The sequence below is a fragment of the Pan paniscus genome, chromosome 6, assembly GCF_029289425.2.
Source record: "Pan paniscus chromosome 6, NHGRI_mPanPan1-v2.0_pri, whole genome shotgun sequence".
NCBI lineage: Eukaryota > Metazoa > Chordata > Mammalia > Primates > Hominidae > Pan > Pan paniscus.
This window is the reverse complement of record NC_073255.2, coordinates 128,714,546-128,786,634: the sequence shown is the minus strand read 5'-3', so window position 1 is coordinate 128,786,634 and position 72,089 is coordinate 128,714,546.

Here is a 72,089-nt window from a genome sequence, read left to right as displayed (position 1 = left end):
GTGTAGATATTTCCATGTTCATACAGATGTCTGTGTAGATATTTCCATGTTTTTGCAGATGGCGGTGTAGATATTTCCATGTTTATAGAGATGGCGGTGTAATTATTTCTATGTTTAAAGAGATAGCGGTGTAAATGTTTCCATGTTTATAGAGATGGTGGTGTAACTATTTTCATGTTTATAGAGATAGTGGTGTAGATATTTCCATGTTTCTACAGATGACTGTGTAGATATTTCCATATTTTTACAGATGGCCGTGTAGATATTTCCATGTTTATACAGATAGCGGTTTAGCTGTTTCCATGTTTATTCATATAGCGATGTAGATATTTCCATGTTTATAGAGATGGTGGTGTAAATATTTTCAAGTTTATAGAGATAGCGGTGTAGATATTTCCATATTTATATAGATAGCGTTGTAGATATTTCCATGTTTATACACATAGCGGTGTTGATTTTTCCGTGTTTATACAGATAGCGGTGTAGATATATCCATGTTTATACAGACAGCAGTGTAGATATTTCCATGTTTATACAGATAGCGGAGTAGATATTTCCATGTTAATACAGATAACGGTGTAGATATTTCCGTCTTTATACAGATGACTGTGTAGATATTTCCATGTGTTTACAGATGGCAGTGTAGATATTTCCATGTTTATGCAGATAACGGTGTGACTATTTCCAAGTTTATAGAGGTAGCGTTGTAGATATTTCCATGTTTATAGAGATGGCTGTGTAGATATTTCCATGTTTATACTGATGGCATTGTGGATATTTCCACGTTTATACAGATAGTGGTGTAGATGTTTCCATGTTTATACAGATGACTGTGTATCTATTTCCATGTATATACAGATTGCAGTGTAGATACTCCCATGTTTATAGAGATAGCGCTGTAGTTATTTCCGTGTTTATACAGATGGCAGTGTAGATATTTTCATGTTTATACAGAAGGCGGTGTAGACATTTCCATGTTTATAGAGATAGCGGTGTATATATTTCCATATTTATACAGATAGCGGAGTAGATATTTTCACGTTTACACAGATAGTGGTGTAGATATTTCCTTGTTTATACAGATTGTGGTGTAGGTATTTCCATGTTTACAGAGATAGAGGTGTAGATATTTCCATATTTGCACAGATTGCGGTGTAGATATTTCCATCCTCACACAGATTGCGGTGTACATATTTCCATGTTTACACAGACAGCTGTGTAGATATTTCCTTGTTTACACAGATAGTGTCGTAGGTATATCCATGTTTATAGAGATTGCGGTGTAGATATTTCCATGTTTATACTGATAGCGGTGGAGATATTTCCATGTTTATACAGAGAGCAGTGGAGATATTTCCATATTTATACTGATAGCGGTGTAGTTATTTCCATGTTTATAGAGATAGTGGTGTAGATATTTCCATGTTTATACAGGTAGCGGTGTAGATATTTCCATGTTTACAGAGATAGCGGTGTAGATACTTCCATATTTATAGAGATAGCGGTGTAGATATCTGTAATTTTATTCAGATGGCGGTGTAGATATTTCCATGTTTATACAGAGAGCGGTGTAGACATTTCCATGTTTATAGAGATAGCGGTGTAGATATTTCCATATTTATACAGATAACGGAGGAGATATTTCCATGTTTACACAGATTGCGGTGTAGATATATCCATGTTTATACAGATCGTGGTGTAGATATTTCCATGTTTATACAGATAGCGGTGTAGATATTTCCATGATTATACAGCTCGTGGTGTAGATATTTCCATCTTTATAAAGATGGCTCTTTAGATATTTCCATGTTTATACAGATAGCGGTGTAGATATTTCCATGTCTATAGAGATAGCGGTGTAGATATTTCCATATTTATACAGATTGCGATGTAGATATTTCCATCTTTATACAGATGGCGGTGTACATATTTCCATGTTTATACAGATGGCAGTGAAGATATTCCCATGTTTATACAGATAGAGGTGTAGATATTTCCATGTTTATACAGATGGCGGTGTAGATACATCCATGTTTCAGAAGATGTCGGTGTAGATATTTTCATGCTTATAGAGATGGCGGTGTAGATATATCCATGTTCATACAGATGTCTGTGTAGATATTTATAAGTTTATGCAGATGGTGTAGATATTTCCATGTTTATAGAGATGGCGGTGTAGGTATTTCTATGTTTATAGAGATTGCGGTGTAATTATTTCCATGTTTATAGAGATCGCGGTGTAAGTATTTTCATGTTTATAGAGATAGCGGTGTAGATATTTCCATGTTGATACAGATAGCGGTGTTGGTATTTCCATGTTTATACAGATATCGGTGTAGATATTTCCATGTTTATACAGCTCGCGGTGTGGATATTTCCATCTTTATACAGATGGCAGTGTAGATATTTCCATGTTTATACAGATAGCGGTTTAGATATTGCCATGTCTATAGAGATAGTGGTGTAGGTATTTCCATATTTATACAGATTGCGGTTTAGATATTTCCATCTTTATACAGATGTCGGTGTAGATATTTCCATCTTTATACAGATAGCAGTGAAGATATTTCCATGTTTATACAGATAGTGGTGTAGATATTTCCATGTTTTTACAGATGGCGGTGTAGATATATCCATGTTTCTGGAGATGGCGTTGTAGATGTTTTCATGTTTATAGAGATGGCGGTGTAGATATTTCCATGTTCATACAGATGACTGTGTAGGTATTTCCATGTTTATACAGATGGCGGTGAAGATATTTCCATGTTTATAAAGATAGCGGTGTAGATATTTCCATGTTTATACAGATGGTGGTGTAGATATTTCCATGTTTATAAAGATGGCGGTGTAGATAATTCCATGTTTATGGAGATGGCGGTGTAGATATTTTCATGTTTGTATACATGGCAGTGTAGATATTTCCATGTTTGTAGAGATTGCGGTGTAGATATCTCCATGTTTATAGAGATAGCGGTGTTGGTATTTCCTTGTTTATAGCGATAGCTGTGTAGATACATCCATGTTTATACATATGGCTGTGTAGGTATTTCCATGTCTATACAGATGGCTGTGTAGATATTTGTATGTTTACACAAATGGCGGTGAAGATATTTCCATATTTATTCAGATAGCGGTGTAGTTATTTCCATGTTTATACAGATAACGGTGTAGATATATCCATGTTTATACAGATAGCTATGTAGATATTTCCATGTTTATACAGATAGTGGTGTAGATATTTCCATGTTTACAGAGATAGAGGTGTAGATATTTCCATCTTTGCACAGATTGCGGTGTAGATATTTCTATCTTTACACAGATAGCGGTGTAGATATTTTCATATATATACAGATCGTGGTGCAGATATTTCCATCTTTCCACAGATGACAGTGTAGATATTTCCATGTTTATAAAGATGACAGTGTAGATATTTCCATGTTTATACAGATAGTGGTGTAGATATTTCCATGTTCATGCAGATGGCGGTGTAGATATTTCCATGTTTATAGAGATGGTGGTGTAGATATTTCTATGTTTATAGAGATAGCGGTGTAGATATTTCTATGTGTATAGAGATGGCGGTGTTGGTATTTCCATGTTTATAGATATAGTTGTGTAGATATTTCCATGTTTATACAGATAGCAGTGTAGCTATTTCCATGTTTATACAGATAGCGGTGTTGGTATTTCCATGTGTATACAACTAGCGTTGTAGATATTTCCATGTTTATACAGGTCGCGGTGTAGATATTTCCATCTTTATAGTGATAGCGGTTTAGATATTTCCATGTTTATGCAGATGGCGGTGTAGATATTTCCATGTTTATTCATATATCGATTTAGATATTTCCATATTTATACAGATATCTGTGTTGTTATTTCCATGCTTATACAGATAGCGGTGTAAATATTTTCATGTTTATAGAGATGCTGGTGTAGATATTTCCATGTTTATACAGATGACTGTGTAGATATTTCCATGTATATACAGACGGCGGATTAGATATTTCCATGTTTATACAGATAAAGGTTGAGAAATTTCCTTGTTTATACAAATCGTGGTGTAGATATTTCTATGTTTATAAAGAGAGCCGTGTAGATATTTCCATGTTTATACAGGTAGCAGTGTACATATATCCATTTTTATACAGATCGTTGTGTAGATATTTCCATTTTCCTCAGATGGCAGTTTAGATATTTCTATGTTTATACAGATGGAAGTGTAGAAATTTCCATGTTTATACAGACAGCAGTGTAGATATTTCCATGTTCATTCAGAAGGCGGTGTAAATATTTCCATGTTTACAGAGATGGCGGTGTAGATATTTCTATGTTTATAGAGATAGCGGTGTAGGTATTTCCATGTTTATAATGACAGTGGTGTAGGTATTTCCATGTTTATAGAGATAGTGGTGTAGATATTTCCATGTTTATTCAGATAGCGTAGAAGTTATTTCCATGTTTATACAGATGGCGGTGTAGATAGTTTCATGTTTATGGAGATGGCCGTGTAGATATTTTCACGTTTATAGAGATGGCGGTGTAGATATTTCCATGTTTATAGAGATAGCGTTGTAGATATTTCCATGTTTATACAGATGGCGGTGTAGATATTTACATGCTTATACAGATGGCAGTGTAGATATATCCATGTTTATACAGATAGCGGTGGATATATTTCCATATTTTTAAATATAGCGTTGTAGATATTTCCATGTTTATACAGATAACGGTGTAGCTATATCCATGTTTATACAACTAGCATTGTAGATATTTCCATGTTTATACAGCTCGCGGTGTTGTTATTTCCATCTTTATAGAGATGGCAGTGTAGATAAGTCCATGTTTTTACTGATAGCGGTGTAGATGCTTCCGTGTTTATACAGATGGTGGTGTAGTTATTTCCATGTTTATGGAGATCACGGTGCAGATATTTTCAGGTTTATAGAGATGGCGGTGTAGAGATTTTCTGGTTTATAGAGATAGCGATGAAGATATTTCCATGTTTATACAGATAACGGTGAAGACATTTCCATGTTTACAGAGACGGCTCTGTAGATATTTCCATATTTATACAGATAGCGATGTAGGTATTTCCATGTTTATAGTGATAGTGGTATAGATATTTCCATGTTTATACTGATAGCGGTGCAGATATTTCCAAGTTTATACGGATAGCGGTGTTGTTATTTCCATGTTTATACAGATTGTGGTTTAGATATTTCCATCTTTATACAGCTCGCGGTGTAGATATTTCCATCTTTATACAGACGGCAGTGTTGATATTTGAATGTTTATAAAGATAGAGGTGTAGATATTTCCATTTTTATTCAGATAGCTGTGTAGATATTTCCATGTTTATGCAGGTTGTGGTGTAGAAATTTCCATGTTTATACAGATCGTGGTGTAGATACTTCCATCTTTCCACAGATGGCAGAGTGGATATTTCCATGTTTATACACATGGCATTGTAGATATTCCCGTGTTTACACATATAGTGTTGTAGATATTTCCATATTTATGCAGATAGAGGTGTAGATATTTCCACGTTTATACAGATAGCGGTGTAGATATTTCCACGTTTATACAGGTAGCGGTGTAGATATTTCCACGTTTTACAGATAGTTTTGTAGATATTTCCATGCTTATACAGATGGCGGTGTAGATATTTCCATGTTTATGCATACAGCGGTGCAGATATTTCTATGTTTATGCAGATGGTGGTGTAGATATTTCCAAGTTTATAGAATGGTGGCATAGATATTTCCGCGTTTTTAGAGATAGCGGTGTAGATATTTCCATGTTTATAGAGATAGCGGTATAGGTATTTCCATGTGTGTAGTGATAGCGGTGCAGATATTTATATGTTTATTCAGATAGCGGTGTAGATGTTTCCAAGTTTATACAGATGGCAGTGTAGATATTTCCATGTTAATAGAGATACTGGTGTAGATATTTCCATGTTTATGCATATGACTGTGTATTTATTTCCATGTTTATTCAGATGTCGGTGTAGATATTTTCAGGTTTGTAGAGATAGCGATGTAGATATTTCCATGTATATACAGACAGCGGGGTAGACATTTCCATGTTTACAGAGAGAGCGGTGTAGATATTTCCATATTTACACAGATAGTGGTGTAGATATTTCCATGTTTATACAGATGGCGGTGTAGATAGTTCCATGTTTATGAAGATGGCGGTGTAGATATATTCATGTTTATAGAGATTGCGGTGTAGATATGTTCATGTTCATAGTAATAACAGTGTAGATATTTCCATGTTTATACAGATGGCTGTGTAGATATTTCCAAGTGTATAAAGAGGCAGTGTAGTTATTTCCATGTTTATAGAGATGGTGAAGTAGATATTTCCATGTTTATACAGATGACTGTGTAGATATTTCCATGTTTATACAGATGGCGGTGTAGATATTTCCATGTTTATACAGATAGCGGTGTAGATATTTCCATGTTTACAGAGATAGCATTGTAGATATATCCATCTTTGCAGAGATTACGGTACAGATATTTCCATCTTTACACAGATAGCAGTGTAGATATTTCCAAGTTTACACAGATAGCTGTGTAGATATTTCCATGTATCCACATATAGCGTTGTAAGTATTTCCATGTTTACACAGATAGCGGAGTAGATATTTCCAAGTTTATACACTTAGCGGTGTAGATATTTCTATGTTTATAGAGATAACAGTGTAGATATTTCCATGTTTATACAGATGGCTGTGTAGATATTTCCATGTGTATACAGATGGCAGTGTAGATATTTCCATGTTTATACAGATGGTGGTGTAGATATTTCCATGTTTATACAGATGAATGTGTAGATATTTGCATGTTTATACAGATGGCGGTGTAGATATTTCCATGTTTATTAAGATAGCGGTGTAGATATTTCCATGTTTATACTGATAGCGGTGTAGCTATCTCCTTGTTTATAGAGATGGCTTTGTAGATATTTCCATGTTTATACAGATGGCAGTGTAGATATTTCCATGTTTATAGAGATAGTGGTGTAGTTATTTCCATGTTTATACAGATGACTGTGTAGGTATTTCCATGTTTATATAGATGTATGTGTAGATATTTTCAGGTTTATAGAGATAGCGATGTAGATATTTCCAGGTTTATACAGATAGCGGTGTAGACATTTCCATGTTTACAGAGATAGCGGTGTAGATATTTCCATATTTATACAGATAGCGGTGTAGACATTTCCATGCTTATACAGATAGCGGTGTAGATTTTTCCATGTTTATAGAGATGGCGGTGAAGTTATTTCCATGTTTATAGAGATAGTGATGTAGATATTTCCATGATTATACAGATAGCGGTGCGGTTATTTCCAAGTTTATACAGATAGCGGTGTAGGTATTTCCATGTTTATACAGATAGCTGTGTAGATATTTCCATGTTTATAGAGATAGCGGTGTACATGATTCTATGTTTATACAGATATAGGTGGAGATATTTCCATGTTTATACAGATTTCGGTGTAGATATTTCCATATTTATAGAGATAGTGGTGTAGTTATTTCCATATTTATACAGATGGCCGTGTAGATATTTCCATGTTTATTCATATGTCGGTGTAGATATTTCCATGTTTATTCAGATGGCGGTGTAGATATTTCCATGTTTATACAGATAGAGGTGTATATATTTCCATGTTTACAGAGATATCGGTGAAGATATTTCCATCTTTGCGGAGATTGCGGTGTAGTTATTTCCATGTATATACTGATAGTGGTTTAGATATTTCCATGTTTACACAGATAGCTCTGTAGGTATTTACATGTTTACACAGATAGTGTTGTAGATGTTTCCATGTTTATAGAGATAGCGGTTTAGATATTTCCATGTATCTACAGATAGCGGTGTAGATATTTCCATGTATACAGGGATAGTGGTTTACATATTTCCTTGTTTATACAGATAGCGGTGTAGATATTTCCATGTTTATACAGATAGCGGTGCAGATATTTCCCTGTTTATACAGATAGTGGTGTAGATATTTCCATGTTTATACAGATCGTGGTGTAGATATTTCCACGTTTATACAGATAGCGGAGTAGATATTTGCATCTTTGCACAGATTTCGGTGTAGATATTTCCATCTTTACACAGATAGCGGTATAAATATTTCCATCGTTGCACAGACTGTGCTGTAGATATTTCCATCTTAACAGAGATAGTGGTGTAGATACTTCCATGTTTACAGAGACAGCGGCGTAGACATTTCCATGTTTACACAGATAGTGGTGTAGGTATTTCCAAGTTTATACAGATAGCGCTGTAGATATTTAAATGTTTTTACAGATAGCACTGTAGATATTTCCATATTTATACAGATAGCGGTGTAGGTATTTCCATGTTATACAGATAGCGGTGTAGAGATTTCCATGTTTATAGAGATAGCGGTGTAGATATTTCCTTGTTTGTACAGATGGCTGTGTAGATATTTCCATGTGAATATAGATGGCTATGTTGCTATTTCCATGTGAATACAGATGGCAGTGTAGATATTTCCATGTTTATAGAGATGTTGGTGTAGATATTTAAATGTTTATACAGATGACTTTATATATTTCCATGTTTATACAGATGGCGGTGTAGATATTTTCATGTTTATATAGATAGCGGTGTAGATATTTCCATGTTTACAGAGATAGCGGTGCAGATATTTCCATCTTTGCACAGATTGCGGTGCAGATATTTCCATCATTATACAGAAAGCGGTGAAGATATTTCCAAGTTTCCACAGATAGCTGTGTAGATATTTCCATTTTTACTCAGATAGCGTTGAAGATATGTCCATGTTTACAAAGATAGCGTTGTAGATATTTCCACCTTGGCACAGATTGCGGTGTAGATATTTCCATCTTTACACAGATTGCGGTGTAGATATTTCCATGTTTACACAGATACCGGTGTTGATATTTCCACGTTTATACAGATGGTGGTGTAGATATTTCCACGTTTACACAGATGACTGTGTAGTTATTTCCATATTTATACAGATGGTGGTTTAGATATTTCCATGTTTATAGAGATAGCCATGTAGATATTTCCATGTTTATACAGATCGCAGTGTAGTTATTTCCATGTTTATACAGATAGCGGTTTAGATATTTCCATGTTTATACATATAGTGGTGTAGATATTTCCATTATTATAGAGATCTTGGTGTAAATATTTCCATGTTTATTCAGATGTCGGTGTAGATATTTTCAGGTTCATAGAGATAGCGATGTAGATATTTCCATGTATATACATACAGCGGGGTAGACATTTCCATGTTTACAGAGAGAGCGGTGTAGATATTTCCATATTTACACAGATAGTGGTGTAGATATTTCCATGTTTATACAGATGGCGGTGTAGATAGTTCCATGTTTATGAAGATGGCGGTGTAGATATTTTCATGTTTATAGAGATTGCGGTGTAGATATGTTCATGTTCATAGAGATAACAGTGTAGATATTTCCATGTTTATACAGATGGCTGTGTAGATATTTCCAAGTGTATACAGGGGCAGTGTTGTTATTTCCATGTTTATAGAGATGGTGAAGTAGATATTTCCATGTTTATACAGATGACTGTGTAGATATTTCCATGTTTATACAGATGGCGGTGTAGATATTTCCATGTTTATACAGATAGCGGTTTAGATATTTCCATGTTTACAGAGATAGCGTTGTAGATATATCCATCTTTGCAGAGATTATGGTACAGATATTTCCATCTTTACACAGATAGCAGTGTAGATATTTCCAAGTTTACACAGATAGCTGTGTAGATATTTTCATGAATCCACATATAGCGTTGTAAGTATTTCCATGTTTACACAGATAGCGGAGTAGATATTTCCAAGTTTATATACTTAGCGGTGTAGATATTTCTATATTTATAGAGATAAAAGTGTAGATATTTCCATGTTTATACAGATGGCTGTGTAGATATTTCCATGTGTATACAGATGGCAGTGTAGGTATTTCCATGTTTATACAGATGGTGGTGTAGATATTTCCATGTTTATACAGATGAATGTGTAGATATTTGCATGTTTATACAGATGGCGGTGTAGATATTTCCATGTTTATTAAGACAGCAGTGTAGATATTTCCATGTTTATACTGATAGCGGTGTAGGTATCTCCTTGTTTATAGAGATGGCTTTGTAGATATTTCCATGTTTATACAGATGGCAGTGTAGATATTTCCATGTTTATAGAGATAGTGGTGTAGTTATTTCCATGTTTATACACATGACTGTGTAGGTATTTCCATGTTTATATAGATGTAGGTGTAGATATTTTCAGGTTTATAGAGATAGCGATGTAGATATTTCCAGGTTTATACAGATAGCGGTGTAGACATTTCCATGTTTACAGAGATAGTGGTGTAGATATTTCCATATTTATACAGATAGCAGTGTAGACATTTCTATGCTTATACAGATAGCGGTGTAGATTTTTCCATGTTTATAGAGATGGCGGTGAAGTTATTTCCATGTTTATAGAGATAGTGATGTAGATATTTCCATGATTATACAGATAGCGGTGCGGTTATTTCCAAGTTTATACAGATAGTGGTGTAGGTATTTCCATGTTTATACGGATAGCCGTGTAGGTATTTCCATGTTTATAGAGATAGCGGTGTACATGATTCTATGTTTATACAGATATAGGTGGAGATATTTCCATGTTTATACAGATTTTGGTGTAGATATTTCCATATTTATAGAGATAGCAGTGTAGTTATTTCCATATTTAAACAGATGGCGGTGTAGATATTTCCATGTTTATTCATATGTCGGTGTAGATATTTCCATGTTTACTCAGATGGCGGTGTAGATATTTCCATGTTTATACAGATAGAGGTGTATATATTTCCATGTTTACAGAGATATCGGTGTAGATATTTCCATCTTTGCAGAGATTGCGGTGTAGTTATTTCCATGTATATACTGATAGTGGTGTAGATATTTCCATGTTTACACAGATAGCTCTGTAGGTATTTACATGTTTACACAGATAGTGTTGTAGATGTTTCCATGTTTATTGAGATAGCTGTTTAGATATTTCCATGTATCTACAGATAGCGGTGTAGATATTTCCATGTTTACAGGGATAGTGGTTTACATATTTCCATGTTTATACAGATAGCGGTGTAGATATTTCCATGTTTATACAGATAGTGGTTCAGATATTTCCCTGTTTATACAGATAGTGGTGTAGATATTTCCATGTTTATACAGATCGTGGTGTAGATATTTCCACGTTTATACAGATAGCGGAGTAGATATTTGCATCTTTGCACAGATTTCGGTGTAGATATTTCCATCTTTACACAGATAGCGGTATAGATATTTCCATCGTTGCGCAGACTGTGCTGTAGATATTTCCATCTTAACAGAGATAGTGGTGTAGATACTTCCATGTTTACAGAGACAGCGGTGTAGATATTTCCATGTTTACACAGATAGTGGTGTAGGTATTTCCAAGTTTATACAGATAGTGGTGTAGATATTTAAATGTTTTTACAGATAGCACTGTAGATATTTCCATATTTATACAGATAGCGGTGTAGGTATTTCCATGTTATACAGATAGCGGTGTAGAGATTTCCATGTTTATAGAGATAGCGATGTAGATATTTCCTTGTTTGTACAGATGGCTGTGTAGATATTTCCATGTGAATATAGATGGCTGTGTTGCTATTTCCATGTGAATACAGATGGCAGTGTAGATATTACCATGTTTATAGAGATGTTGGTGTAGATATTTAAATGTTTATACAGATGACTGTATATATTTCCATGTTTATACAGATGGCGGTGTAGATATTTTCATGTTTATATAGATAGCGGTGTAGATATTTCCATGTTTACAGAGATAGCGGTGCAGATATTTCCATCTTTGCACAGATTGCGGTGCAGGTATTTCCATCATTATACAGAAAGCGGTGAAGATATTTCCAAGTTTACACAGATAGCTGTGTAGATATTTCCATTTTTACTCAGATAGCATTGAAGATATGTCCATGTTTACAAAGATAGCGTTGTAGATATTTCCACCTTGGCACAGATTGCGGTGTAGATATTTCCATCTTTACACAGATTGCGGTGTAGATATTTCCATGTTTACACAGACACCGGTGTTGATATTTCCACGTTTATACAGATGGTGGTGTAGATATTTCCACGTTTACACTGATGACTGTGTAGTTATTTCCATATTTATACAGATGGTGGTTTAGATATTTCCATGTTTATAGAGATAGCCATGTAGATATTTCCATGTTTATACAGATCGCAGTGTAGTTATTTCCATGTATATACAGATAGCGGTTTAGATATTTCCATGTTTATACATATAGTGGTGTAGATATTTCCATGATTATAGAATTGTTGGTGTAAATATTTCCATGTTTATACAGATAACGGTGTAGATATTTCCCAATTAATACACGTAGCACTGTAGATATTTCCAAGTTTATACAGATCGCGGTGTAGACATTTCCATATTTCTAGAGAGGGCAGTGTAGATATTTCAATGTTTATACAGATGGCGGTGTAGATATTTCCCTGTTTATAGAGATGGCGGTGTAGATATTTCTATGATTATAGAGATAGCGTTGTAGATATTTCCATGTTAATACAGATGGCGGTGTAGATCTTTCCATGTTTATGCAGATGGTGGAGTAGATATTTCCATGTTTATAGAGATGGCCGTGTATATATTTCTATGTTTATAGAGATAGCGGTGTAGATATTTCCATGTTCATACAGATAGCGGTGAAGATATTTCCATGTTTATACAGATGACTGTGTAGATATTTCCATGTTTATACAGATAGCGGTGTAGATATTTCCATGTTTATACAGTTCGCGGTGTAGATATTTCCACCTTTATACAGATGACAGTGTAGATATTTCCATGTTTATACAGATAGCGGTGTAGATATTTCCATGTTTTCAGAGCTGGTGGTGTAGATAGTTCCAAATTAATGGAGATGTTGGTGTAGATATTTTCATGTTTATAGAGATTGCGGTGTAGATATTTCCATGTTTATACAGATGACTGTGAAGATATTTCCATACTTATACAGATGGCGGTGTATATATTTCCATGTTTATAGAGATATTGGTGTAGATATTTCCATGCTTATTCAGATAGCGGTGCAGATATTTCCATTTTTATAGAGACAGCATTGTATATATTTCCATATTTATACAGATAGCGGTGTAAATATTTCCATGTTTATTCAGATCACTGTGTAGATATTTCCATGTTTATAGAGATGGCGGTGTAGATATTTCCCTGTTTATTCAGATAGAGGTGTGGTTATTTCCGTGTTTATACAGGTAGCGGTGTTGATATTTCCATGTTTACACAGATAGCGGTGTAGATATTTCCATCTTTGCACAGATTGTGGTGTTGATGTTTCCATTTTTACACAGATAGCGGTGTAGATATTTCCAGGTTTACACAGAGAGCTGTGTAGATATTTCCATGTTTACACAGATAGCGTTGTTGATTTTCCATATTTATACAAATAGCGGTGTAGATATTTCCATATTTATACAGATAGCGGTGTAGATATTTGCATATTTATACAGAGAGCAGTGTATGTATTTCCATGTTTAAACAGATAGCGGTGGAGGTATATCCATGTTTATACAGATAGCTGTGGAGATATTTCCATTTTTATACAGATCGGGGTGTAGATATTTTCATGTTTATACAGATAGCGTTGTCCATATTTCCAAGTTTGTACAGATAGCCGTGTAGGTATTTCCATGTTTATGCAGATACCGGTGTAGATATTTGCATGTTTATACCCATAGCGGTGGATATATTTCCACGTTTACAGAGATTGTGGTGTAGGTATTTCCATGTTTATACTGATGGCTGTGTAGATATATCCATGTATATACAGATGGCAGTGTAGATTTCCCATGTTTATACTGATGGAGGTGTAGATATTTCCTTGTTAATAGAGATAGCGGTGGAGATATTTCCATGTTCATACAGATAGCGATGTAGATATTTCCATGTTTATACAGACAGCAGTGTAGGTATTTCCATGATTATACAGATAGCGGTGAAGATATTTCCATGTTTATAGAGATAGCGGTGTAGATATTTCCATGTTTATACAGATAGCGGTGGAGATATTTCCATGTTTATACAGAAAGCGGTGGAGATATTGCCTTATTTATACAGATGGTGGTGTAGATATTTCCGAGTTTCTACAGATAGCCTTGTAGATATTTCCATGTTTATACAGATAGCAGTGGAGTTATTTCCATGTATATATATATTGCAGTGTACGTATTTCCAGGTTTATAGAGATAGCGGTGTAGATATTTCCATGTTTATACAGATGGCTGTGTAGATATTTCCATGTGTATACAGATGGCAGTGTAGATATTTCCATGTTTATACAGATGGAGGTGTAGATATTTCCATGTTTATACAGATGACTGTGAACATATTTTCACATTATTACACATGGCGGTGTAGATATTTCATTGTTTATACAGATAGCTGTGTGGCTATTTCCAAGTTTATACAGATAGCAGTGGAGCTATTTCCATGTTTATAGAGATGGCTGTGTAGATATTTCCATGTTTATACAGATGGCAGAGTAGATATTTCCGTGTTTATACAGATAGTGGTGTAGATATTTCCATGTTTATAGAGATAGCGGTGGAGATTTTTCCATGTTGATACAGATAGTGATGTAGATATTTCCATGTTTATAGAGATAGCAGTGTAGGTATTTCCATGTTTATACAGAAAGTGAAGATATTTCCATGTTTATAGAGATAGCGTTGTAGATATTTCCATGTTTATACAGATAGCGGTGGAGATATTTCCATGTTTATACAGACAGCGGTGGAGATATTTCCATGTTTATACAGATAGCGGTGGAGATATTGCCTTGTTTATTCAGATGGCAGTGTAGATATTTCCAAGTTTATACAGATAGCGGTTTAGATATTTCCATTTTTATACAGATAGCAATGCAGTTATTTCCATGTTTATACAGATTGCAGTGAAGGTATTTCCAGATTTATAGAGATATCAGTGTAGATATTTCCATGTTTATACAGATGGTTGTGTAGATATTTCCAGGTGTATACAGATGGCAGTGTAAATATTTCCATGTTTATGCAGATGGAGGTGTAGATATTTCCATGTTTATACAGATGACTGTGTAGGTATTTCCATGTTTATACACATGGCCGTGTATATATTTCAATGTTTATAGAGAGAGCCATGTAGATGTTTCCATGTTTATACAGATTGCATTGTAGATATTTCCATGTTTATACAGAAAGCGGTGTAGATATTTCCATGTATTTACAGATAGCGGTGTAGATATTTCCATGTTTATATAGATAGCAGTGTAGACAATTCCATGTATATAAAGATAGCGGTGTAGATATTTCCATATTTATACAGATATCGGTGTAGATATTTCTATGTTTATATATATAGTGGCATAGGTATTTCCATGTTCATAAAGATTGCAGTGTAGGTATTTCCATGTTTATATAGGTAGTGGTGTGAATATTTCCATGTTTATACAGATCGCAGTGTAGATATTTCCATGTTTATACAGATGGAGGTGTAGATATTTCCATGTTTATACAGATTACTTTGTAGATATTTCCATGTTTTTACAGATGGCGATGTTGATATTTCCATGTTTATACAGATAGCGTTGTAGACATTTTGATGTTTATAGAGATAGCGGTGTAGATATTTCCATATTTATACAGATAGCAGCGTATATATTTCCATGTTTATACAGATAGCGGTGTAGATATTTCCATGTTTATACAGATTGCTGTGTAGCTATTTCTGTGTTTATAGAAATAGCCGTGTAGATATGTCCATGTTTATACTGATAATGTTGTAGATATTTCCCTGTTTATACAGATAGCGGTGGGGGTATTTCCGTGTTTATATAGATAGCGGTGGATATACTTCCATGTTTATACAGATGGCGGTGTAGGTATTTCAAAGTTTATGAAGAAAGCGGTGTAGATATTTCCATGTTTATACAGATAGCGGTGTAGATATTTCCATGTTTATAAACATTGCGGTGTAGGTATTTCCATGTTTATAGAGGTAGCGGTGTAGATATTTCCATGTTTATACAGATGGCTGTGTAGATATTTCCATATGTATGGAGATTGCAGTGTAGATATTTCCATGTTTATACAGATGGAGGTGTAGATATTTCCATGTTTATACAGATGACTGTGTAGATATTTTCATATTTTTACACATTGCAGTGTAGATATTTCATTGTTTATACAGATCGCGGTGTGGCTACTTCCCTGTTTATACAGATAGCAGTGGAGGTATTTCCATGCTGATAGAGATAGCCGTGTAGGTATTTACATGTTTATATAGATGGCTGTGTAGATATTTCCATGTGTTTACAGATTGCAGTGTAGATATTTCCATGTTTACACAGATACCTGTGTAGACATTTCCATGTTTTCACAGATAGCGCTGTAGATATTTCCATGTTTATACTGATAGTGGTGTAGATATTTCCATGACTATACAGATAGCAGTGTAGATGTTACCATGTTTATACAGATGACTGTGTAGGTATTTCCATGTTTATACAGACTGCTGTGTAGATATTTCCATGTTTATAGAGATAGCGGTGTAAATATTTCCATGTTTGCACAGATTGTGGTGCAGATATTTCCATATTTACAAAAATAGCGGTGGAGATATTTCCATGTTTTCACAGATAGCTGTGTAGACATTTCCATATTTACACAGATAGCGTTGTAGTTATTTCCATGTTTATACAGATACCGGTGAAGATATTACGATGTTTACAAAGATAGCGGTTTAGATATTTCCATCTTTGCACAGATTGCAGTGTAGATATTTCCATCTTTACAAAGATAGCGGTGTAGATATTTCCATGTTTACACAGATTACGGTGTAGATATTTCCATGTTTACACAGATAGTGGTGTAGATGTTTCCATGTTTATACAGATAACTGTGTAGGTATTTCCATGTTAATACAGATGGCAGTGTTGATATTTCTATGTTTATACAGAGGGCCGTGCAGATATTTTCATGTTTATACAGATGGCGGTGTAGATATTTCCTTTTTATACAGATCGTGGTGTATATGTTTCCATGTTTATACAGATAGCTTTGTAGATATTTCCATGTTTACACAGATAGCTGTGTTGATATTTCCATGTTTACACAGATAGTGTTGTAGATTTTTCCATGTTTATACAGACAGCGGTGTAGATATTTCCAAGTTTATATAGATAGCGGTGTAGATGTTTCCATGTTTATACAGATAGCGGTGGAGATATTTCCATGTTTATACAGATCGTGGTGTGGATATTTCCATGTTTATGGAGATAGCGGTGTAGATATTTCCACATTTATACAGATAGCGGTGTAGATATTTCCATGTTTATTCAGAAGGCGGTGTGGTTATTTCCATGTTTATACAGATGGTGGTGTAGATATTTCCATGTTTATACTGACAGTGGTGTAGATATTTCAATGTTTATACAGATAGTGGAGTAGATATTTCCATGTTTATACAGATAGCACTGTAGATATCTCCATGTTTACAGAGATGGTGGTGTAGGTAATTCCATATTAGCACAGATTGCGGTGCAGATATTTCCATCTTTACACAGACAGCGGTGTACATATTTCCATGTTTACACGGATAATGTTGTAGACATTTCCATGTTTATACAGATAGCATTGTAGATATTTCCATGTTTATACAGATAGCGGTGGAGATCTTTCCATGTTTATACAGATGGCCATGGAGATATTTCCCTCTTTATACAGATGGCGGTGTACATATTTCCAAGTTTATACAGATAGCGGTGTAGATATTTCCATGTTTATACAGATAGTGGTGTAGATATTTGCATGTTTATACCGATAGAGGTGTAGATATTTCCATGTTAATACAGATCACGTTGTAGATATTTCCATGTTTATGCAGACGGCGGTGTAGTTATTTCCATGTTTATAGAGATGGCGGTGTAGATATTTCTATGTATATAGAGATAGCGGTGAAGATAATTCCATGTTTATAGAGATGGTGGTCTAGGTATTTCCATGTTTATAAAGATAGTGGTGTAGATATTTCCAAGTTTATTCAGATAGCGGTGTAGATATTTCCATGCTTATACAGATAGTGGTGTTGATATTTCCATGTTTATACACATAGCGGTGTAGACATTTCCATGTTTATTCTGATCCCGGTGCAGGTATTTCCATGTTTATACAGATGGCAGTGTAGGTATTTCCATGTTTATGCAGATAGCGGTGTAGATACTTCCATGTTAATACATGTAGAGGTGTAGATATTTCCATGTTTATGCAGATCTCGGTGAAGTTATTTCCATCTTTCTACAGATGGCAGTGTAGATATTTCTATGTTTATAGGGATGGCTGTGTAGATAATTCCATATTTATACAGACAGCGGTGTAGTTATTTCCATGTTTATGCTTATGGCGGTGTAGATATTTTCATGTTTATAGAGATGGCAGTGTACATATTTCTAAGTTTATAGAGATGGCGGTGTAGATAATTCCATGTTTATAGAGATGGCGGTGTAGGTATGTCCATGTTTGTAGAGATAGTGGTGTAGATATTTCCATGTTTATACAGATAGCGGTGTAGATATTCCCATTTTTATACAGATAGTGGTGTTGCTATTTCCATGTTTATACAGATAGCGGTGTAGATATTTGCATGTTTATACAGCTCGCGGTGTAGATATTTCCATATTTATACAGATGGCGGTGGAGATATTTCCATATTTTTAGAGATAGCCTTGTAGATATTTCCATGATAAAACAGATAGCGGTGTAGATATATCCATGTTTATACAGAGAGCGGTGCATATAATTCCATGTTTATAGACATAGCATAGGTATTTCCATCTTTGCACAGATTGTGGTGTAGATATTTCCATCTTTACAGAGATAGCGGTGTAGATATTCCCATGTTTACACAGATAGCTGTTTAGATATTTCCATGTTTACACAGATAGCGGTGTAGATATTTCAATGTTTATGCTGATAGCGGTGTAGATGTTTCCATGTCTATACAGATAGCAGTGAAGGTATTTCCATGTTTATACAGATCGAGGTGTAGATATTTCCATGTTTATAGAGATAGCGGTGTATATATTTCCATGTTTATACAGATAGTGTTGCAGATATTTCCATGTTTATACCGATAGTGTTGTAGATATTTCCATGTTTATAAAGATAGCCATGTAGATATTTCCATGTTTATACAGATAGCGGTGGAGAGATTTCCATGTTTATACAGATAGTGTTGCAGATATTTCCATGTTTATACAGATAGCTGTGTACATATTTCCATGTTTACACAGATAGAGGTGTATTTATTTCCGTGTTAACACAGATAGTGTTGTAGGTATTTCCACGTTTATACAGATTGCGGTGTAAATATTTCCATCTTTATACAGATCGTGGTGTAGATATTTCCATGTTTATACAGATCGTGGTGTTTATATTTCCATGTTTATACAGACAGCAGTGTAGATATTTTCATGTTTATTGAGACAGCAGTGTAGATATTTCCATGTTTACAGAGATAGCGGTGTAGATATTTACATCTATGCACAGATTGCGGTGTAGATATTTCCATCTTTACACAGATAGCGGTGTACATATTTCCATGTTTACACAGATAGCGGTGTAGATATTTCCATGTTTACACAGATAATGTTGTAGATATTTCCATGTTTATAGAGATAATAGTGCAGATATTTCTATGTTTATAAAGATAGCGGTGTAGATGTTTCCATCTTTATACAGATAGCGGTGTAGATATTTACATGTTTATACAGATGGCGGTGTAGGTATTTCCATATTTATAGAGATAGCGGTGAAGATATTTCCGTGTTCATACAGACGGCAGTGTACATAATTCCTTGTGTATATAGATGGCAGAGTAGATATTTCCATGTTTATACAGATGGCTGTGTAGGTTTTTCCATGTTTATACAGATGACAGTGTAGACACTTCCATGTTTTACAGATGGCGGTTTAGATATTTCCATGTTTATACAGATGGCAGGGTTAGTATTTCCATGTTTGTGCAGATAATGGTGTAGATATTTCCATGTTTATACAAATAGCGGTGTAAAATATTTCCATGTTTATTCAGATGGCGGAGTAGATACTACCATTTTTATACTGGTAGCGGTGTAATTTCCATGTTTTTACAGATAGTGGTGTAGATATTACCATGTTTTTACAGATGGCTGTGTAGATATTTCCATGTTTATGCAGATAGCGGTGTGACTATTTCCATGTTTATAGAGATCGTGGTGTAGATATTTCCATATTTATACAGATAACGGTGTACATATTTCCCTGTTTCCACAGATAGCGGTGTACATATTTCCATGTTAACACAGATAGTTTTGTAGATATTTCCATGTTTATACAGATTGCGGTATAGATATTTCCATGTTTATAAAGATTGCGGTGCAGATATATCCATGTTTATACAGATTGCGGTGTAGATATTTCCATGTTTATAAAAATAGCGGTGTAGATATTTCCATGTTTACACAGATAGTGTTGTAGATATTTCCATTTTTATAGAGATAGCGCTGTAGATATTTCCATATTTATTCAGATAGCGGTGTAGACATTTCCATGTTTATACAGATAGCTGTGTAGATATTTCCATGTTTACAGAGTTAGCGGTGTAGATATTTCCATCTTTGAACTCATTGCGGTGTATATCTTTCCATCTTTACACATATTGCAGTGTAGATATTCCCAAGGTTACACAGATAGCTGTGTAGATATTTCCATGTTTACACAGATAGCGTTGTAGATATTTCCACGTTTATACACATAACAGTGTAGATATTTCCAGGTTTATAGAGATAGCGGTGTAGATATTTCCATATTTATGGAGATGGCGGTGTAGATATTTCCATGTTTATATAGATAGCAGTGTAGATATTTCCGTGTTTATAGAGATGGCGGTGTAGATATTTCCATGTTTATATAGATAGCAGTGTAGATATTTCCGTGTTTATAGAGATAGCGATGTTGACATTTCCATGTTTATACAGATAGCGGTGTAGATATTTCCATCTTTATACAGATAGCGGAGTAGATATTTCCATGTTTACACAGATAGCGATGTAGATATTGCCATGTTTACACAGATAGTGTTGCAGATATTTCCATGTTGATACAGATAGCCGTGTGGATATTTCCATGTTTATACAGGTGGCGGTGTAGATATTTCCATGTTTATACAGATCGCGGTGTTGATATTTCCATGTTTATACAGATAGCGGTGTAGATATTTCCATGTTTATAGAGATAGCGGTGTAGATATTTCCATGTTTATATAGATGGCGTTGTAGATATTTCCATGTTTATACCGATAGATGTGTTGGTATTTCCACGTTTATACAGTTAGCGATGTAGATATTTCCATGTTTATACAGCTCGCGGTGCAGAAATTTATATCTTTATACAGATGGCATTGTAGATATTTCCTTATTCACACTGATGGCGGTGTAGATGTTTCCATGTTTATACAGCTGGCGGAGTAGTTAGTTCCATGTTTATGGAGATGGCAGTGTAGATATTTTCATGTTTATATAGATGACGGTGTAGATATTTCAGTGTTTATAGAGATAGCAGTGTAGATATTTACATGTAAATACAGATGGCTGTGTAGATATTTCCATGTGTATACCGATGGCATTGTAGATATTTCCATGTTTATACAGATGACTGTATAGGTATTTCCACGTTTTTACTGATGGCAGTGCAGATATTTCCATGTTTATAGAGATAGCGGTGTAGATATTTCCATGTTTGTACAGATGGCGGTGTTGATATTTCCATCTATACACAGATGGCCGTGTAGATATTTCCATGTTTATACAGATGGCGGCATAGATATTTTCATGGACATGAAGATGGTGGTGTAGATATTTCCATGTTTATACAGATAGCGGTGTAGAGATTTCCATGTTTACACAGATGGTGGTGTAGATATTTCCGTGTTTATACACATGGCGGAGTGGATACTTCCATCTTTATGGAGATGGCAGTGTAGATATTTTCATGTTTATAGAGATGGCGGTGTAGATATTTCCATATTTATAGAGATAGCGGTGTAGATATTTCCATCTTTCTACAGATGCCACTGTAGATATTTCCATGTTTATACAGATGGCAGTCTAGATATTTCCATATTTAAACAGATGCCTGTGTAGATATTTCCATGTGTATACAGATGGTATTGTAGGTATTTCCATGTTTATACAGATGGTGGTGTAGATATTTCCATGTTTATTCAGATGACTGTGTAGATATTTCCATGTTTTTACAGATGGCAGTGTAGATATTTCAATGATTATAGAGATGGAGCAATAGATATTTCCATGTTTACACAGATCGCGGTGTAGATATTTCCATGTATATACAGATAGCGGTGTAGATATTTCCATGTTTTTACAGATATCGGTGAAGATATTTCCATCTTTACACAGATTGCGGTGTGGATAGATCCATCTTTCAACAGATGGCATTGTAGATATTTCCATGTTTATACAGATGGCGGTGTAGATATTTACATGTTTATATAGATGGTGGTGTAGATATTACCATGTTTATACAGATAGCGGTGTAGATATTTCCATGTTTATACAGATGTTGGTGTAGATATTTCCAGGTTTATATAGATGCCTATGAAGATATCTCCATATTTATACAGAGGGCTATGTAGATATTTCTATGTTTATACAGATGGCAGTGTAGATATTTCCATGTTCCTACACATGACTGTGTAGGTATTTTCATGTTTATGCAGATGGCTTTTTAGATATTTCCATGTCTATAGAGATAGCGGTGCAGATATTTCCATGTTTATACAGATAGCGGTGTATATATTTCCTTGTTTATACAGATCGTGGTGTAGATATTTCCATGTTTATTCAGATACCGGTGTAGATATTTCCATGTTTATACAGATGGTGGTGTAGATATTTCCATGTTTACACGGATGACTGTATAGGTTTTTCCATGTTTATACAGATGGCGGTGTAGATATTTCCATGTTTATAGAGATAGCGGTGTAGATATTTCCATATTTATACAGATACCGGTGTGGAAATTTCCATGTTTATACAGATAGCGGTGTAAATATTTCCATGTTTATACAGATCACGGTGTAGATATTTCCATGTTTATAGAGTTAGCGGTGTAGATATTTCCATGTTTATACAGATAGCGGTTTAGATATTTCCATGTTTATACAGACCACGGTGTAGATATTTCCATGTTTATACAGATGGCGGTGTAGATATTTCCATCTATACACAGATGACTGTGTAGATATTTCCGTGTTTATACAGATGGCGGCACAGATATTTCCATGGATACGTAGATGGCGGTGTAGATATTTCCAAGTTTATACAGATGGCGGTGTAGATATTTCCTTGTTTATACAGATAACTTTGTAAGTATTTCCATGTTTATACAGATGGCGGTGTAGATATTTCCACGTTTATACTGATCGCGGTGTAGATATTTCCATGTTTATAGAGATGGCGGTGTAGATATTTCCATGTTCATAGAGATAGCGGTGTAGATATTTCCATGTTCATAGAGATAGCGGTGTTGATTTTTCCATGTTTATAGAGATAGCGGTGTGGATATTTCCATGTTTATACAGATAGGGGTGTAGATATATCCATGTTTATAGAGATGGCGGTGTAGTTATTTCCATGTTTATACAGATCACGGTGTAGATATTTCCATGTTTATACAGATCGCGGTGTAGATATTTCCATGTTTATACAGATCATGGTGTAGATATTTCCATGTTTATGCAGATCGCGGTGTTGATATTACCATGTTTATAGGGATAGCGGTGTAAATATTTCCACATTTATACAGATAGCGGTGTAGTTATTAGCATGTTTATACAGATAACGGTGTAGATATTTCCATGTAAAAACAGATGTCTGTGTATATATTTCCATGTTTAAACCGATGGCTGTGTAGATATTTCCTTGTTTTTACAAATAGCGGTGTGGTTATTTCCATGTTTATACAGATCACGGTGAATATATTTCCTTGTTTATACAAATAGAGGTGTAGTTTTTTCCATGCTTATACAGATACCTGTGTAGATATTTCCTTATTTATACAAATAGCGGTGTAGATATTTCCATGTTTATACAGATCACGGTGTAGATATTTCCTTGTATATACAGATAACGGTGTAGTTATTTCCATGTTTATACAGATAGCGATGTAGATATTTCCATGTATATACAGATGGCTGTGTAGATATTTCCATGTTTATACAGATGGCTGTGTAGATGTTTCCACGTTTATACACGTGACTTTGTAGGTATTTCCATGTTTATACAGATGGCGGTGTAGATATTTCCATGTTTATAGAGATATCTGTGTAGATATTTCCATCTTTATACAGATCACTGTGTAGATATTTCCATGTTTATACACATGACTGTGTAGGTATTTCCATGTTTATACAGATGGCTTTGAAAATATTACCATGTTTATAGAGATAGCGGTGCAGATATTTCCATGTTTATACAGATAGCGCTGTATACATTTCCATGTTTATACAGACTGTGGTGTAGGTATTTAAATGTTTATACAGATACCCGTGTAGATACTTCCATGTTTATGCGGAATGCAGTGTAGATAATTCCATGTTTATAGAGATAGCAGTGTAGATATTTTCATGTTTGCACAGATGGCGGTGTTGTTGTTTCCATCTATACACAGATTGCCGTGTAGATATTTCCATGTGTATACAGATGGCATTGTAGATATTTCCATGTTTATACAGATGGTTGTGTAGATATTTCCATGTTTACACAGATGACTGTATAGGTATTTCCATGTTTCTACAGATGGCGGTGTAGATATTTCCAAGTTTATAGAGATAGCTGTGTAGATATTATTTCCATGTTTATACAGATAACGGTGTAGAAATTTCCATGTTTATACAGATAGCGGTGTAAATAGTTCCATGTTTATACAGATCACGGTGTAGATATTTCCATGTTTATAGAGATAGCCGTGTAGATATTTCCATGTTTATTCAGATAGCGGTGTAGATATTTCCATGTTTACACAGACCGCGGTGTAGATATTTCCATGTTTATACAGATAGCGGTGCACATATTTCCATGTTTGTACAGATGGCGGTGTTGATATTTCCACCTATACACAGATGACCGTGTAGATATTTCCATGCTTATATAGATGGCGGGGCAGATATTTCCATGGATATATAGATGGTGGTGTAGATATTTCCATGTTTATACAGATAGCGTTGTAGTTATTTCCATGTTTATGTAGATAGCGGTGTAGATATTTTCATGTATATACACATGGCTGTGTAGATATTTCCATGTTTATACAGATGGCGGTGTAGAAATTTCCATGGTTATACAGATAATTTTGTAAGGATTTCCATGTTTATACAGATGGCTTTGTAGATATTTCGATGTTTATAGAGATAGCAGTGGAGATATTTCCATCTTTAAACGGATAGCGTTGTAGATATTTCCATGTTTATACTGATCGTGGTGTAGATATTTGCATGTTTATAGAGATGGCGGTGTAGATATTTCCATGTTTATACAGATCGCGGTGTAGATATTTCCATGTTTATACAGATAGCGGTGTAGATATTTCCATGTTTTTACAGATATCGGTGTAGATATTTCCATGTTTACAAAGATTGTGGTGTAGATATTTCCATCTTTCTACAGATGGCATTGTAGATATTTCCATGTTTATGCAGATGGCGGTATAGATATTTCCATGTTTATATAGATGGTGGTGTAGATATTACTATGTTTATACAGATAGCGGTGTAGTTATTTCCATGTTTATGCAGATCGTGGTGAAGATATTACCATGTTTATACAGATCGCGTTATAGATATTTCCATGTTCATACAGATCGCGGTGAAGATATTTCCATGTTTATACAGATAACAGTGTAGGTATTTCCATGTTTATACAGATAGCGGTTTATATATTTCCATGTTTATAGAGATAGCGGTGTAGGTATTTCCATGTTTATAGACATAGCGGTGTAGATATTTCCATGTTTACATAGATGGCGTTGTAGATATTTCCATGTTTATACCGATAGATGGGTTGTTATTTCCACGTTTATACAGATAGCGATGTACATATTTCCATGTTTATACAGCTCGCGGTGCAGATATTTATGTCTTTATACAGATGGCATTGTAGATATTTCCTTATTCACACAGATGGCGGTGTAGAAGTTTCCATGTTTATACAGACGGCGGAGTAGTTAGTTCCATGTTTATGGAGATGGCAGTGTAGATATTTTCATGTTTATAGAGATGGTGGTGTAGATATTTCCATGTTTATAGAGATAGCAGTGTAGATATTTACATGTTTACACAGATGGCTGTGTAGGTATTTCCATGTGTATACAGATGGCATTGTAGATATTTCCATGTTTATACAGATGACTGTAGAGGTATTTCCATGTTTTAAAGATGGCTGTGCAGATATTTCCATGTTTATAGAGATAGCGGTGTAGATATTTCCATGTTTGTACAGATGGCGTTGTTGATATTTCCATCTATACACAGATGGCCGTGCAGATATTTCCATGTTTATACAGATGGCAGCGTAGATATTTCCATGGGCATGCAGATGGCGGTGTAGATATTTCCATATTTATACAGATAGAGGAGTAGGTATTTCCATGATTTCACAGATGGTGGTGTAGATATTTCCGTGTTTATACACATGGTGGAGTAGATACTTCCGTCTTTATGGAGATGCCAGTGTGGATATTTTCATGTTTATAGAGATGGCGGTGTAGTTATTTCCATATTTATAGAGATAGCGGTGTAGATATTTCCATCTTTCTACAGATGGCAGTGTAGATATTTCCATGTTTATACAGATGGCGGTGTAGATATTTCCATACTTATACAGATGTCTGTGTAGATATTTCCATGTGTATACAGATGGTATTGTAGGTATTTCCATGTTTATACAGATGGAGGTGTAGATATTTCCATGTTTATTCAGATGACTGTGTAGATATTTCCATGTTTTTACAGATGGCAGTGTAGATATTTCAATGTTTATACAGATGGCGCTGTAGATATTTCCATGTTTATACAGATCGCAGTGCAGATATTTCCATGTTTATACAGATAGCGGTGTAGATATTTCCATGTTTTTACAGATATCAGTGTAGATATTTCCATGTTTACAAAGATTGCGGTGTAGATATTTCCATCTTTCTACAGATGGCATTGTAGATATTTCCATGTTTATGCAGATGGCGGTGTAGATATTTCCATGTTTATATAGATGGTGGTGTAGATAGTACCATGTTTATACAGATAGCGGTGTAGATAATTCCATGTTTATACAGATCGTGGTGAAGATATTTCCATGTTTATACAGATCGCGGTGTAGATATTTCCATGTTTATACAGATAGCGGTGTAGATATTTCCATGTTTATAGAGATAGCGGTGTAGGTATTTCCATGTTTATAGACATAGCGGTGTAGATATTTCCATGTTTATATAGATGGCGTTGTAGATATTTCCATGTTTATACCAAAAGATGTGTTGGTATTTCCACGTTTATACAGATAGCGATGTAGATATTTCCATGTTTATACAGCTCGCGGTGCAGATATTTATATCTTTATGAACATGGCATTGTAGATATTTCCTTATTCACACAGATGGCGGTGTAGATGTTTCCATGTTTATACAGATGGCGGAGTAGTTAGTTCCATGTTTATGGAGATGGCAGTGTAGATATTTTCATGTTTATAGAGATGGCCGTGTAGATATTTTCATGTTTATAGAGATAGCAGTGTAGATATTTACATGTATATACAGATGGCTGTGTAGATATTTCCATGTTTATAGAGATAGCGGTGTAGATATTTCCATGTTTATACAGATAGCGGTGTAGATATTTCCATGTTTATAGAGATAGCGGTGTAGGTATTTCCATGTTTATATAGATGGCGTTGTAGATATTTCCATGTTTATACCGATAGATGGGTTGGTATTTCCACGTTTATACAGATAGCGATGTAGATATTTCCATGTTTCTACAGCTCGCGGTGCAGATATTTATGTCTTTATACAGATGGCATTGTAGATATTTCCTTATTCACACAGATGGCGGTGTAGATGTTTCCATGTTTATACAGATGGCAGAGTAGTTAGTTCCATGTTTATGGAGATGGCAGTGAAGATATTTTCATGTTTATAGAGATGGCGGTGTAGATATTTCCATGTTTATAGATATAGCAGTGTAGATATTTACATGTTTACACAGATGGCTGTGTAGATATTTCCATGTGTATACAGATGGCATTGTAGATATTTCCACGTTTATACAGATGACTGTAGAGGTATTTCCATGTTTTTCAGACGGCTGTGCAGATATTTCCATGTTTATAGAGATAGCGGTGTAGATATTTCCATGTTTGTACAGATGGCGTTGTTGATATTTCCATCTATACACAGATGGCTGTGTAGATAATTCCATGTTTATACAGATGGCAGCGTAGATATTTCCATGGACATGCAGATGGCGGTGTAGATATTTCCATGTTTATACAGATAGCGGTGTAGGTATTTCCATGATTTCACAGATGGTGGTGTAGATATTTCCGTGTTTATACACATGGCGGAGTAGATACTTCCATCTTTATGGAGATGCCAGTGTGGATATTTTCATGTTTATAGAGATGGCGGTGTAGTTATTTCCATATTTATAGAGATAGCAGTGTAGATATTTCCATCTTTCTACAGATGGCCGTGTAGATATTTCCATGTTTATACAGATGGCCGTGTAGATATTTCCATACTTATACAGATGTCTGTGTAGATATTTCCATGTGTATACAGATGGTATTGTAGGTATTTCCATGTTTATACAGATGGTGGTGTACATATTTCCATGTTTATTCAGATGACTGTGTAGATATTTCCATGTTTTTACAGATGGCAGTGTAGATATTTCAATGTTTATACAGATGGCGCTGTAGATATTTCCATGTTTATACAGATCGCAGTGCAGATATTTCCATGTTTATACAGATAGCGGTGTAGATATTTCCATGTTTTTACAGATATCAGTGTAGATATTTCCATGTTTACAAAGATTGCGGTGCAGATATTTCCATCTTTCTACAGATGGCATTGTAGATATTTCCATGTTTATGCAGATGGCGGTGTAGATATTTCCATGTTTATATAGATGGTGGTGTAGATAGTACCATGTTTATACAGATAGCGGTGTAGATAATTCCATGTTTATACAGATCGTGGTGAAGATATTTCCATGTTTATACAGATCGCGGTGTAGATATTTCCATGTTTATACAGATAGCGGTGTAGATATTTCCATGTTTATAGAGATAGCGGTGTAGGTATTTCCATGTTTATAGACATAGCGGTGTAGATATTTCCATGTTTATATAGATGGCGTTGTAGATATTTCCATGTTTATACCGAAAGATGTGTTGGTATTTCCACGTTTATACAGATAGCGATGTAGATATTTCCATGTTTATACAGCTCGCGGTGCAGATATTTATATCTTTATGAACATGGCATTGTAGATATTTCCTTATTCACACAGATGGCGGTGTAGATGTTTCCATGTTTATACAGATGGCGGAGTAGTTAGTTCCATGTTTATGGAGATGGCAGTGTAGATATTTTCATGTTTATAGAGATGGCCGTGTAGATATTTTCATGTTTATAGAGATAGCAGTGTAGATATTTACATGTATATACAGATGGCTGTGTAGATATTTCCATGTTTATAGAGATAGCGGTGTAGATATTTCCATGTTTATACAGATAGCGGTGTAGATATTTCCATGTTTATAGAGATAGCGGTGTAGGTATTTCCATGTTTATATAGATGGCGTTGTAGATATTTCCATGTTTATACCGATAGATGGGTTGGTATTTCCACGTTTATACAGATAGCGATGTAGATATTTCCATGTTTCTACAGCTCGCGGTGCAGATATTTATGTCTTTATACAGATGGCATTGTAGATATTTCCTTATTCACACAGATGGCGGTGTAGATGTTTCCATGTTTATACAGATGGCAGAGTAGTTAGTTCCATGTTTATGGAGATGGCAGTGAAGATATTTTCATGTTTATAGAGATGGCGGTGTAGATATTTCCATGTTTATAGATATAGCAGTGTAGATATTTACATGTTTACACAGATGGCTGTGTAGATATTTCCATGTGTATACAGATGGCATTGTAGATATTTCCACGTTTATACAGATGACTGTAGAGGTATTTCCATGTTTTTCAGACGGCTGTGCAGATATTTCCATGTTTATAGAGATAGCGGTGTAGATATTTCCATGTTTGTACAGATGGTGTTGTTGATATTTCCATCTATACACAGATGGCCGTGTAGATAATTCCATGTTTATACAGATGGCAGCGTAGATATTTCCATGGACATGCAGATGGCGGTGTAGATATTTCCATGTTTATACAGATAGCGGTGTAGGTATTTCCATGATTTCACAGATGGTGGTGTAGATATTTCCGTGTTTATACACATGGCGGAGTAGATACTTCCATCTTTATGGAGATGCCAGTGTGGATATTTTCATGTTTATAGAGATGGCGGTGTAGTTATTTCCATATTTATAGAGATAGCAGTGTAGATATTTCCATCTTTCTACAGATGGCCGTGTAGATATTTCCATGTTTATACAGATGGCCGTGTAGATATTTCCATACTTATACAGATGTCTGTGTAGATATTTCCATGTGTATACAGATGGTATTGTAGGTATTTCCATGTTTATACAGATGGTGGTGTAGATATTTCCATGTTTATTCAGATGACTGTGTAGATATTTCCATGTTTTTACAGATGGCTGTGTAGATATTTCAATGTTTATACAGATGGCGCTGTAGATATTTCCATGTTTATACAGATCGCAGTGTAGATATTTCCATGTTTATACAGATAGCGGTGTAGATATTTCCATGTTTTTACAGATATCAGTGTAGATATTTCCTTGTTTACAAAGATTGCGGTGTATATATTTTGATCTTTCTACAGATGGCATTGTAGATATTTCCATGTTTATGCAGATGGCGGTGTAGATATTTCCATGTTTATATAGATTGTGGTGTAGATAGTACCATGTTTATACAGATAGCGGTGTAGATAATTCCATGTTTATACAGATCGTGGTGAAGATATTTCCATGTTTATACAGATCGCGGTGTAGATATTTCCATGTTTATACAGATAGCGGTGTAGATATTTTCATGTTTATAGAGATAGCGGTGTAGGTATTTCCATGTTTGTAGACATAGCGGTGTAGATATTTCCATGTTTATATAGATGGCGTTGTAGATATTTCCATGTTTATACCGAAAGATGTGTTGGTATTTCCACGTTTATACAGATAGCGATTTAGATATTCCCATGTTTATACAGCTCGCGGTGCAGATATTTATATCTTTATACAGATGGCATTGTAGATATTTCCTTATTCACACAGAAGGCGGTGTAGATGTTTCCATGTTTAAACAGATGGCGGAGTAGTTACTTCCATGTTTATGGAGATGGCAGTGTGGATATTTTCATGTTTATAGAGATGGCCGTGTAGATATTTTCATGTTTATAGAGACAGCAGTGTAGATATTTACATGTATATACAGATGGCTGTGTAGATATTTCCATGTTTATAGAGATAGCGGTGTAGATATTTCCATGTTTGTACAGATGGCGTTGTTGATATTTCCATCTATACACAGATGGCCGTGTAGATATTTCCATGTTTATACAGATGGCAGCGTAGATATTTCCATGGACATGCAGACGGCGGTGTAGATATTTCCATGTTTATACAAATAGCCGTGTAGATATTTCCATGTTTTCACAGATGGTGGTGTAGATATTTCCGTGTTTATACACATGGCGGAGTAGATACTTCCATCTTTATGGAGATGGCAGTGTAGATATTTTCATGTTTATAGAGATGGTGGTGTAGATATTTCCATATTTATAGAGATAGCGGTGTAGATATTTCCATCTTTCTACAGATGGCAGTGTAGATATTTCCATGTTTATACAGATGGCGGTGTAGATATTTCCATACTTATACAGATGTCTGTGTAGATATTTCCATGTGTATACAGATGGTATTGTAGGTATTTCCATGTTTATACAGATGGTGGTGTAGATATTTCCATGTTTATTCAGATGACTGTGTAGATATTTCCTTGTTTTTACAGATGGCAGTGTAGATATTTCAATGTTTATAGAGATGGAGCTGTAGATATTTCCATGTTTTTACAGATATCGGTGCAGATATTTCCATTTTTACACAGATTGCGGTGTAGATATTTCCATCTTTCTACAGATGGCATTGTAGATATTTCCATGTTTATGCAGATGGCGGTGTAGATATTTCCAGGTTTATATAGATGGTGGTGTAGATATTACCATGTTTATACAGATAGCGGTGTAGATATTTCCATGTTTATAGACATAGCAGTGTAGATATTTCCATGTTTATACAGATCGCGGTGTAGATATTTCCATGTTTATACAGATAGCGGTGTAGATATTTCCATGTTTATACAGATAGCGGTGTAGATATTTCCATGTTTATAGAGATAGCGGTGTAGGTATTTCCATGTTTATAGACATAGCGGTGTAGATATTTCCGTGTTTATATTGATGGCGTTGTATATATTTCCATGTTTATATCGATAGATGTGTTGATATTTCCATCTTTATACAGATAGCGATGTACATAATTCCATGTTTATACAGCTCGCGGTGCAGTTATTTATATCTTTATACAGATGGCATTGTAGATATTTCCTTATTCACACAGATGGCGGTGTAGATGTTTCCATGTTTATATAGATGGCGGAGTAGTTAGTTCCATGTTTATGGAGATGGCAGTGTAGATATTTTCATGTTTATAGAGATGGCTGTGTAGATATTTCCATGTGTATACAGATGGCATTGTAGATATTTCCATGTTTATACAGATGACTGTATAGGTATTTCCATGTTTTACAGATGGCTGTGCAGATATTTCCATGTTTATAGAGATAGCGGTGTAGATATTTCCATGTTTGTAAAGATGGCGTTGTTGATATTTCCATCTATACACAGATGGCCGTGTAGATATTTCCATGTTTATACAGATGGCAGCGTAGATATTTCCATGGACATGCAGACGGCGGTGTAGATATTTCCATGTTTATTCAGATAGCGGTGTAGATATTTCCATGTTTTCACAGATGGTGGTGAAGATATTTCCGTGTTTATACACATGGCGGAGTAGATACTTCCATCTTTATGGAGATGGCAGTGTAGATATTTTCATGTTTATAGAGATGGCGGTGTAGATATTTCCATATTTATAGAGATAGCGGTGTAGATATTTCCATCTTTCTACAGATGGCAGTGTAGGTAATTCCATGTTTATACAGATGGCGGTGTAGATATTTCCATGTGTATACAGATGGTATTGTAGGTATTTCCATGTTTATACAGATGGTGGTGTAGATATTTCCATGTTTATTCAGATGACTGTGTAGATATTTCCATGTTTTTACAGATGGCAGTGTAGATATTTCAATATTTATAGAGATGGCGCTGTAGATATTTCCATGTTTATACAGATCACGGTGTAGATATTTCCATGTTTATACAGATAGCGGTGTATCTATTTCCACGTTTTTACAGATATCGGTGTAGATATTTCCATGTTTACACAGATTGCGGTGTAGATATTTCCACCTTTCTACAGATGGCATTGTAGATATTTCCATGTTTATGCAGATGGCGGTGTAGATATTTCCATGTTTAAATAGATGGTAGTGTAGATATTACCATGTTTATACAGATAGCGGTGTAGATAATTCCATGTTTATACAGATCGTGGTGAAGATATTTCCATGTTTATACAGATCGCGGTGTAGATATTTCCATGTTTATACAGATAGCGGTGTAGATATTTCCATGTTTATAGAGATAGCGGTGTAGGTATTTCCATGTTTATAGACATAGCGGTGTAGATATTTCCATGTTTATATAGATGGCGTTGTAGATATTTAAATGTTTATACCGATAGATGTGTTGGTATTTCCACGTTTATACAGATAGCGATGTAGATATTTCCATGTTTATACAGCTCGCGGTGCAGATATTTATATCTTTATACAGATGGCATTGTAGATATTTCCTTATTCACACAGATGGCGGTGTAGATGTTTCCATGTTTATACAGATGGCGGAGTAGTTAGTTCCATGTTTATGGAGATGGCAGTGTAGATATTTTCATGTTTATAGAGATGGCGGTGTAGATATTTCCATGTTTATAGAGATAGCAGTGTAGATATTTACATGTTTATACATATGGCTGTGTAGATATTTCCATGTGTATACAGATGGCATTGTAGATATTTCCATGTTTATACAGATGACTGTAGAGCTATTTCCATGTTTTACCGATGGCTCTGCAGATATTTCCATGTTTATAGAGATAGCGGTGTAGATATTTCCATGTTTCTACAGATGGCGTTGTTGATATTTCCATCTATACACAGATGGCCGTGTAGATATTTCCATGTTTATACAGATGGCAGCGTAGATATTTCCATGGCATGAAGATGGCGGTGTAGATATTTCCATGTTTATACAGATAGCGGTGCAGTTATTTCCATGTTTTCACAGATGGTGGTGCAGATATTTCCGTGTTTATACACATGGCGGAGTAGATACTTCCATCTTTATGGAGATGGCAGTGTAGATATTTTCAAGTTTATAGAGATGGCGGTGTAGATATTTCCATATTTATAGAGATAGCCGTGTAGATATTTCCATCTTTCTACAGATGGCAGTGTAGATATTTCCATGTTTATACAGATGGCGGTGTAGATATTTCCATACTTATACAGATGTCTGTGTAGATATTTCCATGTTTATACAGATGATATTGTAGGTATTTCCATGTTTATACAGATGGTGGTGTAGATATTTCCATGTTTATTCAGATGACTGTGTAGATATTTCCATGTTTTACAGATGGCAGTGTAGATATTTCAATGTTTATAGAGATGGCGATGTAGATATTTCCATGTTTACACAGATCGCGGTGTAGGTATTTCCATATTTATACAGATAGCGGTGTAGATATTTCCATGTTTTTACAGATATCGGTGTAGATATTTCCATGTTTTCACAGATTGCGGTGTAGATATTTCCATCTTTCTACAGATGGCATTGTAGATATTTCCAAGTTTATGCAGATGGCGGTGTAGATATTTCCATGTTTATATAGATGGTGGTGTAGATATTACCATGTTTATACAGAAAGCGGTGTAGATATTTCCATGTTTATACAGATCGTGGTGAAGATATTTCCATGTTTATACAGATCGCGGTGTTGATATTTCCTTGTTTATACAGATAGCGGTGTAGATATTTCCATGTTTATACAGATAGCGGTGTAGATATTTCCATGTTTTTAGAGATAGCGGTGTAGGTATTTCTATGTTTATAGACTTAGCGGTGTAGATATTTCCATGTTTATATAGATGGCGTTGTAGATATTTCCATGTTTATACCGATAGATGTGTTGGTATTTCCACGTTTATACAGATAGCGATGTAGATATTTCCATGTTTATACAGATAGCGGTGTAGATATTTCCATGTTTATACAGATCGCGGTGTAGGTATTTCCATATTTATACTGATAGCGGTGTAGATATTTCCATGTTTTTACAGATATCGGTGTAGATATTTCCATGTTTACACAGATTGCGGTGTAGATATTTCCATCTTTCTACAGATGGCATTGTAGATATTTCCAAGTTTATGCAGATGGCGGTGTAGATATTTCCATGTTTATATAGATGGTGGTGTAGATATTACCATGTTTATACAGAAAGCGGTGTAGATATTTCCATGTTTATACAGATCGTGGTGAAGATATTTCCATGTTTATACAGATCGCGGTGTTGATATTTCCTTGTTTATACAGATAGCGGTGTAAATATTTCCATGTTTATACAGATAGCGGTGTAGATATTTCCATGTTTATAGAGATAGCGGTGTAGGTATTTCTATGTTTATAGACTTAGCGGTGTAGATATTTCCATGTTTATATAGATGGCGTTGTAGATATTTCCATGTTTATACCGATAGATGTGTTGGTATTTCCACGTTTATACAGATAGCAATGTAGATATTTCCATGTTTATACAGCTCGCGGTGCAGATATTTATATCTTCATACAGATGGCATTGTAGATATTTCCTTATTCACACAGATGGCGTTGTAGATATTTCCATGTTTATACAGATAGCGGTGTAAACGTTTCCATGTTTATAGAGATAGCGGTGTAGATTTTTCCATGTTTACAAAGATAGCGTTATATATATTTGCTTGTTTATACAGATAGCAGTGTAGATATTTCCATGTTTATACAGATAGCGGTGTAAATGTTTCCATGTTTATACAGATAGCGGTGTAGATATTTCCACGTTTATACAGATAGCGGTGTACATGATTCTATGTTTATACAGTTATAGGTGGAGATATTTCCATGTTTATACAGATAGCGGTGTAGATTTTTCCATGTTTACAGAGATAGCGGTGTAGTTATTTCCATATTTATACAGATGGCGGTGTAGATATTTCCAAGGACATGCAGATGGCGGTGTAGATATTTCCATGTTTATACAGAGAGTGGTGTAGATATTTCCATGTTTTCACAGATGGTGGTGTAGATATTTCCGTGTTTATACACATGGCGGTGTAGATACTTCCATCTTTATGGAGATGGCAGTGTAGATATTTTCATGTTTATAGAGATGGCGGTGTAGATATTTCCATATTTACAGAGATAGCCGTGTAGATATTTCCATCTTTCTACAATTGGCAGTGTAAATATTTCCATGTTTATACAGATGGCGGTGTAGATATTTCCATACTTATAGAGATGTGTGTGTAGATATTTCCATGTGTATACAGATGGTATTGTAGGTATTTCCATGTTTATACAGATGGTGGTGTAGATATTTCCATGTTTATTCAGATGACTGTGTAGATATTTCCATGTTTTACAGATGGCAGTGTAGATATTTCAATGTTTATAGAGATGGCGCTGTAGATATTTCCATGTTTTTACAGATATCGGTATAGATATTGCCATGTTTACACAGATTGCGGTGTAGATATTTCCATCTTTCTACAGATGGCATTGTAGATATTTCCATGTTTATACAGATGGCGGTGTAGATATTTCCATGTTTATATAGATGGTGGTGTAGATATTTCCATGTTTATACAGATCGCGGTGTAGATATTTCCATGTTTATACAGATCGCGGTGTAGGTATTTCCATGTTTATACAGATCGCTGTGTAGATATTTCCATGTTTATACAGATAGCGGTGTAGATAGTTCCATGTTTATACAGATAGCGGTGTAGATATTTTCATGTTTATAGAGATAGCGGTGTAGGTATTTCCATGTTTATAGACATAGCGGTGTAGATATTTCCATGTTTATATAGATGGCATGTTAGATATTTCCATGTTTATACCGATAGAAGTGTTGGTATTTCCACATTTATACAGATAGCGGTGTAGATATTTCCATGTTTATACAGATCGTGGTGAAGGTATTTCCATGTTTATACAGATCGCGGTGTAGGTATTTCCATGTTTATACAGGTCGCGGTGTAGATATTTCCATGTTTATACAGATGGCGTTGTAGATATTTCCATGTTTATAGACATATCAGTGTAGATATTTCCATGCTTATGTAGATGGCGTTGTAGATATTTCCATGTTTATACCGATAGATGTGTTGGTATTTCAACGTTTATACAGATAGCGATGTGGATATTTCCATGTTTATACAGCTCGCGGTGCAGATATTTATATCTTTATACAGATGGCATTGTAGTTATTTCCTTATTCACACAGATGGCGGTGTAGATGATTCCATGTTTATACAGATGGGGGAGTAGATAGTTCCATGTTTATGGAGATGGCTGTGTAGATATTTTCATGTTTATAGAGATGGCGCTGTAGATATTTCCATGTTTATAGAGATAGCAGTGTAGATATTTACATGTTTATACAGATGGCTGTTTAGTTATTTCCATGTGTATACAGATGGCATTGTAGATATTTCCATGTTATACAGATGACTGTAGAGGTATTTCCATGTTTTACGGATGGCTGTGCAGATATTTCCATGTTTATAGAGATAGCGGTGTAGATATTTCCGTGTTTGTACAGATGGCGTTGTTGATATTTCCATCTATACACAGATGGCCGTGTAGATATTTCCATGTTTATACAGATGGCAGCGTAGATATTTCCATGGACATGCAGATGGCGGTGTAGATATTTCCATGTTTATACAGATAGCGGTGTAGATATTTCCATGTTTTCACAGATGGTGGTGTAGATATTTCCGTGTTTATACACATGGCGGAGTAGATACTTCCATCTTTATGGAGATGGCAGTGTAAATATTTTCATGTTTATAGAGATGGCAGTGTAGATATTTCCATATTTATAGAGATAGCGGTGTACATATTTCCATCTTTCTATAGATGGCAGTGTAGATATTTCCATGTTTATACAGATGGCGGTGTAGGTATTTCCATACTTATACAGATGTCTGTGTAGATATATCCATGTGTATACAGATGGTATTGTAGGTATCTCCATGTTTATACAGATGGTGGTGTATATATTTCCATGTTTATTCAGATGACTGTGTAGATATTTCCATGTTTTTCCAGATGGCAGTGTAGATATTTCAATGTTTATAGAGATGGTGCTGTAGATATTTCCATGTTTATACAGATCGCAGTTTAGATATTTCCTTGTTTTTACAGATATCGCTGTGGATATTTCCATGTTTACACAGATTGCGGTGTAGATATTTCCATCTTTCTACAGATGGCATTGTAGATATTTCCATGTTTATGCAGATGGCGGTGTAGATATTTCCATGTTTATATAGATGGCGGTGTAGATATTACCATGTTTATACAGATAGCGGTGTAGATATTTCCATGTTTATACAGATCGTGGTGAAGATATTTCCATGTTTATACAGATCGCGGTGTAGATATTTCCATGTTTATACAGATCGCGGTGTAGATATTTCCATGTTTATACAGATAGCGGTGTAGATATTTCCATGTTTATACAGATAGCGGTGTAGATAATTCCATGTTTATAGAGATAGCGGTGTAGGTATTTCCATGTTTATAGACATAGTGGTGTAGATATTTCCATGTTTATACAGATGGCTTTGTAGATATTTCCATGTTTATACCGATAAATGTGTTCGTATTTCCACGTTTATACAGATAGCGATGTACATATTTCCATGTTTATACAGCTCGCGGTGCAGATATTTATATCTTTATACAGATGGCATTTTAGATATTTCCTTATTCACCCAGATGGCGTTGTAGATATTTCCATGTTTATACAGATAGCGGTGTAAACGTTTCCATGTTTATACAGATAGCGGTGTAGATTTTTCCATGTTTACAAAGATAGCGTTATATATATTTGCTTGTTTATACAGATAGCAGTGTAGATATTTCCATGTTTATACAGATAGCGGTGTAAATGTTTCCATGTTTATACAGATAGCGGTGTAGATATTTCCACGTTTATACAGATAGCGGTGTACATGATTCTATGTTTATACAGTTATAGGTGGAGATATTTCCATGTTTATACAGATAGCGGTGTAGATTTTTCCATGTTTACAGAGATAGCGGTGTAGTTATTTCCATATTTATACAGATGGCGGTGTAGATATTTCCATGTTTATTCATATGTCGGTATAGATATATCCATGTTTATACAGATGGGGGTGTAGGTATTTCCATGTTTATAGAGATGGCGGGGTAGATATTTCTATGTTTATAGAGATAGCGGTGTAGATATTTCTATGTGTATAGAGATGGCGACGTAGGAATTTCCATGTTTATAGAGATAGTTGTGTAGATATTTCCATGTTTATACAGATAGCAGTGTAGATATTTCCATGTTTATACAGATAGCGGTGTTGGTATTTCCATGTTTATACCACTAGCGTTGTAGATATTTCTATGTTTATACAGCTCGCGGTGTAGATATTTCCATCTTTATAGAGATGGCAGTGTAGATATTTCCATGTTTATACAGATAGGTGTTTAGATATTTCCATGTTTATACAAATGGCGGTGTAGATATTTCCATGTTTATACAGATATCGGTTTAGATATTTCCATGTTTATACAGATAAATGTGTTGTTATTTCCATGTTTATACAGATAGTGGTGTAGATTGTTCCATGTTTATGGAGATGGAGAAGTAAATATTTTCATGTTTACAGAGATGTTGGTGTAGATATTTCCATGTTTATACAGATGACTGTGTAGATATTTCCATGTTTTTACAGATGGCGGAGTAGATATTTCCATGTTTATATAGACAAAGGTGGAGGTATTTCCTTGTTTATACAGATCGTGGTGTAGATATTTCTATATTAATAAAGAGAGCCGTGTAGATATTTCCATGTTTATACAGGTTGCAGATTACATATATCCATGTTTATACAGATCGTTGTGTAGACATTTCCATTTCCTCAGATGGCAGTTTAGATATTTCCATGTTTATAGAGATGGCGGTGTAGAAATTTCCAAGTTTATACAGACAGCGGTGTAGATATTTCCATGTTCATTCACAAGGCAGTGTAGATGTTTCCATGTTTACAGAGATGGCGGTGTAGATATTTCCATGTTCATAGAGATAGCGATGTTGATTTTTCCATGTTTATAGAGATAGCGGTGTGAATATTTCCATGTTTATACAGATAGGGGTGTAGATATTTCCATGTTTATAGAGATGGCGGTGTAGATATTTCCATGTTTATACAGATCACGGCGTAGATATTTCCATGTTTATACAGATCGCAGTGTAGATATTTCCATGTTTATACAGATCATGGTGTAGATATTTCCATGTTTATACAGATCGCGGTGTTGATATTACCATGTTTATATGGATAGCGGTGCAAATATTTCCAAATTTATACAGATAGCTGTGTAGTTATAAGCATTTTTATACAGATAGCGTTGTAGATATTTCCATGTATAAACAGATGTCTGTGTAGATATTTCCATGTTTAAACATATGGTGGTGTAGATATTTCCTTGTTTATACAAATAGCGGTGTATTTATTTCCATGTTTATACAGATAGCGGTGTAGATATTTCCATGTATATACCGACGGCTGTATAGATATTTCCATGTTTATACAGATGGCTGTGTATATATTTCCATGTTTATACAGATGACTTTGTAGGTATTTCCATGTTTATAGAGATTGCGTTGTATATATTTCCATGTTTATAGAGATAGCTGTATAGATATTTCCATGCTAATACAGATAGCGGTGTAGATATTTCCATGTTTATACAGATCGCGGTGTAGATATTTCCATGTTTATACAAATCGCGGTGTAGATATTTCCATGTTCCTACACATGACTGTGTTGGTATTTCCATGTTTATACAGATGGCTTTGTAGATATTTCCATGTTTATTGAGATAGCAGTGTAGAGATTTCCATGTTTATACCGATAGCGGTGTAAATATTTCCATGTTTATACAGATCGTGGTGTAGATATTTCCATGTTTATACAGATACCGGTGGAGAAATCTCCATGTTTATACAGACCGCAGTGAAGATATTTCCATCTTTATTCAGATAGCGGTGTAGATATTTCCATGTTTGTACAGATGGCGGTGTTGATGTTTCCATCTATACACAGATTGCCGTGTAGGTATTTCCATGTGTATACAGATGGCATTGTAGATATTTCCATGTTTATACAGATGACTGTATAGGTATTTCCATGTTTTTACAGATGGCATTGTAGATATTTCCATCTTTATAGAGATATCAGTGTAGATATTTCCATGTTTATACAGATGGCGATGTAGATATTTCCATGTTTATAGATGTAGCCGTGTTTATATTTCCATATTTATACAGATAACGGTGTAGATATTTCCATGTTTATATAGATAGCAGTGTAAATATTTCCATGTTTATACAGATCACGGTGTAGATATTTCCATGATTATAGAGATAGCGGTGTAGATATTTCCATGTTTATACAAACAGCGGTTTAGCTATTCCCATGTTTATACAGTCCGCGGTGTAGATATTTCCATGTTTCTACAGATAGCGGTGCAGATATTTCCATGTTTGTACAGATGGCGGTGTTGATATTTCCATCTATACACAGATGACCGTGTAGATATGTCCATGTTTATACAGATAGCGTTGTACTTATTTCCATTTTTATATAGATAGCGGTGTAGGTATATCCATGTATATACACCTGGCTGTGTAGATATTTCCATGTTTATACAGATGTCGGTGTAGATATTTCCATGTTTATACCGATAACTTTGTAAGTATTTCCATGTTTATACAGATGGCAGTGTTGATATTTCGATGTTTATAGAGATAGCAGTGGAGATATTTCTATGTTTATAGACATAATGGTGTAGATATTTCCACGTTTATACTGATCGCGGTGTAGGTATTTCCATGTTCATAGAGATGGCGGTGTAGATATTTCCATGTTTATACAGATCGCGGTGTAGATATTTCCATGTTTATACAGATCATGGTGTAGATATTTCCATGTTTATACAGATCGCGGTGTTGATATTACCATGTTTATAGGGATAACGGTACAAATATTTCCACATTTATACAGATAGCGGTGTAGATATTAGCATGTTTACACAGATAGCGGAGTAGATATTTCCATGTATAAACAGATGTCTGTGTATATATTTCCAAGTTTAAACAGACGGCGGTGTAGATATTTGCTTGTTTATACAAATAGCGGTGTAGTTATTTCCATGTTTATACAGATCACGGTGTAGATATTTCCTTGTTTATTCAAATATCGGTGTAGTTATTTCCATGTTTATACAGATTGCGGTGTAGATATTTCCTTGTTTATACAAACTGCAGTGTAGATATTTCCATGTTTATATAGATCACGGTGTAGATATTTCCTTGTTTATACAAATAGCAGTGTAGATATTTCCAAGTTTATACAGATGTTGGTGTTGATATTTCCCTGTTTATATAGATGGTGGTGTAGGTATTACCATGTTTATACATATAGCGGGGTAGATATTTCCATGTTTATACAGATTGTGGTGAAGATATTTCCATTTTTATACAGATCACGGTGTAGATATTTCCATGTCTATACAGTTCGCAGTGTAGATATTTCCATGTTTGAACAGATAGCGGTGTAGATATTTCCATGTTTATACAGATAGCAGTGCAGATATTTCCATGTTTATACAGATGGCGGTGTAGATATTTCCATGTTTATAGAGATGGCGGTGTAGATATTTCCATGTTCATACAGATAACGGTGTAGATATATCCATGTTCATAGAGATAGCAGTGAGTATATTTCCATGTTTATACAGACAGCAGTGTAGATATTTCCATTTTTATAGAGATAGCGGTTTTGATATTTCATATTTATACAGATAGCGGTGTAGATATTTCCATGTTTATAGAGATTGCGGTGTAGATATTTCCATCTTTTTACAGATAGCGGTGTACATATTTCCAGGTTTATGCAGACGGCGGTGTAGATATTTCCATCTTTCTACAAATGGCAGTGTAGATATTTCCATGTTTATAGAGATGGCGGTGTAGATATTTCCATGTTTATATAGATGGCAATGTAGATATTTTCTTGTTTATGTAGATGGCATTGTAGATATCTACATGTTTAAAGAGATGGCGGTGTATATATTTCCATGTTGATGGAGATAGCGGTGTAGATATTTCCATGTTTATAGAGATAGCGGTGTAGTTATTTTCATGTTTATAGAGATAGCGGTGTAGATATTTCCATATTTCTACAGATGACTGTATAGATATTTCCATGTTTGTACAGATGGCAGTGTAGATATTTCCATGTTTATAGAGATAGCGGTGTAGATATTTTCATGTTTATACAGAGTTCGGTGGAGATATGTCCATGTTTATACAGATAGCAATGCAGATATTTCCACGTTAATACACATAGCGGTGTAGATATTTCCATGTTTATACAGATAGCGGTGTAGATATTTCCATGTTTATACAGATGGCTGTGCCGATATTTCCATGTTTATACAGAGTTCTCGGTAGATATTTCCATGTTTATATAGATGACAGTGTAGATATTTCCAGGTTTATACAGTTGACTGTGTAGATATTTCCATGTTAATACAGATGGCGGTGTAGATATTTCCATGTTTATAGAGATAGCGGTGTAGATATTTCCCTGTTTATTTAGATAGCGGTGTAAATATTTCCATATTTATGCAGATAGTGGTGTAGATATTTCCATGTTTTTACAGATAGCGGTGTAGATATTTCTATCTTTGTTCAGAGAGTGCTGTACATATATCCATGTTTATACAGATCACTGTGTAGATATTTCCATGTTTATACAGATAACGTTGTAGATATTTCCATCTTTATACAAACGGTGGTGTACATATTTCCATGTTCCTACACATGACTGTGTAATTATTTCCATGTTTATACAGATGGCATTGTAGATATTTCCATATTTATAGAGATAGCAGTGTAGATATTTCCAGGTTTATACAGATAGCGGTGTAAATATTTCCATGTTTATACAGATCGTGGTGTAGATATTTCCATGTTTATACAGATTCCGGTGTAGATATTTCCATATTTATACAGACTGCAGTGTAGGTATTTCTATGTTTATACAGATAGTGGTGTAGATATTTCCATGTTTGTACAGATGGCGGTGTTGATATTTCCATCTGTACACAGATTGCCGTGTAGATACTTCCATCTTTATACAGATGGCGTTGTAGATATTTCCATGGATATGCAGATGGCGGTGAGGATATTTCCATGTTTATAGAGATAGCGGTGTAGATATTTCCATTTTTATACAGATAGCGCTGTAGATATTTCCATGTTTATACTGATCGTTGTGTACATATTTCCATGTTTATAGAGATGGCGGTGTAGATACTTCCATGTTCATAGAGATAGCGGTGTTGATTTTTCCATGTTTATAGAGATAGCGGTGTGGATATTTCCATGTTTATACAGATAGGGGTGTAGATATTTCCGTGTTTATAGAGATGGCTGTGTAGATATTTCCATGTTTATACAGATCATGGTGTAGATATTTCCTTGTTTATACAAATAGCGGTGTAGTTATTTCAAAGTTTATACCGATAGCAGTGTATATATTTCCATGTATATACAGATGGCTGTGTAGATATTTCCATGTTTATACAGATGGCTGTGTAGATATTTCTATGTTTATACAGATGACTTTGTAGGTATTTCCATGTTTATACAGATGGCAGTGTAGATATTTCCATGTTTATACAGATGACTATATAGGTATTTTCATGTTTTTACAGATGGCATTGTAGATATTTCCATGTTTATAGAGCTAGCACTGTAGATATTTCCATGTTTAAACTGATGGCGGTGTAGATATTTCCATGTTTATATAGATAGCGGTGTAGATATTTCCATATTTATACAGATAACGGTGTAGATATTTCCATGTTTATACAGATAGCAGTGTAAATATTTCCATGTTTATACAGATCACGGTGTAGATATTTCCATGTTTATAGAGATAGCGGTGTAGATATTTCCATGTTTATACAGATAGCGATGTAGATATTTCCATGTTTATACAGACCGCGGTGTAAATATTTCCATGTTTATACAGAAAGCGGTGTAGATATTTCCATGTTTATATAGATAGCGGTGTAGATATTTCCATTTATATACACATGGCTGTGTAGATATTTCCATGTTTATACAGATGGCGGTGTAGATATTTCCATGTTTATACAGATAACTTGTTAAGTATTTCCGTGTTTATACAGATGGCGGTGTAGATATTTCGATGTTTATAGAGATAGCAGTGGAGATATTTCCATGTTTATACAAATAGCAGTGTAGATATTTCCATGTTTATACTGATCGCGGTGTAGATATTTCCATGTTTATAGAGATGGCAGTGTAGATATTTCCGTGTTTATAGAGATGGCTGTGTAGATATTTCCATGTTTATACAGATCACGGTGTAGTTATTTCCTTGTTTATACAAATAGCGGTGTAGTTATGTCCATGTTTATACAGATAGCAGTGTATATATTTCCATGTATATACAGATGGCTGTGTAGATATTTCCATGTTTATACAGATGGCTGTGTAGATATTTCAATGTTTATACCGATGACTTTGTAGGTATTTCCATGTTTATACAGATGGCGGTGTAGATAATTCCATGTTTATAGAGATAGCTGTGCAGATATTTCCATGTTTATACAGATAGCGGTGTAGGTATTTCCATGTTTATACAGATCACGGTGTAGATATTTCCATGTTTATACAGATCGCGGTGTAGATATTTCCATGTTTATACAGATAGCGGTGTAGATATTTCCATATTTTTACAGATATCGGTGTAGATATTTCCATGTTTACACAGATTGCGGTGTAGATATTTCCATCTTTCTACAGATGGCATTGTAGATGTTTCCATGTTTATACAGATGGTGGTGTAGATATTTCCATGTTTATATAGATGGTGGTGTAGGTATTACCATGTTTATACAGATAGCGGTGTAGATATTTCCATGTTTATACAGATAGCGGTGTAGATATTTACATGTTTATAGAGATATCAGTGTAGGTATTTCCAAGTTTATAGACATAGCGGTGTAGTTATTTCCATGTTTATATAGATGTCGTTTTAGATATTTCCATGTTTATACCGATATCGGTGTTGGTATTTCCACGATTATACAGATAGCGATGTAGATATTTCCATGTTTATACAGCTTGCGGTGCAGATATTTATATCTTTATACAGATGGCACTGTAGATATTTCCTTATTCACACAGATGGCGGTGTAGATGTTTCCATGTTTATACAGATGGCGGAGTAGTTAGTTCCATGTTTATGGAGATGGCAGTGTAAATATTTTCATGTTTATAGAGATGGAGTTGTAGATATTTCCATATTTATAGAGATAGCAGTGTACATATTTCCATCATTCTACAGATGGCAGTGTAGATATTTCCATGTTTATACAGATGGCGGTGTAGATATTTCCATATTTATACAGATGTCTGTGTAGATATTTCCATGTGTATACAGATGGTATTGTAGCTATTTCCATTTTTATACAGAAGGTGGTGTAGATATTTCCATGTTTATTCAGATGACTGTGTAGATATTTCCATGTTTATACAGATAGCGGTGTAGATATTTAAATGTTCACACAGATAGCGGTGTAGATATTTCTGTGTTTATAGAGATAGCGGTGTAGGTATTTCCATGTTTATAGACATAGCGTTGTAGATATTTCCATGTTTATATAGATGGCGTTGTAGATATTTCCATGTTTATACCGATAGCGGTGTTGGTATTTCCACGTTTATATAGATAGCGATGTAGATATTTCCATATTTATGCAGCTCACGGTGCAGTTATTTATATCTTTATACAGATGGCACTGTAGATATTTCCTTATTCACACTGATGGCGGTGTAGATGTTTCCATGTTTATACAGATCGCGGAGTAGTTAGTTCCATGTTTATGGAGATGGCAGTGTAGATATTTTCATGTTTATAGAGATGGCGGTGTAGATATTTCCATGTTTATAGAGATAGCAGTGTAGATTTTTACATGTTTATACAGATGGCTGTGTAGATATTTCCATGTGTATACAGATGGCATTGTAGACACTTCCATGTTTATACAGATGACTGTGTAGGTATTTCCATGTGTATACAGATGGTATTGTAGTTATTTCCATGTTTATACAGATGGTGGTGTACATATTTCCATTTTTATTCAGATGACTGACTAGATATTTCCATGTTTATACAGACCGCAGTGTAGATATATCCATGTTTATAGAGATAGCAGTGTAGATATTTCCAAGTTTGTACAGATGGCGGTGTTGATATTTCCATCTATACACAGATGACCGAGTAGGTATTTCCATGTGTATACAGATGGCATTGTAGATATTTCCAAGTTTATACAGATGGTGGTGTAGATATTTCCATGTTTACACAGATGACTGTATAGGTATTTCCATGTTTATACAGATGGCGGTGTAGATATTTCCATGTTTATAGAGATAGCGGTGTAGATATTTCCATATCTATACAGATAACGGTGTAGAAATTTCCATGTTTCTACAGATAGCGGTGTAAATATTTCCATGTTTATTCAGATCACGGTGTAGATATATCCTTGTTTATACAAATTGCGGTGTGGTTATTTCCATGTTTGCACAGATAGCGGTGTAGATATTTCCATGTATATACAGACGGCTGTGTAGATATTTCCGTGTTTATGCAGATGGCTTTGTAGATACTTCCATGTTTATACAGATGACTTTGTAGGTATTTCCATGTTTATACAGATGGCGGTGTAGATGTTTCCATTTTTATAGAGAGAGTTGTGTAGATATTTCCGTGTTTATACAGATAGCGGTGCAGGTATTTCCAAGTTTATACAGATCACAGTGTAGATATTTCCATTTTTATACAGATCGCGGTGTAGATATTTCCATTTTTATACTGATAGCGGTGTTATTTCCATGTTTTTACAGATATCGGTGTAGATATTTCCATGTTTACACAGATTGTGTTGTAGATATTTCCATCTTTCTACAGATGGCAATGTAGATATTTCCATGTTTATACAGATGGCTGTGTAGATCTTCCCATGTTTATATAGATGGTGATGTAGATGTTACCATGTTTATACAGATAGCGGTGTAGATATTTCCATGTTTATACAGATCATGGTGAAGATATTTCAATGTTTATACAGATCGCGGTGTAGAAATTTCCATGTTTATACAGATCACGGCGTTGATATTTCCATGTATATACAGATGGCTGTGTAGATATTTCCATGTTTATACTGATAGCGGTGTTGATATTTCCATGTTTTTACAGATATCGGTGTAGATATTTCCATGTTTACACAGATTGTGCTGTAGATATTTCCATCTTTCTACAGATGGCAATGTAGATATTTCCATGTTTATACAGATGGCGGTGTAGATCTTTCCATGTTTATATAGATGGTGGTGTAGATGTTACCATGTTTATACAGATAGCGGTGTAGATATTTCCATGTTTATACAGATCATGGTGAAGATAATTCCATGTTTATACAGATCGCGGTGTAGAAATTTCCATGTTTATACAGATCACGGTGTAGATATTTCCATGTATATACAGATGGCTGTGTAGTTATTTCCATGATTATACAGATGGCTGTGTAGATATTTCCATGTTTATACAGTTGACTTTGTAGGTATTTCCATGTTTATGCAGATGGTGGTGTAGGTATTTCCATGTGTATACAGATCGCGGTGTATATATTTCCATGTTTATACAGACTGCGGTGTAGATATTTCCATGTTTATACAGATAGCGGTGTAGATATTTCCATGTTTTTACAGATATTGGTGTAGTTATTTCCATGTTTACACAGATTGCGGTGTAGATATTTCCATCTTTCTACAGATGGCATTGTAGATATTTCCATGTTTATACAGATGGCGGTGTAGATATTTCCATGTTTATACAGATAACTTTGTAAGTATTTCCATGTTTATACAGATGGCCTTGTAGATATTTCGATGTTTATAGAGATTGCAGTGGAGATATTTCCATGTTTATATAGATAGCGATGTAGTTCTTTCCATGTTTTTATAGATAGCTGTGTAGATATTTCCATGTATATACACATGGCTGTGTAGATATTTACATGTTTATACTGACAGCAGTGGAGATATTTCCATGTTTATACACGTAGCGGTGTACATATTTCCATGTTTATACAGACAGCGGTGTAGGTATTCACATGTTTATACAGATAGCGGTGCAGATATTTCCATGTTTATACAGACGCCTATGCAGATATCTCCATATTTATACAGAGGGCTGTGTAGAAATTTCTATGTTTATACAGATGGCAGTGTAGATATTTCCATGTTCCTACACATGACTGTGTAGGTATTTCCATTTTTATACAGATGGCTTTGTAGCTATTTCCATGTCTATAGAGATAGCGGTGCAGATATTTCCATGATTATACAGATAGCGGTGTATATATTTCCATGTTTATACAGATCGTGGTGTAGATATTTCCATGTTTATACCGATACCGGTGTAGATATTTCCATGTTTATACCGACCGCAGTATAGATATATCCATGTTTATAGAGATAGCAGTGTAGATATTTCCAAGTTTGTACAGATGGCGGTGGTGATATTTCCATCTATACACAGATGGCCGAGTAGGTATTTCCATGTGTATACAGATGGCATTGTAGATATTTCCATGTTTATACAGATGGTGGTGTAGATATTTCCATGTTTACACAAACGACTGTATAGGTATTTCCATGTTTATACAGATGGCTGTGTAGATATTTCCATGTTTATAGAGATAGCGTTGTAGATATTTCCATATTTATACAGATAACAGTGTAGAAATTTCCATGTTTATACAGATAGCGGTGTAAATATTTCCATGTTTATTCAGATCACGGTGTAGATATTTCCTTGTTTATACAAATAGCGGTGTAGTTATTTCCATGTTTATACAGATAGCGGTGTAGATATTTCCATGTATATACAGATGGCTGTGTAGATATTTTCATGTTTATGCAGATGGCTTTGTAGATATTTCCATGTTTATACAGATGACTTTGTAGGTATTTCCATGTTTATACAGATGGCGGTGTAGATATTTCCATGTTTATAGAGAGAGCTGTGTAGATATTTCAATGTTTATACAGATAGCGCTGTAGGTATTTCCATGTTTTTACAGATCGCGGTGTAGATATTTCCATGTTTATACAGATAGCGGTGTAGATATTTCCATGTTTATACTGATAGCCGTGTTGATATTTCCATGTTTTTACAGATATCGGTGTAGATACTTCCATGTTTACACAGATTGTGGTGTAGATATTTCCATCTTTCTACAGATGGCAATGTAGATATTTCCATGTTTATACAGATGGCGGTGTATTTCTTTCCATGTTTATATAGATGGTGGTGTAGATGTTACCATGTTTATACAGATAGCGGTGTAGATATTTCCATGTTTATAAAGATCATGGTGAAGATAATTCCATGTTTATACAGATCGCGGTGTAGAAATTTCCAGGTTTATACAGATCACGGTGTAGATATTTCCATGTATATACAGATGGCTGTGTAGATATTTCCATGATTATACAGATGGCTGTGTAGATATTTCCATGTTTATACAGATGACTTTGTAGGTATTTCCATGTTTATGCAGATGGCGGTGTAGGTATTTCCATGTTTATACACATAGCGGTGTAGATATTTCCATGTTTGTACAGATATTGGTGTAGTTATTTCCATGTTTACACAGATTGCGGTGTAGATATTTCCATCTTTCTACAGATGGCATTGTAGATATTTCCATGTTTATACAGATGACAGTGTAGATATTTCCATGTTTATACAGATAACTTTGTAAGTATTTCCATGTTTATACAGATGACCTTGTAGATATTTCGATGTTTACAGTGATTGCAGTGGAGATGTTTCCATGTTTATACAGATAGCGGTGTAGTTCTTTCCATGTTTATATAGATAGCTGTGTAGATATTTCCATGTATATACACATGGCTGTGACGATATTTCCATGTATATACAGATGGCGGTGTAGATATTTCCATTTTTATACAGATAACTTTGTAAGTATTTCCATGTTTATACAGATGGCGGTGTAGATATTTCGATGTTTATAGAGATAGCAGTGGAGATATTTCCATGTTTATGCAGATAGCGGTGTAGATATTTCCATGTTTATATTGATCGCGCTGTAGATATTTCCATGTTTATAGAGATGGCAGTGTAAATATTTCCTTGTTCATAGAGATAGCGGTGTTGATTTTTCCATGTTTATAAACATAGCTGTGTGGATATTTCCATGTTTATACAGATAGGGGTGTAGATATTTCCATGTTTATAGAGATGGCGGTGTAGATATTTCCATGTTTATACAGATAACGGTGTAGATATTTCCATGTTTATACAGATTGCAGTGTAGATATTTCCATGTTTATACAAATCATGGTGTAGATATTTCCATGTTTATACAGATCGCGGTGTTGATATTACCATGTTTATAGGGACAGCTGTGCAAATATTTCCACATTTATACAGATAGCGGTGTAGTTATTAGCATGTTTATACAGATAGCGGTTTAGATATTTCCATGGATAAACTGATGTCTGTGTATATATTTCCATGTTTAAACAGATGGCGGTGTAGATATTTCCTGGTTTATAGAAATAACGGTGTAGTTATTTCCATGTTTATACAGATAGCGGTGTAGATATTTCCATGTATATACAGATGGCTGTGTAGATATTTCCATGTTTATAAAGATGGCTGTGTAGATATTTCCATGTTTATACAGATAGCGGTGTACATATTTCCATCTTTACAGAGATAGAGGTGTAGATATTTCCATATTTGCACATATTGCCGTGTAGGTATTTCCATCTTCACACAGATAGCGGTGTACATATTTCCATGTTTACACAGACAGCTGTGTAGATATTTCCATGTTTACACAGATAGTGTTGTGGACACTTCCATGTTTATACATATAGCGGTGTAGATATATCCATGTTTATACAGACCGTGGTGTAGATATTTCCAGGTTCATACAGATAGTGGTGTAGATATTTTCATGTTTATACAGATAGCGGTGTAGGTATTTCCATGTTTACAGAGATAGAGGTGTAGATATTTCCATATTTGCCCAGATTGCGGTGTAGTTATTTCCATCTTCACACAGATAGCGTTGTACATATTTCCATGTTTACACAGAGAGCTGTGTAGATATTTCCATGTTTACACAGATAGTGTTGTAGATATTTACATTTTTATACAGATAGCGGTGCAGATATTTCCATGTTTATACAGATAGCGGTGTAGATATTTCCATGTTTATATAGATAGCGGTGGAGATATTTCCATGTTTATACAGATATCGGCGGAGATATTTCCAAGTTTATGCAAATTGCGGTGGAGATATTACCATCTTTGTAGAGATAGCGGTGTAGATATTTCCATGTAGATACAGAGAGCGGTGTAGTTATTTCCATGTTTATAGACATAGCGGTGTAGGTATTTCCATATTTATGCAGATAGCGGTGTAGATATTTCCAATTTTATAGAGATAGTGGTGTAGATATTTCCATGTTTATACAGATGACAGTGTAGTTATTTCCATGTTTATACAGATGGCGGTGTAGATATTTCCATGTTTATAGAGATAGCCATGTAGATATTTCCATGTTTTTACAGATAGTGGTGTAGAAATTTCGATGTTTATAGAGATATTGGTGAATATATTTCCATATTTATACAGATAGCGGTGTAGAGATTTCCATGTTTATACAGAGAGTGGTGGAGATATTTCCATGTTTATACAGATAGCGGTGTAGCTATTTCCATGTTTGTAGAGATAGCGGTGAAGATATTTCCATGTTTATACAGATGGCATTGTAGATATTTCCATGTTCATAGAGATAGTGGTGTAGATATTTCCATGTTTATACAGATGACTGTGTAGATAATTCCATCTTTAGACAGATGGCGGTGTAGATATTTCCATGTTTATAGAGATAGGCATGTAGATATTTCCATGTTTATACAGATAGTGGTGAAGACATTTCCAAGTTTATAGAGATATCGGTAAAGATATTTCCATATTTATACAGTTAGCGGTGTAGATATTTCCAAGTTTATACAGATAGCTTTGTAGATATTTCCATGTTTATACAGATAGCGGTGTAGATATTTCCATGTTTACAGAAATATAGGAGTAGATATTCCCATATTTGCACAGATTGCCATGCAGATATATCCATCTTCACACAGATAGCGGTGTACATATTTCCATGTTTACACAGACAGCTGTGTAGATATTTTCATGTTTACACAGATAGTGTTGTGGATATTTCCATGTTTATACAGATAGCGGTGTAGATATTTCCATGTTCATAAAGATAGCTGTGTATATATTTCCATGTTTATACAGATAGCGGTGGAGATATTTCAATGGTTATACAGATAGCGCTGTAGATAATTCCATGTTTATACAGACAGCGGTGTAGATATTTCCATGTTTATAGAGATAGCGGTGCAGATATTTCCATGTTTATACAGATAGCGGTGTACATTCTTCCATGTATATAGAGATAGTGGTGAAGATATTTACATGCTTATACAGATGGCTGTGTAGATATTTCCATGTTTATACAGATTGCAGTGAAGTTATTCCCATGTTTATACTGATGGAGGTATAGATATTTCCATGTTTAGACAGATGACTGTGTATATATTTCCAAGTTTATACAGATAGCGGTGTACATATAATCATGTTTATACAGATAGCGATGTAGATATATTCATGTTTATACAGATAGCGGTGTAGATATTTCCATGTTTACAGAGATAGAGGTGTAGAGATTTCCATATTTGCCCAGATTGCGGTGTAGATATTTCCATCTTCACACAGATAGCGTTGTACATGTTTCCATGTTTACACAGACAGCTGTGTAGATATTTCCATGTTTACGCAGATACTGTTGTAGATATTTCCATTTTTATAATGATAGGGGTGCAGATATTTCCATGTTTATAAAGATAGCGGTGGAGATATTTGATGTTTATACAGATATCGGTGGAGATATTCCCAAGTTTATGCAGATTGCGGTGGAGATATTACCATGTTTATAGAGATAGCGGTGTAGATATTTCCATGTAGATACAGATAGCGGTGTAGATATTTCCATGTTTATAGAGATAGCGGTGTAGATATTTCCATATTTATGCAGATAGCGGTGTAGATATTTCCATGTTTATTCAGATGGCGGTGTAGATATTTCCATGTTTATACAGACTGCGGTGTAGCTATTTCCATTTTTATACAGATGGCAGTGTATATATATCCATGTTTATACAGATGGAGGTTTAGATATTTCCATGTTTATACAGATGACTGTGTAGATATTTCCATGTTTATACAGATAGTGGTGTAGATATTTCCATGTTTATACAGATGACAGTGTAGTTATTTCCATGTTTATAGAGATGGCAGTGTAGATATTTCCATGTTTATAGAGATAGCCATGTAGATATTTCCATGTTTATACAGATAGTGGTGTAGACATTTGATGTTTATAAAGATATCAGTGAAGATATTTCCATATTTATGCAGATAGCGGTGTAGATATTTCCAAGTTTATACAGATAGCGGTGTAGATATTTCCATGTTTATACAGATAGTGGTGTAGACATTTCCATGTTTATAGAGATATCAGTGAAGATATTTCCATATTTATGCAGATAGCGGTGTAGATATTTCCAAGTTTATACAGATAGCGGTGTAGATATTTCCATGTTTCTACAGATAGCGTTGTAGCTATTTCCATGTTTTTAGAGATAGCGGTGAAGATATTTCCATGTTTATACAGATGGCATTGTAGATATTTCCCTGTTCATAGAGATAGTGGTGTAGATATTTCCATTTTTATTTAGATGACTGTGTAGTTAATTCCATGTTTATATAGATGGCGGTGTAGATATTTCCAAGTTTATAGAGATAGCCATGTGGATATTTCTATGTTTATACAGATAGCGGTGTAGATATTTCCATGTTTATACAGATAGCGGTGTAGATATTTACATGTTTATACACATAGCGGTGTAGATATTTCCATGTTTACAGAGATAGAGGTGTATATATATCCATATTTGCACAGATTGCTGTGTCGATATTTCAATCTTCACACAGATAGCGGTGTATATATTTCCATGTTTACACAGACAATTGTGTAGATATTTCAATGTTTCCACAGATAGTGTTGTAGATATTTCCATGTTCATGCAGATAGCGGTATAGATATTTCCGTGTTTATAAAGATAGCGGAGTAGATACTTCCATGTTTATACAGATAGCGGTGGAGATATTTCCATTTTTAAACAGATAGCGCAGTAGATATTTCCATGTTTATACAGATAGCAGGGTAGATATTTCCATGTTTATACAGATAGCGGTGTAGATATTTCCATGTTAATACATACAGCATTGGAGATATTTCCATGTTTATACAGATATCCGTGTAGATATTTCCATGTTTATACAGATCGCGGTGTAGTTATTTCCATGTCTACAGTGATAGAGGAGTAGATATTTCCATATTTGCACAGATTGCCGTGTAGATATTTCCGTCTTCACACAGATAGCGGTGTACATATTTCCATGTATACACAGACAGCTGTGTAGATATTTCCATGTTTACACAGATAGTTTTGTGGATATTTCCATGTTTATAGAGATAGCGGTGTAGACATTTCCATGTTCATAAAGATAGCGGTGTAGATATTTCCATGTTTATACAGATAGCGGTGTAGATCTTTCCATGTTTATACAGATAGCGGTGTAGATATTTACATGTTTATACAGATAGCGGTGTAGATAGTTCCATGTTTACAGAGATAGAGGTGTATATATATCCATATTTGCACAGATTGCGGTGTCGATATTTCCATCTTCACACAGATAGCGGTGTATATATTTCCATGTTTACACAGACAGGTGTGTAGATATTTCCATGTTTACACAGATAGTGTTGTAGATAATTCCATGTTCATGCAGATAGCGGTATAGATATTTCCATGTTTATAAAGATAGCGGAGTAGATACTTCCATGTTTATTCAGATAGCGGTGGAGATATTTCCATTTTTAAACAGATAGCGCAGTAGATATTTCCATCTTTATACAGATAGCGGTGTAGATATTTCCATATTTATAAAGATAACAGTGTAGAAATTTCCATGTTTATACAGATAGCGGTGTACATATTTCCATGTTTACACAGACAGCTGTGTAGATATTTCCATGTTTACACAGATAGTGTTGTGGATATTTCCATGTTTATACAGATATCGGTGTAGATATTTCCATATTCATAAAGATAGCGGTGTATATATTTCCATGTTTATACAGATAGCTGTGGAGATATTTCCACGTTTATACAGATAGCACTGTAGATATTTCCATGTTTATACAGACAGCGGTGTAGATATTTCCATGTTTATACAGATAGCGGTGTCGATATTTCCATGTTTATACAGATAGTGGTGTACGTACTTCCAAGTTTATAGAGATACCGGAGTAGATATTTGCATGCTTATACAGATGGCTGTGTAGATATTTAAATGTTTAAACAGATTGCAGTGAATTTATTTCCATGTTTATACAGATGGAGGTGAAGATATTTCCATGTATAGACAGATGACTGTGTAGATATTTCCAAGTTTATACAGATAGCGGTGTAAATATATCCATGTTTATGCAGACCATGGTGTAGATATTTCCATGTTTATACAGATAGCGGTGAAGATATTTTCATGTTTATACAGATAGCGGTGTAGATATTTCCATGTTTACAGAGATAGAGGTGTAGATATTTCCATATTTGCCCAGATTGCGGTGTATATATTTCCATCTTCACACAGATAGCGTTGTACATATTTTATGTTTACGCAGACAGCTGTGTAGATATTTCCATGTTTACACAGATAGTGTTGAAGATATTTCCATTTTTATATAGATAGCGGTGGAGATAATTCCATGTTTATACAGATAACGGTGTAGATATTTCCATGTTTATAAAGATAGCGGTGGAGATATTTCCATGTTTATACAGATATCGGTGGAGATATTTCCATGTTTATGCAGATTGCGGTGGAGATATTACCATGTTTATAGAAATAGCGGTCTAGATATTTCCATGTAGATACAGATAGCGGTGTAGATATTTCCTTGTTTATAGAGATAGCGGTGTAGATATTTCCATATTTATGCAGATAGCGGTGTAGATATTTCCATGTTTTTTCAGATGGTGGTGTAGATATTTCCATGTTTATACAGATTTCGGTGTGGCTATTTCCATTTTTATACAGTTGGCAGCGTAGATATATCCATGTTTATACACATGGAGGTGTAGATATTTCCATGTTTATACAGATGACTCTGTAGATATTTCCATGTTTTTACAGATGGCGGTGTAGATATTTCCATGCTTTTACAGATAGTGGTGTGGCTATTTCCATGTTTATGCAGATAGCGATGTAGATATTTCCAAGTTTATAGAGATGTCTGTGTAGATATTTCCATGTTTACAGAGATGGCTGTGTAGATATTTCCATGTTTATACAGATAGTGGTGTAGATATTTCCTTGTTTATACAGATGACATTGAAGTTATTTCCAGGTTTATACAGATGGCGGTGTAGACATTTCCATGTTTATAGGGATAGCCACGTAGATATTTCCATGTTTATGCTGATAGTGGTGTAGACATTTCCATGTTGATATAGATATCGGTGAAGATATTTCCATGTTTATACAGATAGCGGGGTAGATATTTCCAAGTTTATACAGATAGCGGTGTAGGTATTTCCATGTTGATACAGAGAGTGGTGGAGATATTTCCATGTTTATACAGATATCGGTGTAGCTATTTCCAAATTTACAGAGATAGCGGTGAAGATATTTCCATGTTTATACAGACGGCATTGTAGATATTTCCATGTTCATAGAGATAGTGGTGTAGATATTTCCATGTTTATACAGATGACTGTGTAGTTAATTCCATGTTTATACAGATGGCGGTGTAGGTATTTCCACATTTATAGAGATAGCCATGTGGTTATTTCCATGTTTATACAGATAGCGGTGTAGATATTTACATGTTTATACAGATAGCGGTGTAGATATATCCATGTTTATACAGACCGTGGTGTAGATATTTCCATGTTTATACAGATAGCGGTGTAGATATTTACATGTTTATACAGATAGCGGTGAAGGTATTTCCAAGTTGATACAGAGAGTAGTGGAGATATTTCCATGTTTATACAGATATCGGTGTAGCTATTTCCATATTTATAGAGATAGCTGTGAAGATATTTCCATGTTTATACAGACGGCATTGTAGATATTTCCATGTTCATAGAGATAGTGGTGTAGATATTTCCATGTTTATACAGATGACTGTGTAGTTAATTCCATGTTTATACAGATGGCGGTGTAGATATTTCCACATTTATAGAGATAGCCGTGTAGTTATTTCCATGTTTATACAGATAGCGGTGGAGATATTTATATGTTAATACAGACAGCGGTGTAGATATATCCATGTTTATACAGACCGTGGTGTAGATATTTCCATGTTTATACAGATAGCGGTGTAGATATTTACATGTTTATACAGGTAGCGGTGTAGGTATTTCCATGATTACAGAGATAGAGGTGTAGTTATATCCATATTTGCACAGATTGCGGTGTCGATATTTCCATCTTCACACAGATAGCGGTGTATATATTTCCATGTTTACACAGACAGGTGTGTAGATATTTCCATGTTTACACAGATAGTTTTGTAGATATTTCCAAGTTCATGCAGATAGCGGTGTAGGTATTTCCATGTTTATAAAGATAGCGGAGGAGATACTTCCATGTTTATACAGATAGCGGTGGAGATATTTCCATTTTTATACACATAGCGCTGTAGATATTTCTATGTTTATACAGATAGCGGTGTGGATATTTCCATGTTAATACAGATAGCGTTTTAGATATTTCAATGTTTATACAGATAGCGGTGGAGATATTTCCATGTTTATACAGATATCGGTGCAGATATTTCCGTGTTTATACAGATAGCGGTGGAAATATTTACATGTTTATACAGATGGAGGTGTATGTATTTCCAACTTTATGCAGATTGCGATAGAGATATTTCCATGTTTATAGAGATAGCGGTGTAGATATTTCCATGTAGATACAGATAGCCGTGTAGATATTTCCATGTTAATAGAGATAGCTTTGTAGATATTTCCATATTTATAGAGATAGCGGTGTAGATGTTTCCACGTTTACTCAGTTGGCGGTGTAGATATTTCCATGTTTATACAGATATCGGTGTAGATATTTCCATGTTTACAGAGATAGAGGTGTAGATATTTCCATATTTACACAGATTGCCGTGTAGATATTTCCATCTTCACACAGATAGCGGAGTACATATTTTCATGTTTACACAGATAGTGTTGTAGATATTTCCATGTTTATACAGATAGCGGTGTAGATATTTCCATGTTTATAAAGATGGCGGTGTTGATATTTCCATGTTTAGACAGATAGCGGTGGAGATATTTCTAAGTTTATACAGATAGCGGTGTGGATATTTCCATGTTTATACAGATAGCGGTGGAGATATTTCCATGTTTATACAGATAGCGGTGTAGGTATTTCCATGTTTATAGAGATAGCGGTGATGTTATTTCCATGTTTACAGATGGCATTGTAGATATTTCCATGTTTATACAGATAGTGGTGTAGATATATCCATGTTTATACAGATGACTGTGTAGATAATTGCACGTTTATAAAGAAGGCGGTGTAGATATTTCAATGTTTATAGAGATAGCCATGTAGATATTTCCATGTTTATACATATAGCGGTGTACATATTTCCATGTTTACAGAGATAGAGGTGTAGATATTTCCATATTTGCACATATTGCCGTGTAGATATTTCCATCTTCACACAGAAAGTGGTGTACATATTTCCATGTTTACACAGACAGCTGTGTAGATATTTCCATGTTTACACAGATAGTGTTGTAGATATTTCCATGTTTATTCAGATAGCGGTGTAGATATATCCATGTATATACAGACCGTGGTGTAGATATTTCCATGTTTATACTGATAGTGGTGTAGATATTTGCTTGTTTATACAGATAGCGGTGTAGGTATTTCCATGTTTACAGAGATGGAGGAGTAGATATTTCCATGTGGATACAGATTGCGGTGTAGATATTTCCAATTTTATACAGATAGTGGTGTAGATATTTCCATGTTTATACAGATGACAGTGTAGATATTTCCATGTTTATACAGATGGCGGTGTAGATATTTCCATGTTTATAGAGATTCCCATGTAGATATTTCCATGTTTATATAGATAGTGGTGTAGACATTTCCATGTTTATAGAGATATCGTTGAAGATATTTCCATATTTATAAAGATAGCGGTGTAGATATTTCCAAGTTTATACAGATAGCGGTGTAGATATTTCCATGTTTGTACAGATAGCGGTGTAGATATTTCCATGTTTACAGAAATAGAGGAGTAGATATTTCCATATTTGCACAGATTGCCATTTAGATATATCCATCTTCACACAGATAGCGGAGTACATATTTCCATGTTTACACAGACAGCTGTGTAGATATTTTCATGTTTACACAGATAATGATGTGGATATTTCCATGTTTATACAGAGAGCGGTGTAGATAATTCCATGTTCATAAAGATAGTGGTGTAGATATTTCCATGTTTATGCAGATAGCGGTGGAGATATTTCAATGTTTATACAGATAGCGCTGTAGATATTTCCATGTTTATACAGACAGCGGTGAAGATATTTCCATGTTTATAGAGATAGCGGTGCAGATATTTCCATGTTTATACAGATAGCGGTGTACATACTTCCATGTTTATAGAGATAGCGGAGTAGACATTTACATGCTTACACAGATGGCTGTGTGGATATTTCCATGTTTATACAGATTGCAGTGCAGTTATTTACATGTTTATACAGATGGAGGTGTAGCTATTTCCATGTTTAGACAGATGACTGTGTATATATTTCCAAGTTTATAGAGATAGCGGTGTACATATAATCATGTTTATACAGATAGCGATGTAGATATATTCATGTTTATACACATAGCGGTGTAGATATTTCCATGTTTACAGAGATAGAGTTGTAGAGATTTCCATATTTGCCCAGATTGCGGTGTAGATATTTCCATCTTCACACAGATAGCGTTGTACATATTTCCATGTTTACACAGACAGCTGTGTGGATATTTCCATGTTTACACAGATAGTGTTGTAGATATTTCCATTTTTATAAAGATAGGGGTGCGGATATTTCCACGTTTATAAAGATAGCCCTGGAGGTATTTGATGTTTATACAGATATCGATGGAGATATTCCCAAGTTTATGCAGATTGCGGTGGAGATATTACCATGTTTATAGAGATATCGGTGTAGATATTTCCATGTAGATACAGATAGCGGTGTAGATATTTCCATATTTATACAGCTAACAGTGTAGGAATTTCCATATTTATACAGATAGCTGTGTAAATATTTCCATGTTTATACAGATCACGGTGTAGATATTTCCATGTTTATAGAGATAGCGGTGTAGATATTTCCATGTTTATATTGATAGCACTGTAGATATTTCCATGTTTATACAGACCGCGGTGTAGGTATTTCCATGTTTATACAGATAGCGGTGCAGATATTTCCATCTTTGTACAGAGGGCGGTGTTGTTATTTCCATCTATACAGAGATGACCGTGTAGATATTTCAATGTTTATACAGATGGCGGCACATATATTTCCATGGATATGTAGATGGTGGTGTAGATATTTCCATATTTATACAGATAGCGGTGCAGTTATTTCCATGTTTATATAGATAGCGGAGTAGTTGTTTCCATGTATATACACATGGCTGTGTATATATTTCCATGTTTATACAGATGGCGGTGTAGATATTTCCATGTTTATACAGATGGCGGTGTAGATATTTCGATGTTTATAGAGATAGCAGTGGAGATATTTCCATGTTTATACAGATAGCGGTGTAGATATTTCCATGTTTATACTGATCGTGGTGTAGATATTTCCATGTTTATAGAGATGGCGGTGTAGATATTTCCATGTTCGTAGAGATAGCGGTGTTGATTTTTCCATGTTTATAGAGATAGCGGTGTGGATATTTCCATGTTTATACAGATGGCGGTGTAGATATTTCCATGTTTATACAGATCACGGTGTAGATATTTCCTTGTTTATACAAATAGCGGTGTAGTTATTTCCATGTTTATACATATAGCTGTGTAGATATTTCCATGTATATACAGATGTCTGTGTAGATATTTCCATGTTTATACAGATGGCTGTGTAGATATTTCCATGTTTATACAGATGACTTTGTAGGTATTTCCATGTGTATACAGATGGCGGTGTAGATATTTCCATGTTTACAGAGATAGCTGTGTAGATATTTCCATGTTTATACAGATAGCGGTGTAGATGTTTCCATGTTTATACAGATCACGGTGTAGATATTTCCATGTTTATACACATCGCGGTGTAGATATTTTCATGTTTATACAGATCGCGGTGTAGATATTTCCACGTTTACACAGATTGCGGTGTAGATATTTCCATCTTTATACAGATGGCATTATAGATATTTCCATGTTTATACAGATGGCGGTGTAGATATTTCCATGTTTTTATAGATGGTGGTGAAGATATTACCATGTTTATACAGGTAGCGGTGTAGATATTTCCATGTTTATACAGATTGTGGTGAAGATATTTCCATGTTTATACAGATCGCGGTGTAGATATTTCCATGTTTATACAGATCGCGGTGTAGATATTTCCATGTTTATACAGATCGCGGTGTAGATATTTCCATGTTTATACAGATAGCGGTGTAGATATTTCCATGTTTATACAGATGGCGGTGTAGATATTTCCATGTTTATACAGATAGCGGTGTAGGTATTTCCATATTTATACAGATAACAGTGTAGACATTTCCATGTTTATACAGATAGCGGTGTAAATATTTCCATGTTTATACAGATCACGGTGTAGATATTTCCATGTTTATAGAGATAGCGGTGTAGATATTTCCATGTTTATACAGATAACGGTGTAGAAATTTCCATGTTTATACAGATAGCGGAGTAAATATTTCCATGTTTATAGAGATCACGGTGTAGATATTTCCATGTTTATAGAGATAGCGGTGTAGATATTTGCATGTTTATACAGATAGCGGTGTAGATATTTCCATCTCTATACAGACCGCGGTGTAGATATTTCCAAGGCTATACAGATAGCTGTGTAGACATTTCCATGTTTGTACAGATGGCGGCACAGATATTTCCATGGATATGTAGATGGTGGTGTAGATATTTCCATGTTTATACAGATAGCGGTGTAGTTATTTCCATGTTTATATGGATAGTGGTGTAGATATTTCCATGTATATACACATGGCTGTGTAGATATTTCCATGTTTATACAGATGGCGGTGGAGATATATCCATGTTTATACAGATAACTTTGTAAGTATTTCCATGTTTATACAGATAGCGGTGTAGGTGTTTTCATGTTTATACTGATCGTGGTGTAGATATTTCCATGTTTATAGAGATGGCGATGTAGATATTTCCATGTTCATAGAGATAGCGGTGTTTATTTTTCCATGTTTATAGAGATAGCAGTGTGGATATTTCCATGTTTATACAGATAGGTGTGTAGATATTTCCATGTTTTTAGAGATGGCGGTGTAGATATTTCCATGTTTATACAGATCACGGTGTAGATATTTGCTTGTTTATACAAATAGCGGTGTAGATATTTCCATGTTTATACAGATCGTGGTGTAGATATTTCCAAGTTTATACAGATAGCGGTGTAGATATTTCCATGTTTATACAGATAGCGGTGTAGATATTTCCATGTTCATAGAGATATCGTTGTAGGTATTTCCATGTTTATAGATTAGCGGTGTAGATATTTCCATGTTTATATAGATGGCGTTGTAGATATTTCCATGTTTATACCGACAGCGATGTTGGTATTTCCACGTTTATACAGATATCGATGTAGATATTTCCATGTTTATACAGCTCGCGGTGCAGATATTTATATCTTTATACAGATGGCATTGTAGATATTTCCTTATTCACACAGATGGCGGTGTAGATGTTTCCATGTTTATACAGATGGCTGAGTAGTTAGTTCCATGTTTATGGAGATGGCAGTGTAGATATTTTCATGTTTATAGAGATGGCGGTGTAGGTATTTCCATGTTTATAGAGATAGCAGTGTAGATATTTACATATATATACAGATGGCTGTGTATATATTTCCATGTGTATTACAGATGGCATTGTAGATATTTCCATGTTTATACAGATGACTGTATACGTATTTCCATGTTTTTACAGATGGCAGTGCAGATATTTCCATGTTTATAGAGATAGAGGTGTAGATATTTCCATGTTTCTACAGATGGCGGTGTTGATATTTCCATCTATACACAGATGGCCGTGTAGATATTTCCATGTTTATACAGATGGCAGCGTAGATATTTCCATGGACATGCAGATGGCGTTGTAGATATTTCCATGTTTAAACAGATAGTGGTTTAGATATTTCCATGTTTACACAGATAGTGGTGTAGATATTTCCGTGTTTATACACATGGCAGAGTAGATACCTCCATCTTTATGGAGATGGCAGTGTAGATATTTTCATGTTTATGGAGACGGCAGTGTAGATATTTCCATATTTATAGAGATAGCCATGTAGATATTAACATCTTTCTACAGATGGCAGTGTAGATATTTTCATGTTTATACAGATGGCGGTGTAGATATTTCCATATTTATACAGATGTCTGTGTAGATATTTCCATGTGTATACAGATGGTATTGTAGGTATTTCCATGTTTATACAGATGGTGGTGAAGATATTTCCATCTTTATTCAAATGACTGTGTAGATATTTCCATGTTTTTACAGATGGCAGTGGAGATATTTCCATGTTTATACACATAGCGGTGTACATATTTCCATGTTTATAGAGACAGCGGTGTAGTTATTTCCATGTTTATACAGATAGCGGTGCAGATATTTCCATGTTTACACAGATGCCTATGCAGATATTTCCATATTTATTCAGAGGGCTGTGTAGATATTTCTATGTTTATACAGAAGGCAATGTAGATATTTAAATGTTCCTACACATGACTGTGTAGGTATTTCCATGTTTATACAGATGTCTTTGTAGTTATTTCCATATTTATAGAGATAGCGGTGCAGATATTTCCATGTTTATACAGATAGCGGTGTTTATATTTCCATGTTTATACAGATCATGGTGTAGATATTTCCATGTTTATACAGATACCGGTGTAGATATTTCCATGTTTATACAGACCGCAGTGTAGATATTTCCATGTTTATAGAGATAGCAGTGTAGATATTTCCAAGTTTGTACACATGGCGGTGTTGATGTTTCCAACTATACACAGATTGCCGTGTAGGTATTTCCATGTGTATACAGATGGCATTGAAGATATTTGCATGTTTATACAGATGGTGGTGTAGATATTTCCATGTTTACACAGATGACTGTATAGGTATTTCCATGTTTATACAGATGGCGGTGTAGATATTTCCATGTTTATAGAGATAGCGGTGTAGATATTTCCATGTTTATACAGATCACGGTGTAGATATTTGCTTGTTTATACAGATAGCGGTGAAGTTATTTCCATGTTTATATAGATAGCGGTGTAGATATTTCCATGTATATACACATGGCTGTGTAGATATTTCCAAGTTTTTACAGATGGCGGTGTAGATATTTCCATGTTTATACAGATAACTTTGTAAGTATTTCCATGTTTATACAGATGGCGGTGTAGATATTTCGATGTTTATAGAGATAGCAGTGGAGATATTTCCGTGTTTATACAGATAGCGGTGTAGATATTTCCATGTTTATACTGATCGTGGTGTAGATATTTCCATGTTTATAGAGATGGCGGTGTAGATATTTCCATGTTCATAGAGATAGCGGTGTTGATTTTTCCATGTTTATAGAGATAGCAGTGTGGATATTTCCATGTTTATACAGATAGGGGTGTAGATATTTCCATGTTTATAGAGATGGCGGTGTAGGTATTTCCATGTTTATACAGATCGCGGTGTAGATATTTCCATGTTTATACAGATAGAGGTGTAGATATTTTCATGTTTATACAGATCGCGGTGTAGATATTTCCATGTTTATACAGATAGCAGTGTAGATATTTCCATGTTTTTACAGATATCGGTGTAGATATTTCCATGTTTACACAGATTGCGGGGTATATATTTCCATCTTTCTACAGATGGCATTGTAGATATTTCCATGTTTATACAGATCGCGGTATAGATATTTCCATGTTTATAGAGATAGCGGTGTAGATATTTCCATGTTTATACAGATCACGGTGTAGATATTTGCTTGTTTATACAGATGGCGGTGTAGTTATTTCCATGTTTATATAGATAGCGGTGTAGATATTTCCATGTATATACACATGGCTGTGTAGACATTTCCATGTTTTTACAGATGGCGGTGTAATTTCCATGTTTATACAGATAACTTTGTAAGTATTTCCATGTTTATACAGATGCTGGTGTAGATATTTCCATGTTTATAGAGATAGCAGTGGAGATATTTCCATGTTTATACTGATCGTGGTGTAGATATTTCCATGTTTATAGAGATGGCGGTGTAGATATTTCCATGTTCATAGAGATAGCGGTGTTGATTTTTCCATGTTTATAGAGATAGCGGTGTGGATATTTCCATGTTTATACAGATAGGGGTGTGGATATTTCCATGTTTATACAGATCACGGTGTAGATATTTCCTTGTTTATACAAATAACGGTGTAGTTATTTCCATGTTTATATAGATAGCGGTGCAAATATTTCCATGTATATACAGATGGCTGTGTAGATATTTCCTTGTTTATACAGATGGCTGTGTAGATATTTCCATGTTTATACATATGACTTTGTAGGTATTTCCAGGTTTATACAGATGGCGGTGTAGTTATTTCCATGTTTATAGAGATAGCTGTGTAGATATTTCCATGTTTATACAGATAGCGGTTTAGATGTTTCCATGTTTATACAGATCGCTGTGTAGATATTTCCATGTTTATACAGATCGCGGTGAAGGTATTTCCATGTTTATACAGATAGCGGTGTAGATATTTCCATGTTTATACAGATGGCGGTGTAGATATTTCGATGTTTATAGAGATAGCAGTGGAGATATTTCCATGTTTATACAGATAGCGGTGTAGATATTTCCATGTTTATACTGATCGTGGTGTAGATATTTCCATGTTTATAGAGATGGCGGTGTAGATATTTCCATGTTCATAGAGATAGCGGTGTTGATTTTTCCATGTTTATAGAGATAGCGGTGTGGATATTTCCATGTTTATACAGATAGGGGTGTAGATATTTCCATGTTTATAGAGATGGCGGTGTAGATATTTCCATGTTTATAGAGATCACGGTGTAGATATTTCCTTGTTTATACAAATAGCGGTGTAGTTATTTCCATGTTTATACATATAGCTGTGTAGATATTTCCATGTATAGACAGATGTCTGTGTAGATATTTCCATGTTTAAACAGATGGCTGTGTGGATATTTCCATGTTTATACAGATGACTTTGTAGGTATTTCCATGTGTATACAGATGGCGGTGTAGATATTTACATGTTTACAGAGATAGCTGTGTAGATATTTCCATGTTTATACAGATAGCGGTGTAGATGTTTCCATGTTTATACAGATCACGGTGTAGATATTTCCATGTTTATACAGATCGCGGTGTAGTTATTTTCATGTTTATACAGATCGCGGTGTAGATATTTCCACATTTACACAGATTGCGGTGTAGATATTTCCATCTTTATACAGATGGCATTATAGATATTTCCATGTTTATACAGATGGCGGTGTAGATATTTCCATGTTTTTATAGATGGTGGTGAAGATATTACCATGTTTATACAGGTAGCGGTGTAGATATTTCCATGTTTATACAGATTGTGGTGAAGATATTTCCATGTTTCTACAGATCGCGGTGTAGATATTTCCATGTTTATTCAGATCGCGGTGTAGATATTTCCATGTTTATACAGATAGCGGTGTAGATATTTCCATGTTTATACAGATAGCGGTGTAGATATTTCCATGTTTATACAGATGGCGGTGTAGATATTTCCATGTTTATACAGATAGCGGTGTAGATATTTCCATATTTATACAGATAACAGTGTAGACATTTCCATGTTTATACGGATAGCGGTGTAAATATTTCCATGTTTATACAGATCACGGTGTAGATATTTCCATGTTTATAGAGATAGCGGTGTAGATATTTCCATGTTTATACAGATAACGGTGTAGAAATTTCCATGTTTATACAGATAGCGGAGTAAATATTTCCATGTTTATAGAGATCACGGTGTAGATATTTCCATGTTTATAGAGATAGCGGTGTAGATATTTGCATGTTTATACAGATAGCGGTGTAGATATTTCCATCTCTATACAGACCGCGGTGTAGATATTTCCAAGGTTATACAGATAGCTGTGCAGATATTTCCATGTTTGTACAGATGGCGGCACAGATATTTCCATGGATATTTAGATGGTGGTGTAGATATTTCCATGTTTATACAGATAGCAGTGTAGTTATTTCCATGTTAATATAGATAGTGGTGTAGATATTTCCATGTATATACACATGGCTGTGTAGATATTTCCATGTTTATACAGATGGCGGTGTAGATATATCCATGTTTATACAGATAACTTTGTAAGTATTTCCATGTTTATACAGATAGCGGTGTAGGTGTTTCCATGTTTATACTGATCGTGGTGTAGATATTTCCATGTTTATAGAGATGGCAGTGTAGATATTTCCATGTTCATAGAGATAGCGGTGTTTATTTTTCCATGTTTATAGAGATAGCAGTGTGGATATTTCCACGTTTATACAGATAGGTGTGTAGATATTTCCATGTTTTTAGAGATGGCGGTGTAGATATTTCCATGTTTATACAGATCACGGTGTAGATATTTGCTTGTTTATACAAATAGCGGTGTAGATATTTCCATGTTTATACAGATAGCGGTGTAGATATTTCCATGTTTATACAGATAGCGGTGTAGATATTTCCATGTTCATAGAGATATCGTTGTAGGTATTTCCATGTTTATAGATTAGCGGTGTAGATATTTCCATGTTTATATAGATGGCGTTGTAGATATTTCCATGTTTATACCGACAGCGATGTTAGTATTTCCACGTTTATACAGATAGCGATGTAGATATTTCCATGTTTATACAGCTCGCGGTGCAGATATTTATATCTTTATACAGATGGCATTGTAGATATTTCCTTATTCACACAGATGGCGGTGTAGATGTTTCCATGTTTATACAGATGGCTGAGTAGTTAGTTCCATGTTTATGGAGATGGCAGTGTAGATATTTCCATGTTTATACAGATAGCGGTGAAGGTATTTCCAGGTTTATACAGATAGCGGTGTAGATATTTCCATGTCTTTACAGATAGCGGTGTAGATATTTCCATGTTTACCCTGATTGCGGTGTAGATATTTCCATCTTTCTACAGATGGCATTGTAGATATTTCCATGTTTATACAGATGGCGGTGTAGATATTTCCATGTTTATATAGATGGTGGTGTAGATATTACCATATTTATACAGGTAGCGGTGTAGATATTTCCATGTTTATACAGATTGTGGTGAAGATATTTCCATGTTTATACAGATCGCGGTGTGTATATTTCCATGTTTATACAGATCGCGGTGTAGATATTTCCATGTTTATAAAGATAGCGGTGTAGATATTTCCATGTTTATACAGATAGCGGTGTAGATATTTCCATATTTATACAGATAACGGTGTAGAAATTTCCATGTTTATACAGATATCGGCGTAAATATTTCCATGTTTATACAGATCACGGTGTAGATATTTCCATGTTTATAGAGATAGCAGTGTAGATATTTCCATGTTTATACAGATAGCGGTGTAGATATTTCCATGTTTATACAGACCGCGGTGTAGATATTTCCATGGTTATACAGGTAGTGGTGCAGATATTTCCATGTTTGTACAGATGGCGGTGTAGATATTTCCATCTATACACAGATGACCGTGTAGATATTTCCATGTTTATACAGATGGCGGCGCAGGTATTTCCATGGATATGTAGATGGTGGTGTAGATATTTCCATGTTTATAGAGATAGCTGTTTAATTATTACCATGTTTATATAGATAGTGGTGTAGATATTTCCATGTATATACACATGGCTGTGTAGATATGTCCATGTTTATACAGATGGCGGTGTAGATATTTCCATGTTTATACAGATAACTTTGTAAGTATTTCCATGTTTATACAGATGGCGGTGTAGATATTTCAATGTTTATAGAGATAGCAGTGGAGATATTTCCATGTTTATACAGATTGCGGTGTAGATGTTTCCATGTTTATACTGATCGTGGTGTAGATATTTCCAAGTTTATAGAGATGGCGGTGTAGATACTTCCATGTTCATAGAGATAGCGGTGTTGATTTTTCCATGTTTATAGAGATAGCGGTGTAGATATTTCCATATTTATACAGATTGGGGTGTAGATATTTCCATGTTTATAGAGATGGCGGTGTAGATATTTCCATGTTTATACAGATCACGGTGTAGATATTTGCTTGTTTATACAAATAGCGGTGTAGTTATTTCCATGTTTATACAGATAGCGGTGTAGATATTTCCATGTGTATACAGATGGCTGTGTAGATATTTCCATGTTTATACCGATGGCTGTGTAGATATTTCCATGTTTATACAGATTACTTTGTAGGTAT